Source organism: Cygnus olor, chromosome 5 (genome assembly GCF_009769625.2).
Source record: "Cygnus olor isolate bCygOlo1 chromosome 5, bCygOlo1.pri.v2, whole genome shotgun sequence".
In the NCBI taxonomy this organism is placed as follows: domain Eukaryota; kingdom Metazoa; phylum Chordata; class Aves; order Anseriformes; family Anatidae; genus Cygnus; species Cygnus olor.
This window is the reverse complement of record NC_049173.1, coordinates 658,093-730,181: the sequence shown is the minus strand read 5'-3', so window position 1 is coordinate 730,181 and position 72,089 is coordinate 658,093. Positions and strand designations below refer to the sequence as shown.

The 72,089-nt window shown below is 44.2% G+C and overlaps 2 long non-coding RNA genes across 2 annotated transcripts; one reads left to right on the top strand and one right to left on the bottom strand.

Moving 5' to 3' along the window:
* The first annotated feature begins 40,076 nt into the window (after nucleotides 1–40,076).
* On the top strand, nucleotides 40,077–44,357 carry LOC121071389. Its single transcript, XR_005820562.1, has 3 exons — nucleotides 40,077–40,110; nucleotides 41,430–41,562; nucleotides 41,959–44,357. It is a non-coding gene; the product is annotated as an uncharacterized LOC121071389 (long non-coding RNA).
* A 308-nt stretch (nucleotides 44,358–44,665) lies between these two features.
* LOC121071390 lies at nucleotides 44,666–52,906 on the bottom strand. Its single transcript, XR_005820563.1, has 4 exons — nucleotides 52,736–52,906; nucleotides 46,378–46,432; nucleotides 45,779–45,915; nucleotides 44,666–45,326 (listed from the first exon to the last, which is right to left on the bottom strand). It is a non-coding gene; the product is annotated as an uncharacterized LOC121071390 (long non-coding RNA).
* Nucleotides 52,907–72,089: the final 19,183 nt, after the last annotated feature.

Sequence of the window (72,089 nt, the reverse complement as noted above, 5' to 3'; positions counted from 1 at the left end):
CCCAAATCCATCATGGTCTCATGTGTATTAATTATAAGGAGTGGTTCTTTATGCATATTTTGCTCTAAAAAACAGGCAGGTTCTACCTCAGAAGTAGCTTATTCAACTCAGAAAGAAGCCCAGGAGTGCACTGCCATACAGGAGTGTGGACAGTGAAGGAATTACACTCTGGGAGAAATGTAGGGAGATAAATTTTTTGTCATTGTATAATACCATCTGCCTTCAGTCACCTGGACCAGTCAGTTATCTCGGTGAGCTCTCCACTTTCTGCTTTTTCAGGTTTCAGGTCATACTATGAGCAATCAATGGTATTCTGAAAAAATAATTCTCTAAGCAGGAAAATAATGCAACTTCCTCATACATCAGGGGTTATGCTACAAAGGGATGGTGGGCTCAGGCTAAGTGTGACAGCAGCTGTCGTGCACTACCGCAAAGTTTTGATACAAGCTACCCCCGTTTAATCTGACCACAAGCTGTTAGATGTTCCTGGCTATCCCAAGGCATCTGTCAAAGTCACCATTTGATGAAAGACAGGCTGGCTGGCTGGGAAAAGATGCCAGAAGGAGATCAGTTACATCCAAACCTGTTTAAATGACTGCTGCTCTTACTGGGAACCTATTTTGAAACACTTTGCTCTGATCCCTACTTCTGGCAGCTAGTTGCCATTCAAAACCAAGAAAAAAGCGAGCAGAAAATCCTTCTCTTGTGCCCTCTACACAAAAGAATTCAGCACCCTTCAGGAAAAATCAACCTGCTTTTAGATGTGCCAGCTTGGATGTACTCTAGCTGCAAAAGCAGACTCTTTGTAGGCTATTTTATCTTGCTTTCTAGCAAAAAAATTGAGCTTCTGCTAGACCCCATGCTGCCATAGCCAAACAGCTTCTACTTTTAATTGCTCGTTTAAAATTAGTTTACATATTTCTACAGTGCACTACAGTCTACAGGACAGGCAAGTCCTGTATCTCCTTCCGACAATGAGCTGATTTCTCTCCCACATTCCTTGGGATAATTTGCTGTACGAACACATGGAACTGTTACAGGAGAATCTGTATGGAAATGATACAGCTTGCCAGAACGTTCAATTTAATAACCTTTATAATGGCTACCCAAAAAAAAGCACGATGATGCCTGAGAAAACGTTTTCCAACACTTTCTACCCCAAAGAGCCCATTGTTCATCGAAGTTCACTGGAACTACGCGAGTGAAATTCCTGACACTCCATCTCCTAAATGTGTAGCAGCACCAGAAAACCACAAATATCACTAGAGATATTTCAAAGAATAGAGAATATCATGTATTTCTACAAGAAGCCTGAAGAGAGGCCAGGTTGTATGTGAAAGCACGGTCTGCTATCGGGCCAATACAGATATTTATGTTAAGGGAACAGGGAGATTTGGACTGCACAAGAAGTTGAAGCCCCCTGACGTCTGCGTCTGCCACGTTCGCCATCATGGCCCCCACTGTGCCTCAGCACAGCCCCAGCGCCCACAGACCCGCCCCGCTGCGCCAGCCTCAGCCAATCCCAGCTGCGCTGGCTGCCACGAGCGTGCCGATTGGCCCACCCGACTGCCGGCGCTTCGCCTCATTGGCCCCGCTCTGCGGGCGGTAGGGAGAGGGGCCCGGGGGGCGGCGGAGGGCGGTGCCCTCTGCGTGAGGGCGGCGGGGGGCGCCGGGCAGGCAGCGGGGTGGACGCGGGGAGCGCCCGGGGGGCTCGGGGCGCCAGGGGGTGCCCGGTACCTCCCTGTGCCTGGGGACAGGGGATGAAGGTCCTGGGCCTCAGGGCACCGGTGGTACCTCGGGGCGTGCTCTGAGGGTTGGGGCAGCTCCTTGAGGAAGTGTAAAAGCACCGATACTCTTCACATAAATCTGAGTGGTGAATAAATCTGAATACTGAAATTATCCGAAGAAAAAGCAATAAACTCGAGGATGTTTCGCTAGGAGAAGAAAAAGAAAGGCAAAATTAATCAATGAATAACAAATTATTTGCTTTAATTATTTGCCCAGAGGTCTGTGGAGGGTTTCTGTAAGATAAGCATCGTATCTGGTATAATGGAGATTGTAATCACTGCAAAGCTCAGTAAATCACTTTCTTCTAGACAATCTATGATGACTCTCTTCAGTAATTGGGAGTCTAAAGAAGTTTTTATTCCTTTTTCTGTGCTATTTCCAGTGGTAAAACGTCTGTGGTGAGAAGCACGTCAGCTCAGCAGCAGACACCCTTTGGTAGACTCACGAAGGCGCTCTAATGAGTCAAGGGGTTGCTCCATTGTGACTATGGCCTTTTTAGGAGCCATTTTAATGGGGTTTTGGGAACTGAGACCACTGCAGCTAATGTTGTGATAATGATTTCATTTTAATTCCATGTTTTTAAACCTTCAGAACAATGCTGTTAAACCAGACTGTACCTCATTAGTCAAGGTTTCAAACCGTGAGTCATTATTTTGAAAGTCTGTTTGCTATTTTACTGTCACAGGAATTCAAAATGATAAGAAAAAAAAAAAGTCTAAATTTTATTGTGCACAAATGATCTAAAAATGAGTTCTAGCAAAAAAAAATAATAAAAAAATCTTTTAATCCCCTATTGCCATTGTTTCCTTTTGCCATCACAATCTTCAGGTTTAAAAAGCTAATAAGAGAACAATTTCAACCTACAATACAGAATAATTAATAATCATCCTAATAAGATAGGATGTCTTAGTGCTTAAAAAAAGTACTTGGTACCAAAAAAATGAAGTTTGGGGTTCCTTACAGTCCTTTGCAAATTAATTTCAGTTTGGTGAAGTTTCAACCAAAAAAAAAAAAATCTGAATTTTTGTCATGCCTTTAAGACATTTTAACATATTATCTCATTTTGAAATCGTAGAATCATTAAGGTTGGAAAAGCCCTCCAAGATCATCTGGTCCACCCATCCCCTTACCACCACCATCACCCACTGAACCCTAAGCACCAGGTCCAACCTTTCCTTAAACACCCGCAGAGATGGTGACTCCACCACCTCCCTGGCCAACCTCTTCCAATGCCTGACCATTCTTTCTGGGAAGAAATTTCTCCTCGTTTCCAACCTAAACCTCCTCTGGCACAACTTGAGGCCATTCCCTCTAGTCCTATCACTAGTTACCTGTGGGAAGAGGCCGACCCCCAGCTCCCCACACCTTCTTTTCAGGTAGTTGTAGAGAGCAATAATGTCTCCCCTGAGCCTCCTCTTCTCCAGAGGAAACAATCCCAGTTCCCTCAGCCGCTCCTCACAGGACTTGCGTTCCAGACTCTTCACCTGCTTCATAGCCTTGTAGCAGTGTGTCTTCAAAGATTAAAAAAAAAATACCTGATGACCTCTCAAAAGGGTTTTAGATGCAAACAAAAATGATTGACAACTCAAAAATGTATTTTCCATATTTTTGTTTGGCCTATAAAGGAATATAAAGCAAGCTTTAAAGAACGCTTTGCATAGCTGTAGATCTGGGCTGCATACTGCAGCTGTAGCATGCAGTACCACGAAGGACAGGGAAGAGGCAATTATTAGTTTTGGAGATGGTCACTTACACCTAATCCAGTGTTCTTGACAGGAGACAGATCATTCAGGGCATTCTTGGTATTTACAGGTGGTCTTGGACGGCCCTTTCTGTTTCATTATACATTTCATAGTGCTGTGTTATACAGTAAATGGGTGCGGACTCAGCCTGAGTAAATACTCACTGCATATTACTGCATATCCCACAAGCTGATCACATTGAATCAACATCACTGGAATTATTAAAGAACAGACAAAACTGGGATACACTTATAAAAACACTGACCATGCTTAACAGCTGCCTTCTTTGAGTATGGCTACAGCCACTTTTTGGGAGATAAAAATAAAACATGAAACAAACGTGATAGCCAAAGCTGAAGAATGCATTTTTATTTTTTATTTTTTTGACTAAAAATGTTTTGCCATCAAAAACTCTACTTTGCTGCAACCACATGGGAGAAACAAGAGGTGATACTCTTAGTTTTGTAACTACATGTTTTCTAACATTTATTGTCTCTGCAGGCATGTATTCAGATGTAATGAACTGAACACTTACAGCATGTCTGGATTTCTCTTTGGTTGCGTAATGACCATCTATATATCTCATAAATCAACAAAGTCTCTCTGTCATTTAAGAAATACATTATTTTTTGTTAGGGCCACATGTTTTCATGAGATATTAGAAGTTGCAGGTGGGGCAGAAAATTTGGTAAAAGTTGTCAACCCCTTACAAAACATAATAGATTGAAATTATTCAAGCTCCATCAGTGTTAGCTTTTTAAATGTGATAATTAATTTTTCCACTTTTAAAAGCCAAAACAGTCATTATGCTACAAATGCAATCTGTCACTTCACAAATTCTAGTAATTCTGTTTATGAAATGAGAAGTAATGAGAACATTATGAAATATTATGCAGGAGTTACTACCAAACAACAACAACAAAAACAAACAAACAAAGCAAATCCATAATCTCTGGCTTAAAAAGAACAATATGGAAGATTATTATTTAAATCAGAAGCTTAACATGAAAATAAACATGAATCAGGGATATGATCTCAGTTTGATTCATGTCTATAAATAAAGGATAAGAAAATATTGAGGAATAGCCAAGCATAGGGCATAATGATCACTTTGCAAGAATGGAGAAGAATCATAGAATCATAGAATGGCTGGGGTTGGAAGATCAGCTAGTTCCAACCCTCCTGCCACAGGCAGGGATGCCACCCACTAGATCAGGTTGCCCAGGGCCTTATCCAACCTGGCCTTCGGGGATGGGGCATCTACAGCCTCTCTGGGCAACCTGTACCAGTGCCTCACCACCCTCTGAGTGAAGCTCAGCTCAGCTCAGCTCTCTCAGCCTGTCTTCACAGGGGAGGTGCTCCAGCCCCTTGATCATCTTAGTGGCCCTTCTCTCCACCCACTCTAACAGCCCCACATCCTCCTTGTGCTGGGGGCCCCAGACCTGGACGCAGGGCTCCAGGTGGGGCCTCAGGAGGGCAGAGCAGAGGGGCACAATCCCCTCCCTCCCCTGCTGCCCACCCCTCTGTTGGTGCAGCCCAGGACGCAGTTGGCCTGCTGGGCTGCAGCCACACACTGCTGGCTCGTGTCAAGCTTTTTGTCCACCAGAACTCCCAATCCTTTCTCTGCAGGGCTGCTCTCAATTAGTTCTTCCCCCAGTCTTTATTTACTTCTGGGATTGCTCCGAATCTTCGGTAGTGTTCCCTAACGTTGGTGCTGGGACCAGTTTTATTCAGTGCCTTCATCAGTGACCTGAAAAAGGGAGCATGCAGTGAAAGCTCCAAATCTGCAGATGACTAGGGTTTTTTGATCTGTCTGACTGTGCAAAAGGTGAGGGACTCCACGAGGAACCTGCATCAAACTGAGCAAGTGGTCAAAAGCATGGCAAGTAAGCTTCAGCTCACACAAATATGAAGTGTTGCATCCAGGGGATGAGAACCTAATTCAATTCTAGACAATTCTGGACTCAGAACTGTCACACATGATTCAGAAAAATGATCTCACACTCATTATTGGTAGGTCTTTTCAACCCGTGTAGTAGTGCAGCCAGTATAGTCAAGGGAATGAAGCAGATACTCTGGTAGAAGAGACAAGAAGGCTGCAATTTTCCTGTTTAGACAGTAAATGATTGAGGTTTATGATGTCATGAAGGTAGCGATGTGTCATGAATGCAGAACTGCTCACCAAGTTACACAACCCAAGGATTAGGGAGCACTGACTGGTAAGAGGAAGGAAGCTAGTTTCAAACAGGTAAAAGAAAATCATTATTTCTTATGTTTGCCATCTGCTTTCAGTAAAGAACTGTTTCAGCAACATGAAAAAGAAAAAATTCAAGAAGAGAGAATTGGCAAGTAGGAAGATGCTAGCTTAAATAGCTTATTCTAAAGGGTGCATGGCCAGGCAGCACCATGCCTTTCTGTGAAATATGTGTCTGTCACCTGACTCTCCTCTAATTTAGGCTTGCTGTACCTGCAAAACTGTATCAGCCTGCATGCATCAATCTTGTGCACAGCAATGTAAGCAAGACTTCAGCTGAACTCCTGTGATACTAACCATTCAGAGGCAGGAGGTCAGAGATTGACCACAAGCTGAAAATCAAAATACTCATGATGTTTACACAGGACTGAGTCTGTTACTGATGTCGTGCTTGTGGTTAGTTTAGATAGATCAAGTTAATCATTGGCTTATTCATATACCATTCCCAACAATATCTTCCCCATTCGTCCCTCACAAACCAGCAAGTTCTTGCAGTTCTAGCTGAAGAGAGATGACTTTCAAACTGACTAGTTCGGTTACAGAACTATCTATGTGGACTGCACAAGCCATTTTAGCAGCTGACTTTTTTTTATTAGCAGTGTCCTTTTCTCCCTTTGATAAGCTACATGCCTTTTATAACATATGCCAACCAATCTGAGGGATTTACTTCTTAGCATGCTTCTGGGAAATGGACTTCAAAATACTCATAAAACATCATCAGCTTACACAATGCAAAGATTTTGTGGCAAAACTATCTGAAGAGAGTGTTTATTTTCATTCTTCTCCCAAGAATGTGGTGGAGCAGTCCCCCATTTAAGGGGGAACTGCAAATCCGCTATGACCAAGAACTGCTATGCAACCTGATCCTGCAGCCTGAGGGACAACTGTCATTCTTCAACCTTATGTAATTTGAAAATATGGTGGACAATAAAAGAGTCATTCTCCATGGCTTCTTTGAACTTGGCTGGCAGAATCCTCATGGGCTACTCCGTGAACCTTTTGTGGATGACACTAAACTGGGAGGAGCGGTTGGTTCCATCAAGGGTAGAGAGGCCTTGCAGATCTTGACAAATTAGAGGGCTGGACTATCACTAACAATATGAAGTTTAACAAGAGCAAGTGCTAGATTCTGCACCTGGGATGGGGCAGCCCTGGCTGTATGTACAGGCTGGTGAATGAGAGGCTGGAGAGCAGCCCCACAGGAAGGGATCTGGGGGTTTTGGTCAACAGCAAGTTGAACATGAGCCAGCAGTGTGCCCTGGCAGCCAAAAGGGCTATACCTGGGGTGCATCAAGCACAGCATTGCTAGTAGGTCAAGGGAAGGGATTGTCCCGCTCAGCTCTGTTCTGGTGCAGCCTCACCTAGAGCACTGTCTGCAAGTTTGGACACCACAGTATAAAAAGGCCATAAAACTATTAGAGAGTGTCCAAAGGAAGGCTACAAAGATGGTGAAGGGTCTGGAGGACAAGACGTATGAGGAGGGGCTGAGTTCCCCTGGTTTGTTCAGCCCCGAGCAGAGCAGGCCGAGGGGAGGCCTCATGGCGGCCTGCAGCTCCCTCACGAGGGGAGCAGAGGGGCAGGCGCTGAGCTCTGCTCTCTGGGGACAGCAACAGGGCCTGAGGGGATGGCATGGAGCTGGGACAGGGGAGGGTCAGGCTGGGGGTTAGGGAAAGGTTCTGCACCCAGAGGTGGTCAGGCACTGGGACAGGCCTCCCAGGGCACTGGTCACCGCACCGAGCTGCCGGAGGTTGAGAAGTGTTTTGACAATGCTCTCAGACATGGGGTCTGATTTTTGGGTGGTGCTATGTTGAGCCAGGAGTTGGTCTCGATGATCCTTGTGGGTCCCTTCCAAATTGAGATATTCTGTGGTTCAGTGATTTTCTGGTGAAGCCTAGGCAGAGACACAGGACTCTTGCCTCTATTCAGCAAGCTCTCTCTACGGGATAAGATTGCATTCTGCTCCTTTATAACAGTTTTCATAGCAGTGTTTTTTGATTACACCACATTTGCTCCTTGTAGATAAAAAGAAATATTGTGAATTCTGTATGTTAAAGATCAAGACAAACCTAAATTAATGGTGGCTTTTCCAACTCCAAGTGTTCATGTCATCCTGTTCTTCACATATACAGTTTATTCCGTTAATTTTTAAACTGTTTTCTCTTTTCTATTTTATACAATCAGGGCTTTTTTTCATCTGGGGTGGATGCATTGCAACAATTATCTCAAGAGCATGAGTACCTGGTGTGTACCATTGATGAGAACCCATGAAGGAATAGTTCATAGACTTTGTAAGGCTTATTCTCAGACCTTTGTGATAAAACACTTTTACATGAAAGGAAATGTATCATCATTGTCAAGAATATTAGTAATGAGGTTATCGTAAATAGAGTGGGTGGCAGAGATGATATAAATGGAGTTGTAGAGGTGGCTTCATTCTGGGATATGTAATTATCATGCATATAAATAACCATTAACAGGTGTATAGGGACAAAGAATTCCATTATCATGTGTTGTGGGAGCTGGGGAGATGTGGGTTGGAAAACGGGGCTTTCAACTGCAATTGGAGATCATTAGGACTGGGTGTATCTTGGTTTAGAGAGCTAAGAGCTAGGCTCTTAAATCAGGGTAAGTCTCCCTGGATTCTGTTTGTAACTAATGAAGAGATATGAGAACATCAGCAGGGCAGTTGTTATGTAGGTAAATCAGACGAATGGGCACTAACTGCACATTCCTCCCTATGGGCTCTAAAGGGAGCCCAGAAAACTGGCTCAGATTTAGATGTCTAATGTTTATATGAGGAAAGGATTTCACTCTAAATATATGCGAGCTCCCATGGAAACACTGGGGCTAAGGAGGATTAATGTATCTTTGGCTACTTGGAGGTGGAAGAAATGAGAATGATTCTGGCTGTCAAAGTCCCATGCTCTTCCTGCCTTTTGCTGTTTCAACCGCAGTTTTAGGGCTGAGAAACAACCCTTACAGGTGCAAAATCACCACGGTAGGAATGAAACCAGGATGGTGCTGAGCTCTTTGTTTTCTCTGCTGTAACCCACAATGCAAAGGGAGTAGAAAAGTAAATGAAAGTAACTTTCTGCTGTAAATTCCCTTTACCCTGATAAGTGATGTGACACAAGTCAAAGTTCACAATGAATGTATCTTAGAAAATCTTCTGTTCATTAAGGTGTTGTTACTAGCGACAAAGGCTTGATTCTATCAATGGTAGTAAATAACTGTTCACACAACACATTCGCTTGGCTCGCTCACACATCCTCTCATCATTGCCCAGCTGGAGCCCCAGTGGAGAGCCCAGCCTCAGCGGTCCGTTCAGAAGCAGGGAGTCATGCTGGGCTACTAGTGACTTCTAGATGGCTTCAAAAGGTCCCGTGGACTATCCTTTGTTTCATCAAATGCCTGGATAATCCTGTGGTGTTTTTCTACAAAGGGCTACTCCTCCTGGATGTGGTCTGAGCTGTACTGCCCTTGTTGGTTCTTGTGTGTGCTACTGTACTGGTAGAAACCTCTTGTGTTTTATATCTATCAGTTCTTGCAGATACAGCATGCCTACTAGTTTCTGCAGCTTAACGGTCCTTGGGAAATGTTCACATGCTGCCTTCTCAGTATGATTTTTTTCTTCTCTTTGGCTTGCTGTTTTCTGGTGGCTATTCTGCAATGCACACCAAAGGTAACTTTATGCTATTTTCACATCCTTTTGTTCCTGCAGTAAAATATTGAAGTAAGATCTAGGGAAAAAAGAAAAAGAAAGAAAAAAAGAAAACAACAACAACATCAACAAACACTGGCAATAACAACAAAAATAAGAATGAAATGAGAATGAGGTCTGGAAAAAAACTGCCAGAGAAAGAAAAATACAGGATATAGAAGAAAAAAAAAAAAAAAACACCTTCCATTTAAATATTTTATCCCAGAGGAAGCTAAGAGTTGACTTGATCATGGTGTGCATGTATTTATGCATGTTCCTGTTAAGAAAAGGTTCTTTAATGTATCAGGCAAGGAAATGCTGAGATCTACTTAGTGGAAGTTCAAACTAGAATGTCTGAACACTAGAAAGCAATCTCACAAGAAATGAGGTGTTAACTTGGTACAGGAGATGTAATAGCATGTAGCAGACACTCTGTTGCTAACTCCCTAAATAATAAGTAGCTGTTTTTCTAAAAAATTATCCTCTCCCAAGTCATAAGAGTTGATGCAAAAGGACAAAATCTACATTTTGCATTCTACAGTACCCTGGTTAGAAGCTGAGAGTATTGTTGCAACAGTCTGAACCCATCTCATTAAATCAAACCCAAATTGCCCCCAACATTCTCAGGAACAGTATTATTACAATGGAGACTAAATACAAAAAATAATAGTAATAATAATAATTAATAGCCATTAAATCTTTTCATCACAAGACATTCAGAATCTGCCACATTAACTGTTAAAGCCAGTTCAAAATGCATTTAGTAGAAAGCGTTATTTTTAAAGCAAAAGCTTCCGTTCAGATTCATTTATTTTGTCATGCTGTAAGGAAGTGCGTGGTGGTTTCGTGCTGATTGGCAGCTCAGCCCCAACATGTTGCTCTCTCACTCCCTCTCCTCAACAGAATAGGGGCAGAAAATACAACAAAAACAGGCTCAACGGTTGAGACAAGGACAGGGAGACCGCTCACCAATTACTGTCACAGACAAAACAAACTCAACATAGGGAGATTAATACAATTTATTGCCTACCACTAACAGACTAGAGCAGTGAGAATTAGAAGCAAACTAAAAACGCCTTCCCCCCATCCACCCTCTTCCACCTCCTCTCCCTGAGCAGTGCAGGGGAGCAACGGGGAATGGGGGCTGAGGTCAGTCCCTGATGCTTTGTCTCCACTGCTCCTGCAGAGTCCCTCTCTGCCCCTGCTCCCCGTGGGGTCCCTCCCACGGGATGCCGTCCTTCCCAAACTGAGCCTGCGGGGGCTGCCCACAGGCTGCAGCTCTTCATCTTCATCAAGAGTCTGGAGCACCTCTCCTACGAAGACAGGCTGAGAGAGTTGGGGTCATTCAGCCTGGAGAAGAGAAGGCTCCGGATGGGGCGGGGGGCAGCCTGCTCTAATGGGAGGTGTCCCTGCCCGTGGCAGGGAGGTGGGAATTAGATGATCTTTACTGTCCCTTCCAACCTAAACTATATTATGATTCTAAGGTTCTATAATTCTGTGATTCAAGAACTGCTCTGTACCACGGGGTCCATCCCCCAGGAGCAAACTGCTCCAGCACAGGTCCCACATGGGCGGCAGCTTCCCCCAGACTCCTGCTCCTGCGTGGGCTTCTCTCCACGGGCTGCAGCTCCGGCCCAGCAGTTTCCTTTCTTAAATTTTCCTTTCTTAAATCTGCTCTCCCAGAGGCCCAACCAACTTCACTGACGGGCTCGGCTCTAAGCAGTGGCAGGTCCCTTTTGGAGCAGCTGGAGCTGGCTCTGATCTGACTTGGGGCAGCTGCTGGGCTCTGCTTACAGAGGCCACCCCCGCTACCAAAACCTTGATGCACAAGCCCAATACAGTGTTACCCAACTAGAAATGAAGACAACAGTGTATCTCAACAAAGTTGACATGTCTGCAGAGATGTACAGTTAATTATTGACATGTTTCTATTAACACACCCATGCTCAGCCCATTAAATGGCCTTGTCTCACCAAATTATCTTGTAATCAGCTCTGCATGCAACACTGACTCAGCACAAACTGGTTCAGAAACAAACAGAACCTGCACAGGCAGAGGTCTAGCAGATGCTCTGGAGAGCCTGATGGGCTTCCTTTCGCCCTCTGGGTCTTTTTGGTACAAAAGGTTTCAGGTTAAATCTATAACCAGGAGGTTGTGGTTGCATCACTTTCCCTCTGATACTGGATAATTTCTGCCATTAGCTGCATGCATTATGGCTGTCTTTCCCATCAGACCTTTGGAACTGTTGGGATTGCAGGGAGACAGGGAGGAGGAGGAGGTACATCATGTCTGTGTCTTTTTCATAAACTCTGGCTTAGCTCAACTATCTGTTGTCAGCCCCCCCACTCTCAGCTAGGTGTACATGCTTCTGCTATTGCCCGTAAAGGAAGACAGACAACTCCAAGCAGTCTTATCCTATTGTAAAGAAGGTACACAGAACAAATGGGATGAACTGCTTTTTGGAATTGGCTTGTGCTATTTCATAATTGGTTGGAGATGGAATCTGTGAGTTACTTTTAAACAGTGTCTTCAGTTTTATTGTTCTTTATATGCAGGACACAGTAAAGATCTCTCAGCTAAACTTCATGTCACCATCTTATGTCAGCTGCACAAGGACAGGGCAGTCAGGGTAGCAGCACTGCAGCAGTGCAGGGGGTGCAACACGGCACTGCACACAGGCTTCTGTCACCTGCTGAAAAAGAGTTCTGCTGCTGAAATCTGAGGAGAGCTGTTTATTCATGCAGCATAAAGGACAAATTGCTAGTGCATATGAGTGAAATCAAGTTTGCTAATGATGATAATTCAGAATAATTAATCCAGTTTGATTTCCGGAGTTAACAGTGCATTTTCATGGGAATTAAAACAGACTACATTTATTTTTACGTAGGTGTTCATAGGTGATTTCATACAAAACTACATCTTCATTGCTTTCAATATTTTTCCTTATTTAGGATATTTTTAACATATTCAAGAATACTGAGCAAGAATCTTCCTGAAGGCAGTACTACCATGGGATAGGACTAACAAGCTGCAGCTATATTGTGAAAATGTTATTTCCTTTTGTAAAGAAAGGTGTCAGATCAAAAATTATTTGGGACTATGCTTTATTTTGCATTTTTCCAGATCAGCATAAAGTGCTGAAAGGGACTGACAACTTTGAAGAAGCATTTTCCCTTTGTCCCTTACAGGAGTGTACATATTGATGTTTCCTATGAACTGATTGAGGATTCCCAGAAAGGCAGCTCTTCCACTTCTATCGTGGCATTTTTAGACATACCAGGGAGAGCCAATGCAATGCTCCCTCTACTGTCAGTGAAGGAAGAGTGGTCCTTCTAGGAGCAGTGATTCTCATCTCTGTGTTAATCACCTATTTTTAAATTATCTATGAATCATAGAATGGTTTGGGCTGGAAGGGACATTACAGATCATCTAGTCACAACCCCCTGCCATGTGCAGGGCCCCCTGCCCCCAGCCTAGGCTGCCCCCAGCCCCATCCAGCCTGGCCTTGGGCACCCCCAGGGATGGGGCAGCCACAGCTCCTCGGGAAGCCTGCGCCAGGGCCTCACCGCCTGCAGAGGGAAGAATTTCTTCCTTACATCTAATCTCAACCCTGCCTCTTTTAGTTTAAAAAGCCATTTTAAGCCATTCCCCCTTGCCTTATCATTACACTCCCTGACAAAGAGTCCTTCCCCAGCTTTCTTACGAGCCCCTCTAGGTACTGGAGGTTGCAATGAGGTCTCCCCAGAGCCTTCTCTTCTCCAGGCTGAATGACCCCAACTCTCTCAGCCTGTCTTTGTAGGAGAGGTGCTCCAGCCCCTTGATCATGTTCATGGACCTCCTCAGGACTTGTTCTAATACCTCCATTTCCTTCCTGTACTGGGACCCCAGAGCTGAACACAAGGCTCCAGGTTGGGTCTCATGAGAGCAGAGCAGAGGGGGAGAATCACATCCCTCGCCCTGCTGCCCACGCTGCTTTTGATGCAGCCCAGGGTATGGTTGGCTTTCTGGGCTGCAAGAGCACATTACTGCCTCATGTTGAGCTTCTCATCTACCAACACCATTACTTCATTTGTCATTATGGTTCCAGGACTTCAAACACTGTGGAGTGGGCAGTAAAACAAATTTGCTTTTCTTAACAGATGCTCACATTGCCTCTTGCTGCATATTCAAAGTTATCCACAAGCTTCATAGAAATGTGGTTAAAGTCTCTGTTTGAGACAGCTGGTGAAGACTAGTCTGACCAGACTGAATAATAATGCTGTGATAAATATGACTTCCCTTAGAAAAGACTTCAGAAGTACCATGTTTACCGAACCATGATAATATTAGTATCAAGGCTGCTCTAGTTATGAATTAAATATGATTTTTATTCATTTATTTTATTTTTATTTACCGACCTTGCAGTCTCTCTCTAGATCTGAATATTTAGTTGTGTTAATTCTAGTTTATTGCCAACAGACTTTCTGGAAGACTGTCCATCCCCCTGTTATAACCGTTGAGCCAGGTACCTACCCTCTGGTACATGTCCGTGCTCAGAGAGTCAGAGAACTCTGGTTTTTGTTACATGCTGAGCAAAGTGCTTTTGATAAATAAAGGACCAAAGCAATAGAAGAGGAAAGTGTCATTTTTCAAAGTAAATGGTAGTCTGAAATGGAGATTCTCTGAGATCTGAACAGTTAAATGAAAAAAGAACAAAAACAAACAAAAAAAAAACATAAATTACATGAGATATAAGATAGCTAAGCAAGAATATTGATTAAGCTTTGAAACAGAAGTATTTACTAGTAAGTTATTCATTATACTCTGACGTAATACAAGAACTGTTTAGTTAGGGGAAAAGTGACTTACAAAAGGCTATATTTATAGCATAGCACAGCATGGCACAGCATAGCATGGTTCAGTTGGAAGGGACCTACAAACGATCATCGAGTCCTACTGTCTGACCACTTCAGAGGTAACCAAAAGTTAAAGTATGTTATGAAGGGCATTATCCAAAAGTCTCTTGAACACTGGCAAGATACAATCAGTAGATTTAATTGGTGTGCCAAAATATAAATCTAGATGGAGTTTATTTAACTCCAAGTTCTATCAGCAGTTATGGGATTACACTTTTCTGTAGCTATATCACATTTACAGTAGCAATCTGTGTCATTTTCATGGATAGCTCATCTTTTAAATTAATTTCTTTGTGAAATTTTCATGCTGTCCTTTAAAAACTTTCTTCCACTTCCTTGAATTTACTGAAAACAGATGGCAAGACCTACTTCTCACCATACACCCCTGCCTGTATGCATATATAATGAAGAAATTTCATTACAAAAAAGTAGGCAGGGCGGGTGTGACAGCTATGCCTCTGAAGCCCTCAGGAGTGTACTGTACCAAACTCCAGGTGATGGAACAGATTAACTGGGTACCTGTTGTAGGATACCTTGTACCTCACAGAATTGTTTATGACACTGTAATTGTCCAAAGCAGATGCCTCTTGCTGTAATATGCAACATTCCACCTAATATTTTGCACAAAGGCAACTGTAGGTCTATAAGGGAGTTACAAAAGACCTCTCCCTCTCACCCATCCCTTCCTGTGTGCAAGCATGTAGTGATACTCTTCCAAAATAAACCTTAGCCTTCAGCAATACAGACTACAAGATGTCCTGTGACAGCAATACTGTTTTTATATTTTGTAGCTGCACAGACTTTTTCTTTGCTGAATTTTCACAGCTGCTTTTTGAACCCATGAAAATTGGTAGCATCAAAATATCCTGTGCTAAGGAGCTCCCCAGGGAAGGCTCTATTGCAATCCCACTTTGCTTGTTCTGATACAGCTTCCTGCTGTCTACTTTTGATGTTTCCTAGTTCTTGCGTTAGAACAACACGTGTACTTTTTCTTTCTTACTCTGAATACATTTTCCATTTCATTCTGTTCAGTGAATATTCTGGAATCTGTTTATCAAAAAAGGAAGAAATGGTCGCAATGAACTAAAGACATTTCTTCCATTTTGTTGAACTTTTTAATATCAGATCAACAGTTCAGAGCAAATTTGGGTCACTTAAAAGTCAAAGAAAAATAGATTTGTTGAAGAAAGTTTCACACAATAAACAGTATTTTCTCAATTTTTTATATATCGAGATGAGTACACAGAGATTTTGTCACTGCTGATGAGGTTGGTTAAAATTTTGCAGTAATATAGAATAATAATCTAATATCCAATAAGCTAGTATCTGCCTGTGATTATTAAAATTATTCAATGCAATCAATGCATTTGTAATTTTCATGTTAACTTATATGAAACCTCAAAATTTCATCTCTGGGGAACCGGGACTTTCCCTTTTTCTATGTACAGTGTTTGCAAGAAATTGCCTTGTTGTGCAAGGTGATATTACCTTTCACAGGTTGTCGTTATAGTCAGGAAATGCTTTATGGCAATAAATGTGTTAGTTCTGAAAAAGATTGGAGATTTGACAGATTCTCTTAAAAATACTCAGTATACACACATAAGAAATATGACGTATCTCTATGCAATATAAACTTCTCTGGATGTGAAAAGTCACTTTTGCCCAAGTGAGCTAGAAATGTAGTTTCTTTTCATAAGCATGCATTCCTTGCTGAGAGAACTTTTCACTGCAAAACCTAAAATGAAATAAAATAAAACAATAAAATAAAACAATAAAATAAAATAAAATAAAATAAAATAAAATAAAATAAAATAAAATAAAATAAAATAATTTTGGAACAAAATCCTGTATTTCTTAGGCGAATCTTTGATTTCAAAGGGAATTTCTGTCTGAATGATAATTATGTGGCAGTTCTACGTTCTTTTAAATCAATAGAAATGGAAATGTGGAATCATTTAGAGTCAGATCAAACTAGATAGAGGTTACAGAATTTATTCCTAATACTTTAAAAATCGAATATTTTTAATTTCCCTTTGTCCTGGTTTCAGTTAGGACAGAGTTAATTTTCCTCCTAGTAGCTGGCAGGGTGCTATGTTTTGGATTAGGATGAGAAGAGCGCTGATAACATGCTGATGTTTTAATTGTTGTAGAGCAATGCTTACACCAAGCCAAGGACTTCTCAGCTTCTCGCTCTGTCCTGCCAGCGGGCAGGCTGGGGGTGCAGCAGGAGCTGGGAGGGGACAGACCCAGGACAGCTGACCCAAAGTGGCCAAAGGGGTATTCCATACCATCTGACGTCATGCTGAACAATATATAGGGGTGGCTAGCCGGGGTGGAGGGGTGGCCGGCTGCTCGGGGATAGGCTGGGCATCGGTCAGCGGGTGGTGAGCAATTGCATTGTGCATCACTTGTTTCGTACACACTATTATTATTATTATTATTATTGTAATTATTATTATTTTCCTGTCTTAATAAACTGTCTTTATCTCAACTCACAGGCTTCACTTTCCCGTTTCTCTCCCCCATCCCAGAGAGGGAGGGGGAAGGGTGAGCGAACGGCTGTGTGGTGTTTAGCTGCCGGCCAGGTTAAACCACAACACCCTTTTGTTGTTGAGGTTGCAGAAAGGATGGAGAACATATTTCCTATTTCATTGCAATACACTTTGAATTATGGGAAGACTGGCATATTACTGATCTGTTAGATGATATCACTGTCTTCATGGGAAGCAACAGAGAAGTAAGGGTGATCAACCTTTACGTATTCAACTCATTCACATTCTATATCATAATAGAGATATATCTGAACATAGGTTGGAAGAAATAATCACTTTCTCCTTCATGCCAAGTTCTTAAACTGGGATTGAAGCCATTGACTTGTTTTAATTAACTCTAATGATCAATTAGATTAAATAACTGTTAAGATGCACAAACTATAACTTTCAATTATCAAATGATTTTTAAGGCAGCTTGTTAGGATGCAAATGCATAACAGCCTCCAGGCAAGAGGATTCCACCTTGGAGGCAAAGGGAGCCTTTACAATGGCTTCTTTCATTTACAGCCTGACAGCATACAAGCATTACGGTGTCCAGAAGGAACATACACAGTCCCATTGTGCATCCTGCCCTGCAGTTATATGCAAGATAAAGTGTTACACAGTTTCATTCTTGTTGATTTAATTTACTTCCAATGTAGGTGTCATGATAAGTGATGACAGATTTGCCCTGTCAATCAGATTAAGAAGAGAATAGCAAAACTAATTTGGCTTATCAACAAGAGAATAAATCTTGTTGGGAGGTGGTTACAGTTTTCTTATTCATAACAGCTTCCTCTTCCAGGAGGATCTCAACCACTACATCATGGAGGCTTGTCAGGAGCAAACCTGAAAACCTTGCTCCGGTCTCTCTTTTTCTTCATGTGCTGAGAAAGCAGATAGAGAAGGTTCTGGCCCTATTACTGCAATAAACAGCTGTTCCCTCAAATCATTAATTCTTGAATGAAATAGTTCCCCACAGCTGTGGATTCTTTCAAGTCAGCTATGACAAAATTTTTATCACTAGGTGGTATGTTGATTTATTCATTTTTTGGAAAATCATTTGGCAACTTGGAACTGATTCTACATTTCAGAATGGCAGCCAAGGTTACTTTGCTTTGATAGTGCAAAGAACAAACAAAGCAGCAGTGTGCATAGACAAGTCTTTGTCTCCCAAAGCACATTGGTATGGAACACGAGATCCTTGCCCTACCCAGAGCACTGGTTCTGGGGCTGGAGACATGTGTGCCTTGAAGCAAGAAGGGCCAGTAGTGAAGGCATTGACACAGGTCCTGAGAAAGCAGGAGGCACCATGTGCCTCTTTGGAAAACCCTGTTCTTATGTTGATGAAGCTAGCTCTAAGCCTAGATGTTACCTGCTAAGCCTTCCCACTCGGATAAGCATCTTTTCCTGCATAGCAAAATGTGATATAAAAAGCTGCTATTAAGGATGAGTTCAGAAGCTAAAATGTTTTCCCACAATTGCTGTGTCTTTTCCTCTGTTAACTCATTTTCAGTTCACATAAATCCTATTTTCTAAGCTACAGTCAGTGCTCACAGGCTGCAGATCAGTGACCAGACTCTGTCTCTGTTGGCTTTTGAGGAAAATTTTCTCCTGAATGGAAGCACCTCCAGAAGAGAAAGGCAGCAATTGATACCAACAGATTTTCATTCAAATTTCTGGTTTTTAGCTAGCTAAAGCTAGCTTTCACTTAGCTTTCTTTTTTTTTCCTATTTCTTTTTCCAGCCCCCTCTCCTTCTCGCTTCCACCTAGAAGTGAAATTAGATTTGTTTTACTCATCTGCAGAAGTTGTATACTATGGACCAGTAGGTCCCAAGCACAGAAAGGGAAAGCACAAAAAATCCTGACATGCTGTTCAGAAAACCACCCCACATGTCCCGTTATCCCCCCAATTCAACCTTACTTACCACCCACTGTTACTAATGTAATCAGATTTAGTTGTGAACCCATGCATGGTATGTGGTATGTCAGCACATCAGGAAGGGTTAGCTGGCCTTGGAGAAACCTGACGTACCTGACATCAGTGTCAGGTTGTCAGACACGGCGTCACCTATCCTATCGCTACTGGAGTGCAGCAGGACTAAGGATGTGCAGCAGTTGGCTGCTTCCACATTTCACCACTGAGACTGCCCATTCTGCCCAAGGAAGATAACACGTCCAAGTCAGGAAGTCAGGCTCCCCAGGATGCCTCTGTAGCCAAGGAAGGCACTTCAGAGGGTGAGGCTTAACCTAGGCGATGTATATCACCACCTGGAGGATGTCCTTCACTGAGAGGTGAAGGAGGTGCCCAGACTCAATGCTCTGCAGAGCAAGTGCCCTTGTCAGGCACAGAAGCACGGCTGCCTCCTCAGTGCCCATGAGAACTCTGCAAATACTGGGAATTTTCACTTAGAAGGTGAACCAAAAGTCACAGGTAGGAAAAAGGTGGTTAAAAAGAAAATAAATATATATCACTTATTAATGAAAATAGAAAAGCATTTTGTATCATGTTCTGAATTAGAAAGCAAGATTTAGATGCCAAAATTTCAAACTAAGATTTTCTTTTTTTTTTTTTTTTAATGAAAATATTTCTATAAGGTAATGTTTTCACTTGAGATTTTGAAATCTCTAGAAAATAACCTATCTTAGCAATAACAAAACAAAACCAGAATTCAGCTCAAATTCACAAACTACATTTTTTAGTCACTTAAGCTAGTCATCTGAAAACAAAAATGCACTCTGTTCTGTTCAGATGCACTAACCAAAAAAAGCCTTTGAGAATGGAAATGGCATTGTTCCCAAAATGCTAGAAGCCCGATGCTTTATTAGGCTTACTGATAATACAGGCAAGCAGCAATGTGCTGCTGGAAATGTTTCCTTCTCTAGCGTCCCGCTCCTCGCATCTGAACGCTCTGTGGGAAAATCTCACGCTAAGGTCTCGCTGAGACCTTGTCCATGTGAGGTGGGTAAAGCATAAGGCTGCCCGACCGCTTCAGGTGATGTTTCCTATCCTGCCGGCTGTGTGGATAAGCCCGTGCCCTGTCCGTGGCACTGGGCTTTGGGGCAGTTGTGCTGCTGTGGGAGGGCGCAGGCCTGGGTCCCACACAAGACGGGCTCGGGGCACGCCACCCGCCCTCAGGGCCCAGCAGCCACTAGGGCCCTGCCATGCAGTAGTTAGCACGGGTGTGCGTCTGTTCTGACCTCAGTCACGGCAATTCTGGGGCTGCTTCTTGCACCCCCAAGCATGTCAGTGCACTAGTGGGCAGCACACGCCTTTCCTGATAGGGCCAGAGTAAAGCCCTCCTCACTCTCTTCACGGTGAGACCTTTCCGTTCATCATCCTCAGTCCCAGCAGTGGCCATGCTCACTGGTTCCCAGCGCCCTGGGCTTCGCTGGGCCCAGGCGCTGTGTTCCCCCTGCCGTGTGAGGTGCTGGGCTGTCACCACGCTGCCAGCTGGCCTCAACAAGTCTCTGCAGAGTTCTCTTCCACGGCAGGGCCCGCGCAGGAACAGGAGGCAGAAAAAGGGCTGAGGGTTACGAATTTGGCCTGAAGAGAGAGGCAGGGTCTGGTTTTGCTCAAGGCCATCCCCTCTGTCCTGGTCTGCAGGGTCTGAGGAACCAGCTCACCCAGTAACACAGGATCCGTGTGGTTAACGAATTATGTCCATGGAAATGTCCTGTGTGTTCTTAAAACTGAGCTGTCCGTAACTGCTTTGATTACAAAGTCACAAGAGGCCTGTCAGAAAAAACAAGAACCACAAAACGTAAAAGAAAAATATATTCAGAGCCTTTTGGGGGGACTAAGCTTGTTTTTTAAAGGATTGCTCTCTTGCATTTTTTTTTTCATTTGAATACCAAATATAAACATCTTTCTTTCCTCATTTGGTGCTAATGAGAGAAGTGGGGTTCTCTGGACAGTGTGGGGTGGCATTCTGTCTCTCCAGAGACACCTGGGGTGGCTGGGGGCAGAACATTTCTGCTTTGGCCTCAGCTTCCCTTTGCTATGGTACAATGAGCATTTCTTCCTTCCCTCCTCGTTTCCTTTACTCAGGGCTACCTATACGCACACTGACCACTCTCGTCCATCAGCATCATGCCACAAAGTGCCCCATCTGCTTCCTGGGAGGGATTGCCTTTAGCTACACGTACGTATGTAACAATGTCCTTAGCACAACAAGGTCCAGCTCTCAGTGACATCTTTGGGCTCTGTAGCACAAATGATTTCATGCAACATAAAAGCAAATATATCAACCAAACGAATTGTTCAATTCTCAGACTACACATTGTCAGATGAGGATTTATGTTATTTTTTTTCCCCACTGAAAGGTTATCAATCATGCAGCTTTACTGCTGTATCTGGCTTGTGGGATTAGTCGGGATCTATTCATCTTGCAGCTTTTCCTTGTCTCGAGGAGAGGAGTTACCTGCAGAGGTGACGCACACTCAGTCTTGACCAGGCAAGATGCCCCATTTTATCTCATGCCAGGCTGCGGAAGCTCTCATGTTTGTCAAAAACAATAGCCTCGAGAAATGACAGGTTGTGATAAAGGTGTGTTCCCGCAAGCACAGCTTTTCAGGGAAGAACAGAAATCAGTGAAAAATAAACCCTGCTCTGCAAACACAGGCACCTTCCTGCCGCTTGCAGCCAGCCCCAGGATGCATCGCCAGCTGCCTGGCCTCGCACCAGAGCTGTTCTCCATCCCACGGGCTGTGGGTATTTTCTTACAATTTTGCTGTGTCTCCATCTGCATAATCCCTTTTCATGAACCGAAGTCCATTTGGCTGCACTGCACTGCTGTCAAAATAATGTCACCGTATCAGCAAGGTGAGTGTCAGGACGGTTCCCCTGTCTGCCAGAATGTACAGATACTGTATTTTGAGTAATTTCTAAATAGGTCACAGGTTTTTGTCAGACAAAAGCAGAGTTAGCTATTGTTATCTTGTCTGTTTTTACATAAATCTGACAGGCTGATTACGAGAAACCCCCATTACCTATGTGCCATTCACGGTGCAGCTGCAAATGTATGTCAGAGCTGTCACTGGCAGCCTTTCTTCCAGGATTTTGTAGTGTTGTAAAAATACAGAGGACCTTGCTCCTGGCTGAATCCTGACCTGCTGTATGGACTTGTCACTTGGGATCAAACCTGTCCCTTCCTTTCCTTTTCTCCTCTTCCTCCCACCTGGTTTTCACAAACAGCAATTGAATGGAAAGACTTCTCAGCTTGTTGTTAGTCAACGCATTATTACATGTCTGGCAGCCTTGATGTGGGTTGTTCTCCCTGCATGGCCATTCCTCCTGGGACTGATCAGAAGCTCTGCCAGAGTGATCTGTCAGAAAGCACTGCTGCAGTGAAATAAAAGTACCGGTTTTAATGATTTTTTGGATAAGGGAGGAATGAAAAATCTTCTGGCCATGCTGAATACCTGTTTTTAACCTGCCATATTTGTTTGTTTGCTTGTTTGTTTTTAAGCAAAGGGATCAAATAAATAAGGAGTGTAAGTTTTAAATGAGTGTCAGGAAAACATGACTGTCTGTAGCCTTCCATTGGTAAGTGAGCTTGCAGCGGCACGATGACCCAGGGCTCAGGAGTGGTCCTGCTCTCACATTCCACTGCTTTTGGTTTTCTTGGTAGGGGATGGGTGACCCTCTCTTACCATTCTCCAGGGAAAACCCCACTTCTGGGCCCATCCTCACTGATCTAAACTGCTCCATCATACAATGGCATGGGTTGGAAGGAACTTTAAAGATCACCTAACTCCAACCCCCTGCCATAGGCAGGGATGCCACCCACTAGCTCAGGTTGGCCAAGGCCCCATCCAGCCTGGCCTTGGACACCTCCAGGGATGGGGCATCTACAACTCTTGGCAACCTGTTCCAGTGCCTCACTACACTTACAGTGAAGAATTTTCTCCTAATGTCTAATCTAAACCTATCCTTTTTTAGTTTAAGACCATTCCCCCTCCAGGCTTGTTGTTGAAGGGCAGAGTGCTAAGACATGTACCTCTGCAGGGCTTGGAACAAAGGTATTGTACAGTGTAAGTGCAGTTATGCAGTAATAGCTATTTATCGGTTTTCAGTGAGAATGTATGGGATAAAATCGCAGAGAACTGCTGTTCTGTGCCTGGTCTAGAGTTGGCAGTAGACTGTATACTTCTGAAGTTCTTCAGCAAAACAATTGTGGAGCAAAATTTAAGTCATAAACTTTAAAAAACTATGTATATGCATAGGTGTGTGTATAGGTATATTTGTGCATGCAAACATATCATAGCCTGCTACTGCTGAAGAAATATAAAATGTCAATCCAACTAGTAAGAGGCATGGACCTGCAAGACTTGCCAGCACCCCTTAGAACTGCTGTACAGGTGTGTGTCCATCCAAAAGAGGGTAAAACAAAACAGAAATTTCTTACAGACAAGGTGGAATACATTTGTTATCCATCTTATTTTACTGTTTCCAAGTGTGTTGCTGTATTTTTTGGAAATGGTTTATATTATGAAAATTTATTCTGGTTATACTTGCAGATCTAGTCTTTCTCACCTCCCAAATTGCTGCTTTACCACCAGGAGAGAAGTGCTGTGATTGGGGTAAACATATCGCTACTTGATGAACAATTTTATTCTGTTGAGAAATAGATCATGAAAACAACAGTTCATATCACTCTTATGAGTCTCTTTCTCGCTACTTTTTTTTCTCCTTTGGGCCAAGAAGTTATTAATTCTCAGACCTTCTACAAATAAAAGGCATTCTCAGAATATAAGAAATTACTCAGAGCTGCTGTTTAAGTGTGTGACTTTTCTGACTTTTACATCAATGAGAGTGTTATCCAATTCCAAATCATTTTCACTAAATACATGTAAATTTTTTTTCCACATTACCTGGGCTTCAGAAGAATGGTGAACTCCAGTGCAGTGATAGAAAACAATAGGTACAATTTTAAAAGTAAGTGATGGTGGCTTTTTAAGTTGCTGTGGGCACTGTGGCTCCAGTTAATCAATTAAAGTAAACCTCACAGTAGAAAATGCAATAATTTCAGTTATTCTGAATTTAAAATTGACAAGCGTGAATACAAAGGAGCTCTGCTGATAAGTGAACATGCTGTTGAGTCCAGGTGTGTCAGTGCAGAGCCAGGTCTTGCTGCACAGGTACCTCCCAAAAGAGACCTGCACCCAGGGCTTGGAGCAGAGCTACACTTTGCCAGTAAGTTGCCTGCAAACAATTTCAGCTGAGCCACGCTAACACTGGTGGTTTTCAGAGTTCACTTGCATTTGGAATACATCAATCACTTCCTTACACCTACCTTTCTTTAACTACTCAGGAATTTGCCATTATCAGAGTTCAAAGGGGAACAAAGAGCAAGTTTATATTATCTGTGACTTAAAAACAAGTTAGAGCAGGGAGGCCACCCACTAGATCAGGTTGGCCAAAGCCTCATCCAACCTGTCTTTAAGCGCCTCCAGGGATGGGGCATCCACAGCTTCTCTGGTCCTCACCACCCTCTGAACGAAGAATTTCCTCCTAATGTCTAATCTAAATCTATGCTTTTTTAGTTTAAGACTGTTTCCCCTTGTCTTATCATTATCTACCTGAGTAAAGAGTCTTTCTGCATCCTTTTTATAATACCCCTTTAAGTATTGAAAGGCCACATAGTTTATGCTTGCCTTATAACACACGGTGGGTATGCTCTAACCCCTGCCCCCAAATTTGGTCCCCATTTATTACCCAAAGAAGCAAAATTATTTGTCTGAGTTCATCTTTTTGATGAACCTGCAGGCTAGTTCGGTGTTTCCAGTCCATAACATGTGATGCTTATGTTGTGGTTGCAAGACATATTCTGAAATCGCTTTCTGTAGATGTGTTTTGTTTGGTTGGTTGGTTGGTTGGTTTGTTTTAACACTGGAAACAGAATCATTTCATCACACTGCTTCTAATTTCATAAGCTGATTCCTCCATATCTCCAGTGTTGCCAGAAAAATTGTGAACTTGCGGAAAACCCAGTGGCAGCTACATATGTGCATTTCCATGGCTCAGTCCCCACGGGATCCTAGACTGTCAGGTTTCTTTGTGTGGATCCCATCAATGTGAGTTCTCTGGAGAGTGGTTTTACAGGAGAATACAGAGAAATAGTTCCCTCCCTTCTCTTGGTATTGCTTAGTGCAGTATGCAGCTGATGTCATATGAAAGGGGGGAATAGGGTAGTCCTGGGTCACACCAATCCCCCTGGGGAGACAACTGAAGCGGCAGACACAGGAGAAAAAATCTTGGAGGCCACCAGCACTCCTGGCTGCTGCCACAGCAGAGCGGGGAGGATGGCAACGTGCTCGTTTGCAGACAGACCGTCACAGCATGGAGGTGTCAGGAGTGGTTGGATCCCCTTTGTTTTGCAGTGTTTGCTTTAGGTGGGGAGAAAGTCCTTTGAAAAGTACCTTTGAAAGTGCCCTTAAAGAGTTTGTGTGACCCTGCATTGACTCAGGAGCCAGAAGCAGGGTGAAGGACAGCAGTATCAGTGCTACACCAAAACCAGGGACCTGGCCCACCAGATCTTGCCTGGACCAAGAGCAGAAGTGGGGATCCATCTCAGCTAAATGAGAGCACTAGCAGACCCGCCAGGGATGGATATCTAGTCTAACTTTTGTTTGCTTTTGTCTTAGATTTGAGACAATTGGGTAATTCCTGAGCAAAGAGCAATGTTTTATGTATATATACACAAGGCAAGCATTTAGATTCAAACTGCTTTATATAAAGAGCAAATGTATTTTGGTAATCCTCCTGGACACATCCTGGACACATCCTTTTCTGTCTAGTAACTGTAGGTAATTATTAATACGGGTATGTATGTCTGTGTGGGCTCAGGAAGTTTCACAGGAGGAATGGTTCCAGCTGTCCCCGGCTCATCTCTTGACCCCTTGTCTCGTGGTTGAGTACTTCTTGAATGTAAACTGAATTATAATTGCAGATGGAAAATTCTATTAGGATCCATAATTTCCAAAGCAGCTATTTCATTTATAGGCATTGTCTTAAGAGAATAAATGCATTTTTTTTCCTGTTTTATGGGGCAATGATATTCTAAACCAGAAACTTGCAAGGCAGTTGAAAGAAGTGGCTAAGGACAAGCTATAGGAAAATTCCTTTAACACCCCTTGTTAGTATTGATGTATTCACAGTACGCGAGTATTTCTGGAAACCCATTTCTCCATGTAAAAAGGAAACTTCTATGTGCAAAGGAACAGCCAGATCTCAAAGTGAACAACTGAAGATCTGAATCTGGAGGCTATCAACTGAAGTCATATTTTTTGACACCGAGACAGCGGACTAGGCTCTTAGGTAGCATTTTTCAGTATTGTTGACATTTGCTACAACAAGTGTCCACAATTCCAGTGGACCTTGTCTGTGGTGGATAGGTGGTGATTGCTAGGGGCTGAGAGAAGGGGAGCCCATGGCCCCTTCCCTGAGTCCTCCCTGGTGCAGAACCAACATCCTCCATGGTGGGAGTGGGGATACTTTTCCAGCTTGGTCCTCACAGGCAAATCCAGGCAGCAGCCAATGACGCCAACATGATCGAGTGTGGGCTATCACCCCCTTGAAGCGGGGAGGGCAGAAGCAGCCAGAGGTCCCTTTTCACAACACCTCTATGACAGTGATACCGTGCCATAACTGGCGTGTCAGAAAACACGGGGTGGCAGGACATCCGTACAGTGACTGAGCTTTCCCAGGGCAGGCACAAAGCACGGGGTATTTTCTGTTAAAATTCTGCTCAGTCTTCAAACGGGAGCTAAACACAGCTGAAGTGAAGCAGCTGAAAGCTTTCACAGTTTTCTGCGAAGAGGTGTGAGCTTCCCCCGCGCTCTGCAGGCACTCGACATGTATTTTTAGCTGATTCTGTAACAAGGGTGCATGTGGGGAGACATTCATGAAAACAAAAAAAAGTCTGTGGGAACTTGATTGTGACCCTAAGAGAGGATTTATTTATCATGAGAATCAATAATTTTGATATTTTTTTTTGTTCGAGCATCAAGAGCTACAGTATCTATTGAGCCCATTGAGTATTAATATTTATGAAAAAAAGAATTTAAAAGAAAATGAGAACATTCCATGGATAATTTAGATTAGATATAGAAATGATTAGTTTTATTTGCTTTAATAGAGGATCTAATTTCACTGCTACCTAATATTTAATATTGTTTCTCCCTGCCTTGATTTTTTTAGCTTTCCATAGTACTGAAAAAGAAATAAGGGAGGAAAAAGAGACAAAGAAATGCAAAGTAAACCAAAAATAAGGGTGTTCAATCAGGCAAGAAAGAAAGCTATCTAAAGTCCCACGAATAAGGTCAAGCAAAATGAATCATATCTTTTTCATTCAAGAAATGAATTTTGCTTCAGGCATTAAAATGCAGTCTTAAAATGTTTGAGACATACTTACTATTCTTCTTGCTAAAACTCTTCCATTTTTGTCTGATCTGATTGCAATTCCAGAGCACATGTATTATTAACAGAGGTTTTCTTTGTAACTCAACCTGTTCTTTAATCTACTTACAGAGCAAAGAGACTGGATAGCCCCTATCTGATGCCTGTAGATAAGGATACATGATGAGGCTCCAGAAAGGGCTCATGCAAGCAACTAAAAACTCTTCGTTCCTGGAGGTTATTGAGACTCAGCTGGCCAGTGCCCTGAGCAGTCTGGTATGAATGCAGTGTTGGTCTTACTTTGGGCAAGATCTTAGGCTAGGGACATCCTGGGGTCCTTTCCAACCTGAACAAATGTTAGTCTGTAATTCTACAACTACAGAAGAGTACTTTATCTACTATATCTTTGGTTAGATACATGATTTTCCTTACCAGAAAGAAACACCAAAACATTAATTAATTACAGACTACCAAAAAAATAAAAATTAAAAAAAAAATAAAAAAAAAGCAAACAAACAACCAAAAACCAAACAAACAAACAAAAAAACAAACCTCACCCACTTCCCAGCTGTCACTTAAATAGGTGCTTCAGTACTTTTTTTTTTTTTAATGAAAAAAATAAATAGCCCCCATTTTTGCTCCGGTGCCATACTGGGCTGTTTGCAGGGTTCTGTGACCCATCTCAACAGAGCAGGCAGCATCACACAGCGACCCTGCATGAGGACTCCCCTGGCATCCTGCCTTCTGGTGCTTGTGTGGACACGACTTGTACGAGGGCTATCAGATTAGAAGTGAGGAAAGAAAGCCAGATATCTGCTGGGTGCCCTTACTTTGTGGTGATGCACAGGAGGGAGAGGACAAGTTGCCTCCCCTAAAGGTTTTATTTATAATAACTGATCACCCCAGTAAACTGGCTGGGGAGCTGCTCCCAGAAGGTGAATTAAAGCTGTCCCAGCTCACTTCAAAGTTTCCACGCCGTGGCAGATCCACCATGGGTCTGGGGAATGCTGTTCTGCTTTTTATCACTTTGCACCAAAGGAGCCTGCATCTTATTTCTGGGATGAATTCACGAAGTACCAGGCTCCAGCTGCTGGGCTTTGGGATGCCTATTTTGCCAGACTGCTCCCTGTCAGAGCTCTTCAGTGACCTTCTTGCACGTGTCCATCCAGGTTACGGTAGATAGAGGTTAAGAAGTGATCTCCCAGTGTCATGTCACTGTCTTGGTTTTGCCCCAGGTTTCTTTCTGGGGTTTCAGATATCTGAAAGTGCATATTCTGCATTTGAAAAAAAAACAGGGATTATTATAATTTTCCCTGCTGAATGCCTCAATCACTGAATGCTCTGGTAGCTCCATGTAACAGTGTACAAGAAGAGCTTTTTTCCATGTGAAACTTCACAAGGGTCACTCACAGAGCTCTGCCCCTCTCTGTCCCCAGCGGCATCTCCTCAGCCCATCTGCAAGCCACCACGCTGCACCGCACCCAAGGTGCTCCAGAGCTGACCCTGAAAACAGGAACTCTCCTTCTGATTCAATGACAGTGAAGTGAAAAGAGGTACAATTCATCATAGATATCAGATGTATCTTATTTGTCATGCTTTTGACAGCATCCCTTGCTTAAATGCTCTTTCAGAGTACCAGATGTTAATGCGACAGAAAATAATCTCTGTCAGTGCTCGTCTCCCTTTACTTCTTCACTGGGACACAGCTGATCCATCACAGAGTCTGACCTGGCTGTGAAAGTGACTTCTGGCTCTCTAGCCTCAGCCACAGAATAATTCACTATTCAGGGAGAGTGGCCTGAATCTGCTGGACCCGTCCTGTGGTATGCAGGACAAACCGCACCGAAGTCAGGGTCAGCTGGGGTGAGGTTAGACAGTGCAGGACATGGGAACAGCCTCCCCTGAGCAACTGAAATGGCCAAATGGCTTTGGTGATTGGTCACTCGAGCAGCTTCAGCGCAGAACCTGCTCCCACAGTGCGTGGCTGTGGCTGCAATTAGTCTGGCTCACCGTGTTGGCTGCCTTGTCCCCTCTGCTCCCCAACTCACAGCCATTGTGCACCCTTCTGTTTCCCCAGCTGGTTCAGGGGCGCTCCATTAAAACCCCCAAATCCACTAACAAATAACAACAACAACAAAACCAAGAGAAAACATATGCAGAGCACACCAAGGTAGCCGTGTGTGCCCACAGCAGGCTCCCAGCACGGGCCTCTGCCCACCGGAGAGTGCAGGGGGCGGCAGGGCGGCACTGTTTCCATGGGTGGCACATGGCCTCAGCAGCGCTCAGTACCTGGGCTGGCTTCCCTTCCATCTCGACAGCACGGCAGGAGGGAGGTGGATGGCAGGACGTCTGTCTGTCTGCCAACAGTTCGGCCTTGCTGCTAAACGCCCGTGTCAGCCCTGCTCTCGGGAGGCAGCGTGGCTGCCGCAGGTCCCACGCTGTTGGCTCTCTGGCGCTGTGCAAGCCCACGGCTCCTCAGAGGAGGCCGACACTCAGCATTCGTTTGTCGTTTCAGCCTTTCCAGGCACCGTCTGAACTGCTTGCGTGGGTGGATTTTTCACTCCAGGAAGGCTGATGCTCTTTTCCTTTATTACATAATCCTTTCAGTAATAACACATCTCTGGGTAGCACCACACCAGCTAATTAGTTTTTTTAGCAACATTGTACCGAGTTTTATTTGCAAACAAGCAAACAGAAGTAAGGCAGTGACTGGCAGGAGCAGAAGGGAAGTGAGAAAGGGGGAAAACACTGAACTGAGGAAATGGATGTCTGCTGCTGAGCCACGGAGATGGGACTCAGCGGCTCGGCTCGCGGAACCACGTTTGTTCCTTGTCCCCTGGATGAGCATCCCATGCTCAGTGTGACGGGGGGTATGTGCCATTCCCTGCTGTTCTGCAAGGGCTTTTCCTGCCCAGTGCCTTGAAAAATCTGCCGTAAGTACTTGCAGAGGGAACTTCCACAGCAGGGAGGGACCCAGTGTGGGGAGATAATGTCCCAGCAGATGTGGTGGTTCCTCAGAGCTGTTCAGCATGCAGAGGTTGCAGGACTGGCAGGTCTCGGCTGAGCCAGACACAGGAACGAAAACAGGCATGTGAAAATGGTGAAAAAGGAGGGATGGAGGAAAGAACAGATATTGCTCTGGAAGACCCAAACAGTGTTAAATGCAAGGCCACTGTCTGCCACTGCATTGCCATGGGAGTCTCTGAGGAGCTGCTTGTCAGCATTCATAGCAAGAAGGCTCTTCATCAGCAGTCAGGGTTTGTTAGTCCTGGGTTTGTGCATGCAGGGACAAGGGGCAGTTGGGCGCACTGCAATCCTGGAAGGAAAAAGAGAAGAAAACAGCCTGGGATTGAGGAAAATCCAACATTTTCAAGAAAGCCCAGGCAAGTCAAGGAAATGCTTTGGGAAGTTGACTTTCTGTGGAGGTGTGTGAGCTTGCTGCAAGGAAATAGCTGTAAGAGACGCCAGAAATCCCTAAGCATGAAGGCAGGCATTTGAGGCAGGCATGGGTTACGGCTCTATGGCATTTCTGCTCTTGCTTGCTCTTCTGTCTCGGAAACACTTATAACAGTTTGAACGGCCTACCTTTCCTTTAGCAGTCATGAACAAATATCAAGGCAAAGGAAGATTTTTATTTTTATTTTTAAATCTTCTATCTCCTCCTACTTGAGCATAATGCAATAGATTTTAATCAAAACCACTTTGGGATTTTTTTTCTCAGTGTGGTTGCTTCTGCTCTTTTTGGTAAGCTGGGAAAGAAACTGCTGTGTGCAAGTACAGCTCCCAGTAATACACTTCATTTCCAATGGAAGACGATCCTTGTGACTGAAAATAGTTTAGGAAGAACCTTCCCTAAGGAAAACAGAAGTTAATAACAGAGAAAACCAAACAGTGGAGTCCTTCTTTGTTCTCGAGCAGAAATGCTTTTAAAGTGCCCAGCAGTTTGTGCCAGCGGGGCAGGCACCCCCGGCTCCACCATCGCCCTTCCATAGGGTGGGCGCTCAGCCATGGCTGGGCCGGCAGCGCTGCAAGGGGCAGCGGCGTGTGGTGGCCCCTGCCCCCCAGCCCAGGACAGGCTCTCGTCATCAAGTGTGGGCTTAAAAAGTGCCCTCCTCCCTGAACCTGCTAGCAGCTTTCATTTGTGCCCGTTCATTTAAAGAGAGCCTAACTGCTCTTCAGTTTCCCGGGAAGTCCTGAGCCTGAACATAATGCCTTTTGTCAACTTTCTAGCCTTCACTGGAAATTCTTGCACCAGGGTTTTGCCATAACAAGTCCACATAGAAAAAGCTATATATTTTTCCAATACAACCCTGAAACTTTCTGTCTTTGATGTATACCATGAACAGTACACATTTTTAACCATTTAATAGGAATTTTAAATGCAAATTCTGTGTTTCCAGTTCCTAAACAAACATTTCTTCTTTCTGTAGATGTGATTTAGCTGTTTGCTCTGTCAGATTTCATTTCGACTACAATGCATACTTTATGTGGATATTTTTTCCTTTAATCATATTTTTAAAATAAAAATCATCCACATGAACAAGACCAAAAACCTTTATAGCCATTCAGAAGAAGAATTTCCAGTGTTATTCTCATGCTTTATATCTTTTAATTTATTTTCAGAATATTCTTAATGTAATTATTTTCTTTGGAGATAAGTGGTGATCTTGCGAGAAAAACAGAAGTGGGGAGAGGGAAATACCCTCCCTTTGTTTGCTGCCTGCCCCTTCTCTCCCCGTGAGACAAGCTGCCCATCTCTCTGCTCAAAGGTATATGGCTCAAATGAGCTGGAAAACAGCTCAATCTGCTTGAGTGAGGCTTCACCGACAGGAACGAGCTCTCAGCGGGTGCACGTGGGTATTACTGGTCCCTGCAGCATCTCCCCTTCAGCTAGACAGCAAGGGGTCAAGGCAAATTAGAGGCCCAGCACAGCGGAGAGCGCAGCTCGAGCACGCTCTGCTGCCGCTGGAGCTCGGCGCTGCGGGCACGCAGGGACACAACTTCAAGCTCCAGGCTGGGAGCCGGGTGTTTGCCGGGCACCGAGCGTGCCTGGTGTACGTAGGCAGCCAGTGTGTCGATTTTACCCCAGCCTTTTCATACCTGAAGAGGTGTGGGCTGTACAAAAAACAGGCCAGAGGTGCTTCTGCAGAAACAGACAGCCTAGTCAGAGGGGAGCACGGGTCTGGCACGGAGATGCAGTACTAAAAACTGGGGAGGAAAGAAAATAAGAAAAACTCCTATTTTTCTGGTGCTGAATGTTTCTCCGTCCTCCACAGGCAGTGCTGCCCGAGCTGTGTGCGAGGACAGGATCAGGAAGGAGACCAGCAGTGATCTGTCATGGGCATAGGGGTGGGAGAGGGGGCACTGTGTTGCAGTTATGTAGGACAACGTCTTTTGGGAGGAGTAGGGAAGGAGAGGAAGGGGAATCAGAGAGAAGCTGACTACCCACCTGTTAGTGCAGTAGCAAAGAGCTCTGCCTGGTGGCCCAAATACATACCTATGGAACTTGGACAATTTGGGTGGGAAGGGACTGCTGGAGGTCTGCATCCAAGCATCTGCTCAGGGCAGGTTGGGTGTAATTTGGGTGTCTCTTAATTGGCAGAGTTAGTGCAGTACCTACTAGGCAGATATCCCTTTATCTCTGTTTGCAATGCCCACACAGCCTGGGCTACACCTGCAGACCAGTGGGTGTGTTTTGTTCCTTTCAGGCAGTGTGAGAAGGGATGTCCTCCTCCGTCATCCTCAGCCCTCCCAGCTTGCAAAACTCCCCCCCCCCAGTTCCTTGGTCAGCTGGGACAGTGCAGAGTTCTCACCTGTGTGACCACAACCCATGTCCCGATTCCTGCAGGGCACAGCAGCTTTCTGCTCAGCAGGGAGCTCACACTGGGTGCTGTGCAGACATGGATAGGCTCAGCCTCCAAGAGTGTGTCCTTGCTGGGTGCACGTTGCAGCTGGGTTGGGATAAGCTGTTCTCAGTTTCTCACCCTGAGAACATTGTGGTGGTGCCATGCCCATCGAGCACGCAGAGAAATTACAGCTTATACATACATACAAGTGAAAAGCAATTGCATTTCTTCATCCAGGGATTCCCAGCATTGCTGTATTACATCAGATGTATTGCACTCCAGTCCCCGCCACCCAATCATTAGATTACAAAGATAAAACAAAACCCACAAATAGTTAGCATTCTCAGAGTTGTAAAGAGTAAATATATTGAATGGAAAATACTGTAGATAATGCATCACTTTTTGTTTCGTTTTGTACTGAGCACGCAAAAAGAAAATGAGCAGTCCTGGTGCTGGGGACCAGAGAAGTGCCTCTCAGCTGGAGCCCTGGTGGGACGGGGGCTGAGGGTCCTGGGGAGGGACCGATCCTGGTGACACCTTGTGTTGCTCTGGCCATTTTCAGCGTGGGAGTTGGAAGAGATCTGAGCTGCTGATCCCACCGTACTGATACGCTTGGACCGAGCTTGTCACCGCTATTTATCACTGAAAACACTTTTTGTGCAAGCGTCATGACAGGTATATTTATTATTTCATCTCCTCAGCCTTTGGGTTTTCTTCTTGCAGTGCTCTCCAATCATTTACTGTTCTCTCAGAAGCGAGCACCTGGGAAGTTCAGCAGATTAAAGAAACGTGGCCTCATTATGAGTGAGATCCATGGAGAAGAAGGCAAAGAAGCAGGCAGAGGAAAAAGCTTTTGTACAGCACTCAGGACAGCTCATTTTCAATACACTGTTAAACTGCTACTGCTTAACTGTCGGAAAATATAAGAGGCTTTCAGATACCTATCAATGGGCTAAGTTTCAAAAAAGTTCAGCCACAGAAGACAAAGATGTAGCCAGAGTCAAAATTCAGAGGGAAAAGCAGCTGCATTTCACCACAAGTATCCCGGCTTGCCCACTGCCCAGCACTGAGGTCCCAGTGAACCCCCGCACGCCCAGCGTCTCCAAGCACCTGAGGGACGTCCTCCGAGAGGACGGGCTCTGGAGGAGGCCCCGGGGCCTGCAGAGAGGGCGAGGGCTGAGGTGGGCAGTCCTACACCCGCACACACAGTGCGTGCTGGGGGCTTCCTGGCGTGGGACTGATTGTCTGTCTTTACCTGATCTCCCTGTTTAGCCAGTAAACCTTTTCTTTACACACACACACACACACAGAGACACTAACACCCAGGGGTAGCAGCAAGCCCTCGCTGCCCTGGGTGGTGGCACATGCAGCCTGGGCAGTCGTGGCACGGCACGGCACTGGGACTTCCCGAGGAGGAAACACAAAGGCCACCCTAATAAAGCTTGATTTTGGAGTAGCTAGGTGTTCCCTGGAGGTGCTGAAGTGCCAGCAGTGGCAGTTGCAAGGCTAGCTGCAATTAGGTAAGAAAGACACTGTACTGAGTTGGAGGTGCTTGGGGCTGTTCGCAGCTCAACGGTTTTAAACTGCTCTGGAGCCTGTAAAGCCAGCATCTCCCTTTTTTTCCCCCTGCTTGGAGCCTGTTCCCCTGTCATGTTAAAGTTATCTAAATACTTTTCTTTCTTGCCATGGGATTACCACTTGAGGCAAGATGTGTGCAAGGATCGATATTTTCTCTACCTCTAACCCTGTCTGCCCGTGACCATGCTTGAAGCAGCTGTGGCTGCTGGAGCACTCGGTGTTGCTCCCTGCCCGGGGCCCCTGCTGGTACTTCTAGGAAATCCACAAGCCACACAGGCGCAGAAAAAGGGGTTGTGTGTGCAAAGTAAGGCGCTCACTGAGCTCTGGTCCTCAGCTGAGTCACCAGCAGGTCTTGTTTGCCCCTCGACCTCATCTTGCTGCGCAGTTTCTCACCATGCAAGCACCGTTTGTCTTAAAAGAGGAACTCCTCTCCTGGGCAGAAAATCTGAACAAGAAGAATAATGTTCTGAATCACCGCTGGTAGTTTTGTACAGGATCCATAGACATGGGTTATACTGCAAGGTTGCTCCTTTATACTGAACACAATTTCAAAGATTTGGATTAATAATTCAGAACACATTTCTCAACTACATAGCATATGCTCAAACATTTCTTGGTGGAATATATTCCTGCATTTATGGATCAGTTTTTTGCCTTTTAAGCCTAATATATTTGTAAATGAATGCTGATTGGTTTTCCTGCAGTCTGTTTCAAACAGATTATAGGACTTTACGAAACTGTAGAAAATAATAACAAATACTATGAGAAAAAATATATTTGAGATTACTTCATGTGAACCATTTATTTATTTATTTTTAAAGTGGCTTGCTTTAAACTAAGAAAATGAAAATATAAACTTGTAGAAAATCTGTGAAATATTATGGGTGAGAGGGGAGTTAAGCCCTCATGGAAGATGACATCTCCTCACACTTTAGTGGAACTCCATCCCACTACACAGTCTGGCATTACTATCTAACCAAAAGTGTTTCCAAATATAAAATTTAATTGAGAAATTGATTGTTATGAATGAGATTATAATCTCTGCAAAATGAACAAGATTGATATTAGGTGATTTTTTAGGGGCATGGGGGATTTAGGTATTCACTTAAATATATGACAAAAATATTAAAGATAAAAACTAATATCCTGTTTTATTTTAATGAGACAATCTCTTTTTATTAGTCCTTTGAAAGTTACTCTTCAAATAGTTACAAAACTTTGAGTTTTTAAATTTTATTTTCACGTCTTCCCCACCTTTCCCAAAGCCAAGAACATTAAATATTTTATTCCACTACTGTACTCAGCAAATACATGCACATTTTGCATCTAATTCTCTTGAAATATATTTTAAACTTTAATGCTTTACAAAAAGCATCCAGAAAAGGAGTAAGATTTGTCTCCTATTAATGCTTTCCAACCAATCACATAGTTTATTGTTTAGTCAACATTCTTGTGTACTTTTCTTGCACAGATGTAATCAATTATAATATTCTAAGTTTCCACCCATGATCAAATAAATTATTCTTCTGAACTTTGACACATCTTCTGAAAAATGACATGTCTAGACATCCTGCTCCCAAAGAGGCACAGATCTTCAAATCTCTTTTCTGTGTGTGGCCCTTACCTGCCACAGCTGCTGCTGGAAATTTATTTTCAGTGATGAAAACACAGTATTCCCCATTGGCTTGCATGACTAAAGACAAATTTCACTTTTTTGCTATTATAGCTGAACTCCTTTATACTGTAGAAACTTTCTCCTTTGTCATTACTATTCCAGTTTTAATGATGACACGTCCTCCAGGCAAGGTGGCTCACCACGTGTGGGGAGAGATGTGGATGTGGAGAACTGGTTGAAGAAGTCCTGATGCGCTGGCCTTTCCTAAGTGAGGCTACTTTGCCTTCCCCCGTGCTTGAGAATACAGGAAGACGGCCGTGCTGCAGAGCCCCACTGTTGGATGAGATGCCCTTTGGTGAGCAGAAGATCTGCTTTCACAGGCAAGGGCTGTGGGCATGTGAATGCTTTTCCTGCAGGGGCATGCGGTGTGCCTGGAGTGCCTGCAGACATAACCATCACAGGCCTCCTCCAGCCAGCCAGCAGAGTGTTACGGGTCTGCTGCCATACGGCTCTTCTGGATGCTCCTCGGTCCTTCTTGTGCGTGCGGCTGACTGAGCCGCGCGTGCCAGCTGGCAGAGCCGCGCTGTGCCCCGTGGCCAGAAGGCTACAGCCTGCCTGGGCAGGGCTGCGCCTCCTGCAACTGCAGCGCAACTCTCAGTCATGTCATCTTATTCAGTGCTTATTAAATTAACATAATTTAAATGCCAAACGCTTCTGTCTGTGGCAGCAGTTTTTTATGTGCATAGGAACAAAGAAATGTAGGGCTGGAAAGAATTTGGGTTACCAATTCCAGTACTCCGGGGTTGCAGCAATTTGTTCCTTTTTATGAATTCATTGAGCTTAGAAGTGGAGATGTTTGTACCCACTGCTCCACTTGGAAGGCTGTTCATGACTGGTCAAGGTTTAATGTTTAAGAACTTTCTACTAATGTCAACACCACACTTTTCAAAAATATATTTATTCATGGCCATTTTATCATAATTTATTCTTATGCCAAAGTTATTTTTAGAATAAATGACGTTTTGTCCCTCCCTGATATTTTCCCATTCATGTGTTTGTAGACAGCAATCGCATCCTTTTCAGCCTTCACTTCTTTAGGCTAAAGAAGCCAGCCTCATTAGGCTCCTCATGTAAAGGCAATCTCTGTTCCCTGAGGAGCGCCTCCCTATGCAGGCTTCAGCCTGAATGCATCTTTGTTCTCATCATTTCATATGGCAGCCTCTCCAGTACTGCGAACACCTACCAGCCCTTCTCTGAATGATCATTGCATATAACCCTAATTCAGGATTTCCACCTAGCTTTCCCACACTGTCTTTTGCCTATTTCTCTTCCATTTTGGTTAGCGTTCATGTTTTCCATCCCTGTTACATCTGGGCAGGTCCTCCGTGCCCAGTTCTGCACCTTCCAGCCCCTCCTGTCCCGATATCTGTCACTCACTTCCCCCTCTCCTTTCTTCATCTTCTCAGATTCCCACTACAGCTCAGCCATCATCACTACTGCCGGGTCTCTTGTATCAGCATCTTCTTCTATAAACTCTGCCAGGAATCATTATATATATAGCAACTTGCACATCTGCTTGAGGGTGGTGCCCACCTTACAGCTTTTGTCACTATTTCCTCTCAACACTGACTTAAAGACAGTAAATATTCAAATTATTGTCATTAGCAGTAGAATGAATTTGAGTGTGGGTATGAAAACATCCCTCAAGTAAATCACGAGTCTACCTGCTACTTCCTTGCACAGGAGCTCTTCTGTCCCTGCAGTAGCCTTGTTACTATGTGCTGTAGTTTTCCCTTTTCCACTCTACATCTTTTGTCAAATTCAGATTTGACATGTAGCAAAATCTGAAATCTCTAAATCCTTTGCGAGCATGGAAATCCTGTTTTCCCACCTGCGAGAACGATCCCATTTCTGGATGCCCAGAGCCAGGCAGAAGCTGCCCACAGGCTGCACCCACCAGCACCCACGCTGCATCCGCTCCCCTGCGCGGCGGTCGGTCGGGGCAGAGCTCCTGCAGCCCCTTCCCCCCCGGCAGCTCCCGTGCTCAGCTCACTCTGTTGCAGGAGGCAGTATTTGTTTAATGTGCAGAACCACAGTATTTTAATTAAGTGTCTTTTGCCCCTGCTGCCATTTGATTATCTACAGTTATTGGAGACTTGGGTTGTTTGACTGCCTCTGAAGTGAGAAGGAGCAACAGAGTCAGCTTTGAGCTGTTTGCTGAGAAAAACAACACTAGAGATTGATGCTTGGTGAGCTCAGAACTTCTGAGGGAGTCGATGCCAACCTTGGAGGAACACTCTCCATCTTCTTTTCACTACTCAGCCTTTGTGCTGTGGTACTCTGACCCTGGGCAGAACTGGAATTTAAAACTGCTCCATATTTTTCATCTGAGAGCTCAGCAGTCACTTTTTTGACCTGCAACAACACTGACCACAAGAGTCTTCTTTCCCTTGAAGAGAAGAAATGGCACCGGAGAAACCTTTGGTTTCAAAACAGGAGCAATATTATTAATTTTTCTTACCAACTGACATCTTTCAATTATCTGCAGCCTTTACTGAACAATATTCTTTCCACCTGTTGGCATTTCCTATCACTTCAGTGTCATGGTTAGGAGAAATTCCTCTACTGCCTACAGGCAAAAACTCAGTTTATTGATCAAGATAAACATATTTATTTAGAAGGCAAGTGCACAGAAAGAAAATTACTATTGGGTCTCATAGCTCTGGTACCTCTTCTTAAAAATGCCAGAAACTGAACGTGGGATCCAGGGGCTCCCAGGGGAGCTGGGAGGGCGGTGCTGCTCCTCGAGGGAGAGACCCTAGCCAGGGCACAGCCCCTGAAGATTTTTTCAAATACAGTGGATCATGATAAGTGCAAAATAAAACCTGTTTCAACTATAAAGCAAAATATCACCATATTTTTTAAGTGAAACACATGGCTTAACGTGAAACAAAAACAGACTTTTGAGAGGAAACTTGCTGAGTAATACTCGTGAACAGAACATGAGAAGATTTTGCTAGCAGTACATAACAAAGGAAGATTATTTTTGGTGAAAATTATTTTTATGTTCCTTTACTCATCTCTCTGTGTGTAATTTGAACTGTAGGATCAATGGTTACTCTTTATAGTATGTATTCACACAAAATAAACTGAGTGGGTGGGGTTTTGTTACAATGACCCGTGAACACTTTATTTCAGCTAGATTACCCCCCTTTCTGCTGGGCTTTCGTTAGCCAGATTGACTTCTGCCCCGTCCTTCTGTAAACCTCTGTATTAGCTGTGACAAGTGGTTATACATAGAGGCCCATATCCAGGGGCTTTTGAGTTTTTTCCACTGGTGGGATCTTGGCAGCGGTGGCAGGTTACACAGGTAACCTCATCCGTCTTGTTGTGTATGGTCATTATCTGCATTTTACAGGCCATTTTAGGTTCTCCTTGACATCAACAAGCTTTGACTTTTGTCTTCAGCAGAGCTGGTGCAGGCCCTAAATCCTGTAAGATCTTGGTTCCATTGAAGTGACTGAGAGTTAATGCTGGTGGAGCCGGGATTTCATGCTGTGTCTCTATTAACAAGGCTAAGATTTCACATCCCGCAGTGAATAGAGCTTTGAAGATCGGGATTTTTACAAGCACTGCTATCTGGACAGGTTGCTGCACATGATTTCCCTCTTCCTCCCAGGTAAAATAATTTCTCAGCAACTACAGAAATCCCTGAATGAACAACTACCACGGAAACTACCACGGAAGCATGCACACATGGTGAGTGATGTCTGTCTCTGGGGACAGTGACAGATGCAGCTGATGTTACAGTTGGTTTTTTTAGGTTGATTTCAAACACTCATATGAATTGATAAGGGTGCAGTTACCCTAAGGCTGAACTTATTAAGAACAACATGATGAATCACTTTATTCAGTGTGACCTGACCTGACATAAACCATGAGTATTTTGTACATTTCTTTTTCTTTTTTTTATGCTGTTCGAAAAATATTGCTTGTTTGATCTAAATAGTTTGTAGGTAGATCAAGAACTGGTGGAATGGGTGGACCTGCAGGGTGATGATCAGTGTTATGCAGTCCAGTTGGAGGCCAGTAAATAGTGGAGTACCCCAGGGGTAAATACCAGGTCCAGCTCTGATTAACACCTTCATTAACAATCTGGACAATGGGACAGAGAGTACCTCAGCAAGTCTGTAGATAAAACAAAACTCGGGGGAGCAGCTGGTATGCCAGAGGGTTGGGCTGCCATCCAGAGGGACCTCGACAGGATGGAGAAACGGTCTGATAGGAACCGGTGAAGTTTAACAGGGAGAACTGCAAAGTCCTGCCACTGGCGAAGAACAACCCCAGGCATCTGTACACACTGGGGGCCACCGAGCTGGAAAGCAGCTCTGCAGAGAAGGAGCTGGGCGTCCTAGCGGGCACCAAGCTGACCGTGACCAGCAGCATGCCCTGGAAACAAAGGTGGCAGCAGGCAGGGTCTGGGCAGCAGGAGCAGGGAGGGGACCCTGCCCCATTTATTTCATTCAAATTCCATCTGAAAACAGGAAAGCTTTTTTTTTACTTTTTTTTTTTTTCCTTGAGATTGACCAAGTACAACTCAGAGATTGACCAAAAGTTTTTGAAGTGGGAGGAGTCCTCATTTCAAAACCTCACAATGGGGCACGAATCCTTAATTTTTGTGGTTTGAGAAGTATGCTGACAGCCATAATCTTTCAAATAATAGTATTCTTTAAATGCTCTCCAAAACAAATTACAAATGGAATGGTCAGGTGAATTAAATAGTGGAATTCATATCATCTGCAAAGCGGGCCCACTACCTTAACCTGCTCCCTAGAAAGAACGTGAATTTTTCATTCTACTTAGTTTACATATCTGTATAGGTCTAGAGAAATCCCACCTGTCTAGTTACATTTACTCGCAGATATCCAAAATACATCATGTTTCATTCCCCAGTGCCTTAGACTGCACTTGTGAAAAGTCCTTTGTCTTCCTTTTTGAATGCACCTACAGCACTGCTTAAAATAAATAAATAAATAAGCCAACACATAAATTATCTGAATTGTTCCATCTGCATATAGTTCTCATGCTGAACTGCGGAAACCTGATACAAAAGTGCAGTAACGAGAGCGGAGTAGGCAATGTCAAAGTGTCATTGAATTACTAGAGCATTGCTGACTGTCATGCATTGCACAGCACCTCTGTTGTTCAAAGGTGAGAGAGATCTTTATCTTCTGTTCCTGCATGCCATTAGTATTTGAAATTCACCCTGAAGCCATCACAGTTTAGCACACTTGTTATCAGGTTAACAATGGATTAGATGATGCTTTTGGATGCTTTTAGATGATGTAAACTGTGAAGAGGACACCCTTGTCCCCGGTCAGAAAGTTCATCTTCTTTTGTCACTTCATATGTTAAATAATGGCACGGGCAATTACTTACTCTCATAGTTGACTGGATTTGATATTTCAGAAGCTAAAATAGAATGGATTTTGTTCTGCTGACCCCAAAGTTTTCAATTCTGTATATAACTGTCAACACCTCACAGAGTATAGCAACGTTTGAAAAATTAATTGAAGTTCAGTCTTTCTATTTATTTTCTGCGTTTAGAAATCTGAAATAATCACTTTCCTGGAGGCCTGAAGAGACAGGATTTTTTTTTGTATTCAGTTTATCTGTACCTGAACGCTGGTTTCTCTGGTCTCCCATGGGAAATGGGTCACACTAGATGGAGTTCACCCCTGTGAGACAGAACTGCAAAGACTTGGGCTTTTCGCCTGAATGTGAGTGAATGTGTTGTGCCTGCTCTGGCACGCATCAGCTCCCGCAGTAAAGGCTTTCTAATGTTATGGACAATTAATCGTGTGAACTTCATTCACCACAGCTGCATGGTCATCAGCATAATTTGAACAGATAAGTGAACAAGTGTTTAACGTCATTGACATAGAAAAAGACCCATTACTAAGATGAACTCTGTGTGCCACACATCACTGCATGGCACACCGCAGGCATTTAGTCTGGTACTTCCAGTCTGACACAAAAGGAATTTGGCCAAGACACTAGATTTAATGAGCTTCATTGATGAAAAGTGCCAAGACAGCTTTAGTGGCTTCAGTTAATCAAGAGTCTTAACTTTTGATTAACTGAAGGGAAATAAAACCATCCCTCAAATTTTAAGGTTTTTACATGCATATTATTATCCATCACCATTTCTGTCCTTATGGAGACAATGTGCTGCCAGGTAAATTATCAAAACAATTTATTAGCAATTATATATAGTTCAAACATTTTCAATTGTTTTCAGGATGGTAACCCCTAAACATTTCTAGCCCAGCTGGATGTACCAGAGAAATTTCACATACATACCTGACACTATGATTTTATTAACTTTTCTTGTCAGCTTTTGTGGATCCCAGATAAACAGTGCACGGACTCCCTCAGGGTCTGCAGTTCCCACAGCTTGAAGCCCCTGGACTAGAACATTTATAACTGCTCAGGACAGTGCCCTGCACACCTCTGTATTATTTTCTTTTTGAACAGGAATATTTCATTTTGAAAAGCACTTTACCATTTTACATATGTACTAATGATAATGCCCTTAATAATATGGTTTAACTTTTGGTCAGCCCTGAAGCGGTCAGGCAGTTGGATGACCTTTGTAGGTCCCTTCCAACTGAATTCTCTTCCCCTCCCCTCCTCTCCTCCCTTTGTCTGGACAGAGCCCTCAGCGACTCCCCTACAGCTCTTTTACTGGGCAAACCCTGAACATGAGAAAAGAAATGGCTTGTAGACCTGATGGAATTAGACTCCCCCTAATAGTGGAACACTACGCATTTTGTCCAAATACCTTTAGTGCACCCCATTCACCAAGACTGAGTATCAAGCTCATTTTCAGTTGTATTCTTGCTCCTTTTTTTCTTCAACTTGCACCTTCAGTAAGAGAAACAGAGAGCATTTGGCATTGCCTTACCCCAGCAAAGAAGTGACGGGTCTGAGCTTCCTGATGCAAAAGCAGAACACAGGTGTCTCAGACAAGTGCTCGACAGCTGCATGATGTGAGAAGGAAGAAGAGCTTCCCTCTTTCCTTCGGTTTCAGAGGGACTAGCAGCTGCCACTGCATTTTTTCATTAGCCGGGTGTGCAAGGCATAGATTTACCTCTCTGTGAGTGCCGCAGGAGCCCTCCAAGGCATACGTGGTACAGAGCTGGAGCACAGGGGCGCAGCAGGGCCCTGGCTGGGGGCAGCTCGGGGGGGTGGGGGGCAAGGACGACCCTGGTCCTGCTGCATGTCTGCCGTGCACCATCAGACCAGGCTGCAGGCGCTGAACGTGCAGGAAAACCCTGAGTGAGCAACTGAGCGGGCTCACATCTCAGAGAAAGCGTGTCTGCCTGGAATTTGTGCTTTAAAAATGAGTGAAATTGTCATAGAAAAATTGACTTGCTCCCCCTTTTCTATATGCTTTTACTTTGATATATTCAACAACAACAAAACAGAATTACTGCACTTTACTTACAAACAGGAGTGAGATAATTTTGCTCTGAATCTGAAACCGAGTCTCTAAAGAAACTGTTAAAAGAGGAATCAGCAGGACATAACAAAGGTTTTCAGACTGAAGAGGGAAGCCATCCCTCCTAGGAATAGGATGGATTTAAGAAATGTATGAATATCTTCTATTAAGAAGGAATATAAATTCTATAACCAGCTTTTTGGATTTATATTTGAACACAAAAATCAATGACTTAATACAGAAAATGCATGGGCTCAGGCCTGTTTAGTCATCCCAAAAGACCCAGTGTCCCCTCAGTGGGGAATGAAGATATTACAGAAGAGAGACGTTGCAGTCCCAAAAGCAAAGGGGGGATTAGAAAAAAATCTTTCCCTGCAATGACTTGAAGTCCTTGAGGAAACTTTTTGCTGTGTGTGCTGTGTGGAACAGACCACGCGAGCAGGTTGTGGGGCTGCTGCTGGTGAGCGCAATGGCCAGGCTTCCCAAAGGCAGCCCGGCCCGGGATGCAGACAGCTGATGTTTAAACAAAATCAGCCTTGCTCCCAGTATGGTTCATTGCTGGCCATCACGGCCAATTTATTAAATATCTCAGTGTTCAGAAACGTTCAGTGTTGAATGCTCTTTGCACCTGCAAGTTCAGACACCCGAGGGCAGGCTCACACTGGCACTGGTGCACAAGGGGAACCTGCGCATGGTACGTGGGGTGGCCGCACACCGCCCTGACCTGTGTCACCGTGCCAGCCTTCACAGGCGGGGCTAACTGTCTGAAAACTCACACTTGGCTTGTTATAAAGGAAAGGTCATTAGTAATAAAAAGAAAATAAACAATTAAATAAGATTTACCATACAAGAAATGAAAATTCTTAATGTATTAAATTGAAAAAGCAGAGCTTGTCAGAAGGAAATTCTGATGTTCCAAGGTCTGCTTTCATTCCAAAAGGAATAGAAAGCCAGTAGATAAAATGTAACACACACAATTTAAGAAATCAATTTAAAGTGGCACAACTAAAAATGCTAATTAGGAAAGAAACACTTCAACATCTGAAATGAAATGTCCAAATAAACGTCAGTGTGAACGGAAATATTTCTGTTTGTTCCATCACTTTCAAATCAATATTATCCTACACAGAAAAAACTCATTCCAATTAAACCACATTTTCCATTGAGGACAAACTTGTGCCTTCATTCTGCTTGGCTGCTTCCAAGCCCTCACCATTTGTTCTTCCCTGGGGCAGCCCCCCTGGGCCATGCTTCTGCTCGTACTTCTCCCTCGTGCTTCCCCGTGCTGGGTGCTGGCTGAGCCCTCAGGCCCCCAGCAAGCAGCATGGGCCCAGGGCAGCTGCAGGCAGGAGAGGAGCAGCCCAGCAAGATTTCAATGCTCAAATTGTCTGACTTGCAATAGAGCTCTGAAAAGTAGCTTGTTTTCTGCAGATTCCTAAGGAAACAGGGGCACTCTGCAAAAGTGTCTGACCTGCGGGAAACACCACGTTCCAGTATTTCAAAATGGAAATATTTGTGGAGCTTAGCTCTTTTTTTTTTATTATTATTATTTATTTTAATTTTCATTTCATTCAGATGGCAAAGCCTGTACAACTCTGTGAATCTGGGTGTCTGTGTTCGTGTTGGAGCGTGTGGGCATATGTCACGTCTACAATCAGGTGTATCACAGGTATCAGGCTGCTTTGCCCAGGCATCTCCTCAGAACTGGCGTGGCTCCCTGCTCTTTGAACCACTGAAGCCATCAGCAGCTGCACAGCCTCAGACATAGACGGATTTTGGTGTTTGGTCTTCTGGACTGTGGTTGGAGCAGAAGAGCCTAAATGTTTCAGGAACAGTGTGTTGATGGAGCTGATCTTTGGGGAGAGTTTCAAAACCAACTTAATCTTGTCCGATGGAGGGATGGGAGCAGGCTGCACTACTTACAGTGCTGTTTGGAAGTTGGCTTCCCCGAGCTGCATCGGCTCTGCCTGCAGTTTGACCCTCTTAAGAGCTCGTTGTTTATGAAGACAAACAGGCAAGGGGTTACTGCACAAACATTTTCCACCTGACAAGAACTGTTGCTGCGGATTAAGGAAAAAAGAAAAATCACTTCCTTTTGTTTTGCCAGGGAATTCAAATGCTTTAAGATTTAGTGTAACACAGGATCTCTTTAAGTGGTAATTGTTCTTTGTTTCAGACTACATCAATTTACAACTGGAACACTATGACTGTTACTGAAAATGCTTTGTAAATTTATTTACAGGCTGCTGGAAAGTGAAGAAGCACACAGACTGCATTTTAAATACAAATTACTTCAAGGTACAATTTGCTCAAATTGCTGTAGTGTGCATTATGAATTTAATTTTAGTACATTTTTGCTATATAATAACCTGATTTGAAAGTATAAATGCAAATTAAATTTAAATAACCTATAATTGTTACATGATGCAATGTTTCATAAATATTTACTATGGGTGTCTTATTATCAATTCAACTAGTCCTTTTACTGTGTATATAGTAATAAAGGCAAGGTCATCTCTTACTTGTGTGTATTAAACTTGTACTCTGCAGCATCTGATTGTTCTTCAGCTCGTCTGTCTATAAAGAGATAATCACAGTAGCATCTGAGCGCCTCACAGTCTTTAATGCATTTATCTTTCTCTCCGAGATAGGAAATGCTTTTATCACCATTACACTTACTGGGAACTGAGGCCCGGGCAGGCGGTGTTTGAGATCATTTAGGTGTCCGGCTGCTGCTGGAATCAATGGCAGTTCAGCACTAAAATGGACATGAGGAGCCGTGTCCAAGTACCTGTGCTCGGATGAATGAGAGGCGGGCAGCATCAAATGGCCATCGATCTCGCCTGCAGCGGAACGCCGGGGGGGCCTCCAGTGCAGCGCTCCGGCTGCATGGGGCTGCTCCGTGTGCCACTGGGCGCGGGGAGCGCCAGCACCGAGCCCCCCCACGTGCGGTCTGGGCTACAGGCAGGGCACCTGCCGCTGGTGCGCACGGGGCAGGCCCAGCTCCACGGCTGCAGAAGCTTTTGCTTGTGAAAATCCCTCCACACAAGGAAAATTAACCTCAGGGATAACACGGGATGATACCGCCTTAGCCAAGTTCCCACATATGCTTCTCTCTTTCAAGAAATATTTTCTTGAAAGCAAAAACTTTAGCATTATAACACTTTTTATACTGAAGAGAAGTTACTTGGCCAGCACGGGTTACCTGCTGTCAGGGACAGTTCCCTGTTTTCACTGCGTATGTGCCAAGTTACACTTTTCACTAATTTAATGTAAAGAACGAAAGAGTATAAAGTCTTGAAAGAATCCTAAATGGAAGGTCAGCTTTGACGCTATGCCTTTTAAATGGATAAGACAACTGTGAGGGGGTGAACATTTAACCTGTGGTTGAACAACGAAATGGAAGAAGGAAATGGTTGGTGGCTTACCCTAAACAGTTCCCTAACAGCTGATTTAGCGGAGGGATAGAGGGACGCTGCCTTCCTTCCCTGCGGAGGGAGGGCACGCTCACTCCTGACCTCACAGCATTTCTGGCAAGGCTGCAGGACCATCTGTGAGATAAATCTCATTTAAATACGGTGTGATTTTTGCAAAAAACAGCACATTTTGAAAGAAATTGTGGGTGCTTTTATAAACTGAATGCTGACTTTTCAGAAATGACAAGTGTCATTTCTGGACGTTGTGACTGGCAGGAGCTTTCTGTCTCCAACTTGAAACACGGTCATACCAGGCCACACATTCTCCATGACAAACCAAACCTTTTAAAACAATGCATCTTTTTTCTTATACTGTCGCCCCACTGCAAACCTAGGGTGGTAATTCCCCAGGCTGTGTAAAGAGAGAACAAGGAAGCCCACTGATGAGATTAACACCATGAACAAAAAGCCCCATGAAGCTACTTCCAACTGCTGCTCGTGTCTTTGTCAGCCAGCAACCCTTTGCTTTGCCTTCCGAGAAACAGAATTATCTCTGCCGAAGGCACCACAGCTCAGAGGCAAAGCCGGGGGGTCTCTCTCACCCACCACCCCCCAGGAGCTGAGCGCCCGCTGCCTGGCCACAATGGGCCCCAGCAGTAGGCACACAGCATCCAGTGTGTGGGACCCCAGGCAATGTGTGCTGTGATGGGTGCTTTAATAGGGCTAATTGCAACAGGAACAATGGGGTAGCTGATGGCAGCACAACTAGTGCCAGTGGCACCTGGGCTGTCCAGGCACGGCTGGCCCCCCGGGATGAGCAGTACCAGGAGGGAGGCAGCCCAGTTTCCTTTGCTCAGGTAACATTTATGCTCACGTAACCTGAAGCAGAAATTGTCCAGGAGTGCCTGGATGTAAAAAACACCCCTTCTTGCCAGCAGAAAGTCAAGGTGCAAAGCAAGGCCAAATGAAGTCATGCTGGGTCTCAGGCAGCAGAGGCCAGTAAATAGGCATTGCTGCCCAAAACCTCCAGCTGCACAAGCCTACTGCATGGCCTTCCTCATGCCAGCTATAACATTTTATTGTGAGTGTTTAATTTAAAGAGGCCACCTACAGAAATGTGACGTCCATTCAATCAAATTATTGCAGCAGGTGTTAAATGCTGCCTAGAAGATTTAGCCAGTGTTTCTGCATAGAAAAAAAAATGAGAAAAATATCGAAGGCTATAAGTCTCTGTTCTGTGTCTACCATGGGCAAAATGTATCTTTAAATAATTCAAAGACATGCAAGGATAATTAATGACATAACTTTTTGCAATTTTGGTTTAAAGGGTTGTGCTTTTCCTCACCATAAACAAAAATGTGAAAGTTGGAGGCTGAGCTTTCCTGCCGCAGACAGCCCTTCTGTAGGAAGCTGAAAAGAATCAGAAGTGAGGGTATGCATTCAAATGGCAGGTGATGGTCTCCTCGTCAGCAGAGGGGACAACCACTGCATGTGAAGGCACAGCTGGTCCCCCAGTGCCCCACTGGGCTCTGCAAGGACACTGTGCTGGGCTGGCAGCCCCACTGCTCTGCGGGGCGTGCCAGAGTCTGGATGCTGCTGGCTTTTTCTTGCTTTGGGTTCAGCATCTAAAGATTCAAGAAGCTCCCCAGGACTAGAGTTATTCCATATGTGATCCAGCTAGTTCAGAAAAACTGCATTTCTGTATCTCATTTAATGTCTTGCTCCATTTATGCCGGCCCTCCAGAGGAGGAGCCTCTCTTGCATTTGCCCCCTCTACCTCTTTTTTTCTTTTCTTTTTTAATGTATTACCTGAAAATTTATTTAAAGATACACTTTGCACTTTGGAAGTTTTGAAACCCTGACCTCTTCCAGCTGTAACTCATCAGTCCTCTTAGTCATTCCTCAAGAAACTGAGGCTTTTTTTGTTGTTGTTGTTGATTTTGCCGTTTTTTTTCCAGTGGATTTCCTGCTATTTGGCAAAATTGCTTTAAAGTACTGAGAACATGGGCATTTGAACATGCCCAATGTATACTGTACTGAATGATTCATTGAGCAATTTCTCTTCCAAAACCCAAAGAACCATGAATTCATCTCTAATAACTCCACTTATTGTCCACTGCTGGACAGCAGAGGTTTTGTTGGTAGGAGGTGCCCCACAGAGGCATCAGTCCACAGCTTTGATTGCTGCTGGTCTGGGTCTCCCTGCTTGGATATCTCCAGCAGCCGCCTGGCCGTGGGGCTGGGCACCCTGCTCGGGAGGCCCTGCTGGGGCTGGGGGGCCCAGGGGCACCCAGAGGTGCTCCAGCCCCAGCCACGTGTGATGCTGTGAGCATGGGCGCCGCTTCAGTGTTTGGATCCTTCAGTACAGGCCTCCATCCCTAGTAGCCCAGATGAGTAATTTTCCTGGTAAGGTATCATAAGTTTAGGATTAAATTAAATTCCCAGAAAATAGCATGAAACCATATAGAATAATATAATATGTACATAGAATATATAATAGACCTTCCTTATAAGCAGGCCATGGTCCAGTATAATCTTAAAAATAGTTTTGACAACATACCAAACATGATAAATTTGCATCCACACAGGATATCTTACCATGAAGCCCACTGTAATATGTGATTTTTCCTACTATTTCTGCTTTTGTTCTTAATATGATGTTTTATTTTCTTTTGTATTGTTACAATTCCTGCTTCTAGAGTTTTCTGTGGTTTGGTTTTGTTTTTCCTGGTTTATTTATTAATTTTTTCTTCTTTTTTTATGCCAGCAGTTCCAGTTGTACAGCAGTGCTGTCATAACCATGCTGGATCCTTGTGCTTTTGCTGAAATGGTGTACTCTTGCATGTCCCTTCTACACGTTAATTAAGATTTTGCAGCCTTCATTCAGGCAGTTACCTGTTCTCACTTTTGGTCTCTTCTTTCACAGAGAAAAGAGACTTTTTTAATATAACTGCCACCTGTGTAGTTAGAATAAGGTTTAAGTTCGCAGTTGAGGGAAAAATTTGCCAAATGTTGTAAAGGTAGGAAGAGTAAGGCAGAAAAGTCAGAAGGATTAGTGGGATAATGGAAGAATTCATGATGTGCAGCCAGGATTTGAAGCGGTTCATCGAGAGGACAAGGAAGCAGAGGAAAAAAGCCTTCGGTTTTCCTTGGTAGTGTGGCTTCACCTGAAGGTCATGGGAGAGACTTGGGGGCTCTACTGTTATTTTCTGGAGTAGAATTTGGTTCTAGTTTAGACAAGGAACATAGAAGTAACATGGCTGATAAAAAAGCAAAACCAGAACAGATTTAATGACCAAAGGGCCCTGTCCAGTCATTATGCAATGAGTGCCAGAGAATTTCTCCTAGTAACTACTACGCACTACCTATAAGAACACTCATTTCAGAGGGTAATCCCTGAAAAAAAAAAAAAAAAAAAGACAGCTGAAGGCTTAAACTCCTCCCCATGAAAGCCCTTCCTGTCATTGCTAGCCATGTTGCGCATCCCCTTATAATTTCTACATCATGTTCAAGTCTCAAGAAAACTCTTCTCCTCATTTAAAAGCAGGCTTTTGAGACATAAAGCATGGTGGCAGCCCTTTTCTGAACTCTTTCTTGTTTGTTGGCCTTTTTTTACAGTTTAATATCAATGCAGAATTGACCTTATTAGTACTGGTTCTGATAGTAAGATTCCCCTCTACTCTTTTCTGTTTATTATTCTAACAAGAGGGGAAGCCATATGTCATGCTGGGATCACTAAATGATGTCCAATCAAGCCGTGATTACCAGGCTCCCTACCTAGTTTTATATGGCTGACTTGCCCTTGTCATTTTGCCAGAAATAATTTTGCTTTCTTCTATGTCATTGGAAAAACATTCAAGACAATTGGTCCAACATCAAGCTTCTGCAATAAAGATAGAGCTTATGTTGCACAATGATTTTGCATTTAAAATGACTACTGGCTAGATAGGTTTTTGTGCTGCTTTTAGTATATGATGATTTGACTATAATAATTATCATTTAGTATAATTTAATACATTTAAAGATAAAAATATTCTATTTTAGCCTTTATTATAAGTCTTATAATTTCATGAAATTGATGTTTAGTGAAAATACTTTATCACCTACAGTTATTAAACGAGTCTGTTACAAATACTAATGAAATTAAACAATAATAATAATTAGCAGGAGCACCTGCATCGCAGCAACCTGGCAGGTGCCCTCACTTGCCCATGTCCCGTGCAGCTTCCTGCCACCCACCAGGAGCCCCGCTGCCACGCACCCATCCTGGGTGCTGCCCAGACAGGCTGTTCTCTCCCTGTTACTGCCAGGCAATAGCACGGGGTTTGAGAAGTCATTTCTGCGTTGAGGGCACAAGAGGCCCAGTCAGAAATCTGAGTGGTAAGGTGAGGAACTGCAAATGGAAGGGCCTCTCATTTCTAAACCTGTTTTAGGAATACCATTGTAATTTCCAAATTCCAGGTTTCCTATTGAGCTTCCATTTATTTATTTCTACAGACACACGTATACAGCTGATGACTCAAGAAAACAAAAGCACCCATACTAGCCAAAGCTGTGTAGGAGCGTTCACACACAGGACACTAGGAGAAGGAAAGCAGCACACATACAAAGAATGACCTGAAGCAAGCAAGCTGTCACAGCATTTATGGGAACAGCGTGATATTTTGTACAACACATCCCAAAGGAAGGGTGAATCTCTGAAGGCTCTATACAGGGAAAGCCCAGAGACATTCATGCACGTTAAGCTAACTAAATTAATCACAGAAACACCACGCCAAAGGGGGAAACCAAAGCGTGTTGCCCTCTCTTCCACTAAGCAGAAGCAGTTCCCTGTACTTGCAATGCCGAAGATGTGCAAACATTTGCTATATATTGCTGCGTTACAGAGAGAGCAACTCAAACTCCCTGCGCAGAGGCTGGGGAGATGCTGAAAGCTGACGCAGATCCCGGCCTCATCCTTCAGATCTATGCAGCAGACCCACGCTGTAGTGAATATAAAACAGCGATACCCCTTCCACAGCGCTGCCTCTGCCCGACTCCCTTCCAGCAGGGATGCCCATGTTGAAGCTCCGCCGCACTCACCCAGAGGTGCCTGCCTTCTCCTGGGAGCAGGGAGCAGCTCCAGCAGCGGCAGTGCTGCGGGTGCCACAGCACCCAGCCCCGGGGGGCTGCAGGAGGGCCCATGCCTGTTACCTCTCATCCCCTTGGGCTGAAGGCGCTGCTGAGCTGAAGGATGGTGAGCTCTCAGGCCTCGCACTGCTGTGAGGCTCTTGGGGCTGCTTGAGGGGTGGCAGAGGGAAAACCTCAGCCCCACAGACAGCTTCTGGGGGGGGACCCATCCTGGTGGGGTTGGACCCCCCCCAGGTACCTGAGTGGGATAGCGTCTGTGACACAGGGCATGGGCACTGCCTTCACAGGGAGCTGGGGGGTACTGAAAGGTAAAACCAGAGTGAACCATACATACCAGAATGGGGTATGTTCCTGTGTCCATTCTTCAAGTCCATCCCTTGCAGTAGTTAATTAGGTGCCTTGGCACAGATCTTACACCAGGATATGTGCAGGGAAGTCATTTCTGGCTCCTGCTTTCCCTGTCCAGGCAGACAGGCTTCACACAGCTAACAGCAGAAAGGCTCTGCTGATAATGAGCTCCTAATGAGCTTCTGGTCACCTGTGGGAGCATTTTATATTCTGCTGCTGAATGCCTGCAGCAGACACCAATCCTCAGCCCAAATTTCACTGCCTTAACCTGAGTCTTGAGCAGGATTAAAGGTAAGCATCCTGTGCAGGCTTGGAAACCTAAGCTGGAACATGTGCTTTGCAGCCTCCCAGCACCCTGGCAGCTGGGTGTGTCCCGGGCAGAAGCAAGGGGTGATGTGATGTTAGGTAGCAGTTGGTAGAGTTTGTTTTTCAGATTTTTTTTTAAGCTACTGCTGTTAAAAATAAATAAATAGTGAAGGGCAATGTTAGCAGCATGATTCTAATTTGTTTAATCAGATTATGTTTTCATCTCTGCTGATTTCTAATTTGGATATATGAAAATGAAATTAATATTAAATTCTCATATTTATTCAGACTTAATGAGATGACTGGAATGGCTTGCCAGACTCAGTTGTCTTTATCTGTGGCTAACCATCAGCTCCTGAAAATTGTCTTTCACTGGACTTTATAACTACCTGAAGTTCAGGAAAAAGAGCCAAAAGAACACTTGTTCCAGTCGTTTCAGAGTCACGACGTCAATAATTAACAGAAACAAGCACTAAACAAGATTTAACAGGAATAAAGAGCTGTGTTTAAAAATAAAAACTACTACTTATCGCAACAATGAAAGAAACAATCTTGCTTTGCTAAAAGCCTGGCTACAGATGACAGAAGCAGTTCAGCCTGTGGATGGATCAACTCCCCTTTTCCTTTCGGCCTCTCCTCCCAGCATCATTCCTGTCCGTTCCCATCTTTTGCTTCAGCAACCCTGTGGGTGAGGAGCAGGTGGCAAGGCTCTGTCCTCCCAGACATGTGTCCTCCCCATCGAGCTGCAGAGCCTGGCACTGTCTTGCTCCCCATGCTGGTGCTGAGTCTTCTTCCACACCATGTATTATCATAGAATGGCCTGAGTTGAAAAGGACCTGAAAGATCATCTAGTTCCACGCCCCTACTCTGGGCAGGGTTGCCAGCCACTAGAGCAGGCTGCCCAGAGCTGCATCCAGCCTGGCCTTGAACACCTTCAGGGATGGGGCATCCACAGCTTCTCTGGGCAACCTGAGTGCCTCACCACCCTCTGAGTGAAAAACTTCCTCCTAATTTCCAACCTAAATCTCCCCTGTCTTAGTTTAAAACCATTCCCCCTTATCTTATCACTATCAACACATGTAAACAGGCGTTCCCCCTATTATTAATTCCAGGGGGCAACAGGACCTTGTTCTGCTCTGGTGTATGGCTGTTGTCTTCTTCAGCACCTTTGGCAAACTGGCACAGATCTTGAGAATGCAGAGAGAATATTAGAACTCTTTCTAATTCTTTAAAGATATAATTATCTTGAAAATGTCTTTGTGTTGTACACAAGAGTTCTCTATTTTATTTTTCTAGACCAAAACCTGAGTGTCTGGCAATGCAAAGCTATCCAGGCAGTGGAAATTCTCAATCCTGGAAGTTGGACAAAACTGAGAGAAAGGGAAAGTCATTAAAGCAGTTTGCACATTGCAAAATTAAAGTGTACCTGCTGGTAACAACTGTGTTTGTATTTGGCCAACTGCTTTAAACTAAGTGATAACCAAATTATACCTGCTTCAGGCTGTTGCAAATCCTGTTAGCAGGGGGTAGGCTGTAATGGATTAACTTACATCCCATTCTGTGTATATCATTAGAAGGTCTAGGTTCTCTGGTACTGATTTCATCTCTGCAATGCAGCCTTGAAATCAGGAGAGAAAGATGCTGGATTTTCTTTAGATGATTCACTCTGCTGCCACATTTTCTTATCTCTTGTTCTTGCATGTTTAACACTGGCAATGTACAGTCATAAACAGCAGGTTATAGCTGCAATCAAACAGATTCTTCCCACCAGAAAAAAATAAAATAAAAAATCCAAAACTTCAGGGGTTGAATTCTGTCCTCCCAGGCATGTCCTTGGCTCAATGATTTCATTGCAAATGGGCATATGGAGCCAGAGTCTGGGCTGGTACATCCAGATTTATGAGAAACACTACACATCATTCTCCAATTTCAGTCTGAGAGCTGTAGATCTTGGCACAAACCATCCTGAAGCAGAAGGTGGTGGTGAGTGACAGCTTGACAAATTTCTGTCATTGGCTGCTACAGCACATATACTTGATTTGGAGGCAGATATGTTGGTTAACTCTGGATATATTGTACCACTCTGCAGACACACTGTGGTAATTATTTTGGGTATTCAACAGACCTTTTCTTTTAAAATCACTGAGTAGTACTTTACCTGATTATCTTCATTGTGAATCCAACCTTGTCTATATGATAAGATTTCCTACTCAATCAACACATGCTTCTAACTTGTAATTATCTTTGGAAATGTTTTCATAATGTGCAACCCTTAACCTTTTTTTATATGTTGATTTATTGCCTCTGAGTTAAACCTTGATGTTCAATTTCCTTGTGTTGTTATTAACATCTCCTGCTAGAGAAAATAATTTAACTAAAATTTCATGGAAAAAAATGAATCAAAACATGATATTTATATTCAGCCTTTTAATCATTTCAAACATAGAGAAGTTTTTGATTTAAAATTACAGTAATTTTATTTCAATTGTTCTTGGTATTATCCTCAGACATAATTAGGAATATCCACGTAATTAACTAACTGTCAGCTCCTTCCATGAACTATAAATGCCTATGATATATAAAATACCAAATGCCATTTCAGATACCAGTTTTTAAAGCATTTTCATGACAGAAAAGTTGGATCAATGTCCTTTGCTTCTTGTTCAGATTCACGAGCAGCTGCAGAGGAGTGGGGCACCAACTTCTGCCTGGCCTCCAGCAGCATGGAGTGGCCAACGCACATCCTAACCCCCGAGCTGGGGACTTTTTAATGCAGAGGAACAACCTCAGAGAAGCAGATTTATAATGCAGTGAACTCTTAAGAAGGAAACATGGCTCTGTAGGCTAACACTTAACAGACCTAAAATATGCAACAGGAAGGAGCTGTCAGGAGTCTGAAGACACCAAAGGACCTTGTTAGTCCTGACCTTCCACCCCTGTTCCTGCAACTGGGAGAAGAACATTTCCTTTATCTTATCCAAAAGATTCTACTTGGAAGTAGGCAACTGTGCTATCAGTAATATTGAGATCTGTTTGTTGTTTCTCTTTTTTTTTTCTTTTTTTTCCCCTCCCATTAAATTGCCTTCTTAAAGTGGCATCCTTTGCCCATCAGCACTGCTCTGATGAGGTCTATCAGGTCAGTATCTATCTATCCATTTATCCGTCTCCTGGGTCTGCTGTGCATTTAGGGTTTGAGTGCTGCTCTGTGTGCAGCTATTGTGAACTCAGCTGGTAGGTCTTCATAAAAAGCAAAACATGTTCAGCTCATCCAAATCTCAATCAGCTTTCATCAGTGCTGCACCAGAGTGCTAAAATGGAGCCGGCTTAGGGCCCAGTACCCATCAAAGCAGATTTGGATGGATCACCCTCATTTTACCACCTACGAATCTAATAAACAAACTGTTGTTACACTTTAATGCATTATCTGTCATGATAATGAAGTTTTATTTACCATTTCCAAGAACATTTTCACTTTTAGAGATGTTATCAGAACAAGCAGATCAGCTGAATCACTAATGCTCAGTGAACACTGCCAAGCTGCGAAGAAAAGTCTCCGCTGTGGATGCCCATGTGTTGGCATACACTGCCTCTCAAGATCCATTTTTGCTGTGCGTTCGTTGCTTTATTTATTTTCCAGTCTGCTGAAGGTTAAAAGAGGTGGCTGAAAGCTGTCCTCGTGCATGGTGTGCACGTCCTCTTCTTGTCCCGCGCCCTCCCCAGGACGCGCCTGGGGTCGCCCCAGGCTGGCCCTTCCCCAGGCTGCCTAAAGCTCCCTGGGCTCTACAGCAGCTCCGCCTGTCACCTGCTGGGATGTGCTTTCCCTTTCCATCTCTCTTCCTCCGCCAGTATTTCTATACTCTTTTCCCAGTCCCAGCCTCCTTCTACATTTGCTCCACCTCCTTTTGAAACAAGCCTTCCAGGTTTGTGTTTATACAGCACCTGGCATGACAAAGCTTCCCCTGGACAACCTCCAGATGGGACTGCAATGCAAGCGTATGGTCATAACTGGTTATACCCAAAACAGCCACAGTAACGTTCAGCAGTTTATCCTAAGACACAGTTTACTCCTCCTCTTCTTCTTCCTAATAATCTGCTGATGCACTGATCCATAAAACTTATGAGAAATATTTATAAAGGTGACAGCCTTGACATGGAGAATTAAATCATAATGCAAGAATGTGCCAATTTAGTGGCTTATGAAGTTCAAGTAATAAAAAAAATAAAAAATAAAAAATCCACAGAAACAGATGAAGAACTGTCACAGCTGAGAAAAACAAGCCTCCGAGAAAGAATTAGAGCTACAGATTTCCCATATATGACAAAGAAAGAGGATCAATTTTTGTCAGGTGACAGGTAAGCATGAAGTGAGTGGTAAGCACCATGTTATAACATCTTATACATGAGCAACTCTTACTGAAACAGCTGTTGTTTAGGAAGAGAGAAGTGCCTCTGTTGTAGCTGAGAAAATAAATGGTGAAGCAGCAAAAACAATGCACAAGAGAAAAATCAATTGGGGGGGGGGGGGCATAAGATATTTTAAGGATGCGTTCACTGGGAAGAGATAGGCATAGCAAAGCACCAGTCTCTTATTCATGATGGGTCTGTGCTTTCCTACCATCTTTAATCACATAGACCTTCTGCTGTGGTAAACATGACTCATTCTGGTAGTGCTGTAGCAGAACAGCTTTTGCACAGAGATTTTTACCAAAACAGAGGCAGGAGGCTGACAGACTTAAAAGAGAGCAATGCAGTAGCCACTGATGGCAGTGATTCACAGTGGCCTTCAGCATATCTTTTGTACTGACTCCTCTACGTTCTTCTGTAGCTGCCATATTCTCTCAGGTTTCCCCAGTTTTAAAGTTGTTTTTTTTTTTTTTTCAATAAGATTTGTACATGCAACAGACCAGAGAGTCCAAAACATGCTGTAACTCATGTGAAAATGAAGAATTTGGACTGATTACGTATTTGAGAAAAGTACACGTTTCCACCAAGAGGCTGCCCATCAGTTACCCCCACTGTGAGGTATCAGAGAACAACTATCTCCGTGGCACAGCCAGAGATATGCTGTGTGTTTCTGATACGATGTGTGTCTGTGATGATGCAGATAAAATATGATAAAAATGATGCAGTGAATACTTCAAAGGTGGAAGCACGATTATGACAATGTTGAGGTGGGGGGGTACTGCTACAATACCTTATGTTTTCCTTTTTGAGGGAAAAAAAAAAAAAGTAATTAAGTGATTGCATCACATCAGGGTCCACAGCTCTTCCTGTGGTGTTTGGCACCCGGTCCCCCAGCTTTGGCCCTGGTCCCATTCCCCCTTTACTGGATTGCTTTTGGCTGCTCCTGACCTAGTTCTGTAACTCAGGGATGAAGTTGCTGACAGCGGTGAGAATCTGACTGAGCATCCTGGGCCAGGGTGCTCGGAGTGAACGGCTGCAGCGCTGCCCCTGCCGCAGGGGCTGTCACAGCGTGTCCTGCTCGGTGGGCAGGGGTCAGCACTCAGCGCCGTGCTGACAGGCTCTAGGGGGTTATTTTCTTTGACTCTTTTTTTTTTTTTTTTCTTCCCTAAGTGAAAGCGTTTATACTTCATAACTGTTTTTAACCCCACGAATGATTTTAAAATGGGTGTGCCAGTCCCTTTCCTCTGTACAAGGGCTGGTGTAGATGGTCCTTTAATACAAACCGGGTTACGTGTGTGACCGGTTTGGTTAAAACTGAGACATTTGACAATTCCAAGAGGCAATTTCTTATCCAGTGACTGGCAGTCTAAAAGATGGGGACAAGCATTTTAGCTAGTTTAGAAGTGTATCATTACTAGTTAGGGATGTGAAATCTCTTGTCCTTATGTGTTCATGGAACAACAATGTGATGAAATAATTGAAAACAAGAAACTAAACCTACAGTGGTCTGCTATTTTTCACAGAATTACAGCCTGCAGAAAACAGTGTCTCTCACTTAAAAACCCATCATCATCCGTGGAAGGAAGCTCTGGAGAGCACAAGGGACTGCTTGTGTAAACAGCTCTCTACATGACAATGAAGGGGTGATGAGGAGTGAAGCACACCTACAGCAGCAAACCAGGGGTGGCAACGATGCTGGGCAAACAGAAATTAGCAAATGTCAGATTTACAGTTCTCTGCTAATCCCCTCCCCTTTATATAACAGAAATGTATATTGTTTTTGTTGGCCTAATCCAACATTTGTTTTAATCACTGTCAGACTTTTAAACAATTTCAATGAGCTTTTACTAATTGCTTAGTCATCCTCTATTTTCTCCATATAACTCCATCTCAGCTGCAGATATATGCTTCTGACTCCAGGACTCTCTCCAAAATGTTAATTCATACTCTGAAATTCTGAAGCATTAAAATGTACAGAGCAGGGAGTCAACTGGGGGCAAACAGAAGCAATGGACATTGCAGGGCAGAAGAACAGATTTTGTCCTTTTCTAATCAGCTGAAGATGTATTGTTAACAGCAAACATGAGGCAGTCTTAACGACAGAGCCTGCTTTTCAGAGCCTAGAATAAGTCTTACCAACAAGTAGTGTCATCTTCAGGTTTTTGCCATCCTTTTTCCCCCAGTTTGCTATGCTCCTAGAAATGATGATTGCAGCAGGGTATCCAGCGTCTTTACAGATATTTGTTCTGGCCTATAAAGCAAGAAAAATCCAATCCGTATGTTCTCTTCGCTAATTTTCCACTAGTCACTCTTGTTTTATCTCACACATCCAGGAGTGTATTGACCCTATTCCCCGTTTTGCCCAAGTATGTTCAGGGAATGGCACTTATATCTGTCGGAGGGCTCACAATGACGAAAGTCAGGCTTGGAGTCCTCTGGTTTTGGTACAGAATTTGGTGTCTTCCCAAAATCACAGGGAGTTTTCATCTGGCCACCTAGAAGTCCCTACAGGTTGTCTGCTAGGATGCAATTCCTGTGACTCCTGGTGGGTGCCCACTTCACGCCCTAAATCCCACAGACTGGCAGGGGACAAGCGAGCTACACTGCAGGTACCGACTGCCCTTCTGAGCAGCCCTGTCCCGTTCTAAACGTGCATTCCTAAAAGTGGAGCACTGGCAGGAGGCGTTAACCACTTAGGTTACACAAAGTGAGGTGATCGGCAGGGCAAATCCGTTAGGCTGTGCGATGGTCATCCCGCACAAAAGCCGTGCCCAAAAGAGACACATTGCTGGGATGGGTGGAAAGGATAAACCACCTGCTGGTGGGAGGCTGCGGGACGAGCCAGCCCTGCGGCAGGCCCTGGGAGCAGTGGGAGGCAGACACGAGCAGTTTCCTCTCTAACTCTTGCCTGCGCCAATAGCGATAAATCACTGACAGAGCAAAGGTGCTGGCTGACCAGCACTTGCTTTTCTTTAGACACAGGTCAGGCGCCAGTCACGGTCTGCAGGACGTTCGTCACAGTGCTGAGCACTGTGGACTGTACTTACATAGACAGTAGTGTTAGTTTAGGAAGCCCAGGAAAGCCCAATAAATGTATTCAGGGGGTTCCTATAAAATGCATTTGCATCTGCTGGAATTATAATGTTGGTTTTTTTTTTCAAGTACTAAAAGTCACTTGACGATCTTTAGGTTTTTACCCAAGGTTTCTGAGAAAGTTTCCTACAGGAGACTTATTTGTGAATGAAATTCTTTTTCATTCAAAAGAAATCACTTCTTGGAAGATACTCTGACAGTGAACTGAATAAGTTACTTCAAAACTTCCTAAAAATGTGCTTCAAATAATTTTTGCATTCATGTTGCAAGTGATGAAGTAGCATATACATTCCTTTCTTTACTAGTCCCCAAGTGAAAAAAAGAAACAGGAAAAGGATAGAAAATTTGGAAGCACTCCTTACTGGGGCAGCAGTGCTTCGCTTGGTTCCCTTTCAAAAATGGGTCCAAATAATTATGCACCCTGTGCCTGTGTTTGACAACACTGTTCTTCCCCAGAGCTGCAAATAAATAACTATGCAAGTGTTAAAACTGGTCCCCAAGGGGTAATTTTCTGTCTCTGCCTCAATTCCTGCACAGTATTTGCAGGCATAAGGCTGCAGCTCCACAACTGCATCCTCTGGTCCCCAGCATCCATATGGCCACCCCCACGGGCAGCAGACCTTGGCCTGTGTCACTGACGACCCCGCTTCGTGCCCTGGCAGGGGAAGCCGCAGACAGCTCCCCGTGCAGAGTGCCAGGCAGGAGTGTCCTCCTGGCACGGGGACAGGGCTGCAGCTGTCCTCAGAAACACACCTGTACCTCGCCCGTTTGTTCGTGTCCTGCGAGGCTGCTCCTGGATGTGCTGCTGCTGTAGAGCCCCTTGGTGCAAGCAGATTGCACACCTGCACGTCACTGCTGAACCACGGTCTGTTCCCTTCCCAAAATAACAGGGTTTGTCCACGATGTGCTGCAGCTCGCAGGTTGTTTGTCAGACTCTCAGCGAGCCGCAGAGCGCTGCAGGAGCGTGCACATACGTGGTGATGGGCTGTAGCCTCAGGGCAGGTGGATTATCTGCAAGAATTAATACATTAAATTAACAGCTGTGATGGCAAACAAGAATGAGAGAAAGGGAAGACTTGCAATAATTTTATTTTCAGCTTGTGACTGGGGTACACCCTTAGTGCCCCCATGGGACAGCCTCTGCTCTCGCTGCTCATGCTGCCCCTGCTAGAGGTGAAGGAATGCTCTCCTTGCCCAGCAGCATCAAGCAGTGTCTCTGTGCTGTCCCTGTCACCCCAAACCTTACACACCCTGCCCAGGTGCTAAAGCAACCCCTTCGTGCACCAGCCACTGCCCCTGCACCCCCCAGGAGCCATGTCATCTGGCCTCCAAGTATGGAGCAAGAAAAGGAGTTTGGATGTTTTAATTTAGAATAGGTGGGAGAGCTCCAGTGCTAGCAAAATAACGTTGACTTAATATTTGGGAAAAAAAAAAAGCATACAATACTTCATGTAGAAGCTGAAAGAATCGATAATGATAATGGCAGATGGAACTTTTCTACAAATCATTCAAAGAAGAGATTATGCTGGAGAAAAGTGATAAGAACAAAAAAGAGATTCCTGAAAAGGAGAAGTTCAGTGTTTTGAGCTTTAGAGAACCCAAACGGATGTTACAGGGAAAGAAAGCTTGAAGGACATAGGGAAGTACAGTGTCAAGAAGGTGCAATAGAATCCTAAGGCAAAGGATGCATTTCAAAGAACAGCAGATGCTTACCTCCAGGGATAATGATGAAAAGGTAACTATCTAAAAAACAACAACAACAACAAACCAGGTTTCTGAACCAGAGAAAAATCAGTGAGAACAAGAGAGAAAATTACAAAGACATTGGAAGTAGTAATGTCATCGATAAGTAGAGTAATACTTGGAAACTGCAGAGAGGCAGTTGGAGAGCCTATAGGTGTTAAAAACACCTGTTTGCTAAGGTGTATGTAGAAAGATGCAGTACCACTGGCACTGCCTGTAGCTTGTATAGAGGCAGGAACAGTGTGGAACAGAAAGCGCATTTGAAAGCACATGCTTCTGCACCAGAGAAGAAACAGCCAAGGATAAGCCCAACTTCGGATCACTTTATACAATACTCGGTGATTTGCTATCAGTAACATGGTAGTGGATGATGGTGGGCTATTATTATGAAGACACACATTTACCAAAGTAAAACCATTTAATAGGAATCCCCATTTAAATCTCCAGGGAATTATGTCCAGCCCTGCTTGATGCTTTAACTGTAGCTGACCCAAACAAAAGAAGGGAAGAAGATGTGTGAGGAGTATTACGGTTTAGTGACATAATATTCCTAAAGTGTTAAATAAGCAAAAATGGACATAAATGTTTCTCAGACTCCAATGAAGGGCTAAGTGGTTTGCTGTGTTAGTGCTTTTATGTACAGTCTTTGCAAGATGCTGCAATTCAGGCAGGCGCATTACTGAGCCACGTTTGTTGCTGGCCTCTCCTGTTCACCCCCACTGGGGCTCTCCAGGCCCTGCCACACTCCATCCTTGGCTTTGCTGCATTTGGAACCTCCAAAGGAACTGTCAAATACGGCCAAAATGAAGACTTGCATATAAAACCCCTAACCCTAGCCTAGAGACACAGCTTACTACTTTAATGCCAAATGGTTGGGTGAGACTCGTGAAATGCCGTTTTCTGAGCATGCTGACAAGCAGAGTAGCTTGCTGTCTGTTTTGCTTATCCTCCACAGACAGGAAATACGTCACAGGTTCCCTAGGACTTTCTGCAGTGGTTGCTGAGCATGTTTTTTTTTAATACATAAATCCAATTTCTATACAATTAGAGTTGAAAATTTTGCAATCACTACTAAATTATATTATAGACTAGTCATTCTGTCATGTTTCTTTTTAAAGAAAGAGAAAGAGGAGAGAAAAAGCCCTTGTTGACTGCTTTTCTATCTATCCAACTTGTCTATCAAGAGACTAATAATCTTAATATCTAGACACTTAGCAGATGTAAAAATCTTAGGATTCATAAAGTAATGCAGGCATGTTAACAAAGAGCATCATGTTTTACCCAGGCACGTATTGTTTTAGGTGCCACAGGTTACCCGATTTTTATGATAAAAGTCTTGCTAGTCAAAACAGGTAGGTAAAAGTAAATGAAGTTTAAAGCATTATTACATTTTCTATTCTTCTTGCATGATGAGTGTTCCAGGAGGAAAATTGAACTATCACTTCCTTACAATTTCAGGGAAAGTGGTATTGTGTAAGAATATGGTAAACTTGAAAGGAAGTTAAATTGACTGTTTACCCCAGCTTTGTGTTCCCTCTGAATTTTGAACACTCTGCTCCATTCCAGTGTGAATGTAACATCTCCCAGCCATGTTTAAAATTACATATGCATTATATTTTACAAGTAATCCATATGGAAATTGTATTTCAGAAGAAAAATGAGAACATGAGATACAATTTAACATTGATGCATAGTGAAATAAGACTCTACCACATCTGTAATGGCTCCTGGCTCACTGAGTGCAGAATTAGGAATTACGTTGCATTTTGCTCTCAAAGCTGCTTGAAAATTGCTTAAATCCAGAAAAGATTTTCCAAATAACTAGGAAGAAATATAGACTTTCACATTAAGATTATTCCTATTTCACTGTTATATGTCTGTGATTTACATGTCAAGCTCTGAGCAACTATTCAGTGAGCATATGTCTAAAAAATCATTTAATCTGAGTCTATTTTAAAGGTTTCTAGCAAACGGACTCTGGGGAACAGCCATGCATTGGCAAGATTACTTGCGACCTCATACAACTTTCTACTTCTAATTGCCCTGATTCCTTTATATGAAGTAACTGGTTGAAGTTATGCAGTCATTAAAAACAGAATTGGGATCTGATGTGGCTTATAAACTCACAGATATCTTGAGGATGTATATAAAGAAAATGCTGATCCATGAGCAAAAGAGAGGAACCATCATTGGCATACGTTTGCTAAGAGGTTGATGATGATTAATTGACAAGTAGCTGGCAATAAACAAAATGCAACAGCTCAAAGTGTTTAGAGGATAAGAGCATTACAATAAAATCATGAGTACTTAGAGACTTTTGGCAAACAAACTTTCATTACATGAGCAGAGAAGTCCCATGTAACTGCTAGACCAAAGAGTTAAGGTGGTTCTCTTTACTTTTTGGTTAAAGCCACACATTTAAATATGCTATTTACATAGAGCACTTTATCTTTGCAGAGAGAAAATGAATGGGACACTCAAAAATCTGCATAGTGGAAGCAAGGCTCCTGGCAGCACCTTCTGCTCACAAGAGGCTGCTGCCTTCTCTGTCACTGCTTTGCTCATGGACACATGCATGCAACCCAGAGGAAAGACGAGTCAGTCAGCTTCTGGAAAAAAATTATCTGGGGATCAATCTCAGCAAACATGTGGCTCGCTACTGCCGAAGAACATCTGTTGTGATTGCCAAGCTATATATGTGTCTGAAGATAAACTGTGTGCAGATATAAACATATTCCCCCCATAGTGCAGTTTCAGGTAGGAATTTCAGTTCCAGGCTGACCCCTTACAGAACTGAGCCAATGGCAAGTGAAGGCCAGACTGACAGCTCCCTCAGCTGATACATATCTGGTACATACATGCTTGATTCACAAAGAAACTGTAAGAGCTTGTTCAGCATACAACCTAAATGTTATTATAGGTGGAAGCTCTTATGTTTGTGTGTCCTTCAGTTCAGATACTCATTAAAACAGAGTAAAGATGTAGCAAAAGAAAAAAAAAAAAAGCAAGGCACAAACTTCTATCTTATAATTGATGACAGGAATGAAAATCCACTGGTTTACCACAGGACAGCTACTGCCCTCACTGCAGACCTGCTGTTGTCCTGTTTCTCCTCATTCTTTCCAATATAACATCCATGTCCCTGTACCTCCTGCATCCTTGAGCCGAGGAAGGGAGAAGGGGACCTTCAAGGATTTGGAAGCTCTGGGAGAAATACCTAGCCAATGGAGACATTGGTCACAGCCAGTGAGCTGCAAGTGAAAGTTCACAGTAAGTATGGACTTCTGGGAATAACATCTTGGCCAGACGGACCTTCTGTCTGACCAGCGTAACAGCTCTAATGTTTTGCATCCCCCGTGCATTTTCACAATAACATTTTTCTCTGACCTCCAGAATGGAAGTATCAGAGTGTCTTGTGATCTTTAGTTCCTTTACCTCACAGCTCTCAGTGCCCAGCTGCACACCAGACACCCAGGTGCCATAGCTGAGGCCACAGAAACTGTCTGGGACAGGGGAGGCTCGACCCAGTGAATGCATCTGGATTCCTTGTGAGATGGAGGAAATTTAGCAGCAAGACTCAAGACAGGTTCATGAAGCAATATCTCCTGACCTCCAGATCAGGGCATTTGTCCGGAGGTAGATTTTTTTTTAATTTTGTTAATTTTTTTTTTCAGAGTCAGACAGTGAAGAAGACATGATGCGTGGTTGTGGTGGTTTTACTCAGATGGGCATTTGAGCTCCACCACGACCGCTCTCTCACTCTCCGTCCTCAGAGGGAAAGGGGGAGAAAATATGATGCAAAGGGCTCAAGGGTTGAGACAAGGACAGGGAGATCGCTCAACAATTATCATCAACGGCAAAACAGACTCAGCATAGGGAGATTAAAGAAATTTATTACATACTACTAACTAGCTAGAGAAGTGAGAAAGAAAACAAATTAAAACCATCCGCCCTTTTCCACCTCCTCCCCCTGAGCGGGGCAGGGGAATGGGGAATGGGGGCTGCGGTCAGTCCCTGACGCTTCATCACCGCCACTCCTTCACGGTCCCTCTCTGCCCCTGCTCCCCGTGGGGTCCCTCCCATGGGATGCCGTCCTTCCCAAACTGACCCTATGTGGACTTCCCACAGGCAGCAGCTCTTCAAGAACTGCTCCCACATGGCTCCGTACCACGGGGTCCATCCCCCAGGAGCAAACTGCTCCAGCACGGGTCCCCCACGGGTGGGCGGCAGCTCCCCCCAGACCCCCTGCTCCTGCGGGGGCTCCTCTCCACGGGCTGCAGCTCCGGCCTGGGGCCTGCTCCTGCGGGGGCTCTCCATGGGCCGCAGCCTCCTCCAGACCACATCCACCTGCTCCACCGGGGGCTCCTCCACGGGCTGCAGCGTGGAGATCTGCTCCGTGTGGGACCCATGGGTGCAGGGGGACAGCCTGCTCCACCAGGGGCCTCTCCACAGGCCACAGGGGAACTGCTGCTGTGTGCCTGGAGCACCTCCTGCCCTCCTGCTCCACTCACCTTGGGGGCTGCAGGGCTGCCGCTCACCCCCCTCTCCCAGCTGCTGTTCCCCAGCATTTTTTTTTTCCCCTTTCTTAAATATGCTCTCACAGAGGCACAAACAAGATCACTTATTTGCTCAGCTCTGGCCAGCAGTGGGTCCCTTTTGGAGCCAGATGGAGCTGGCCTTTATCTAACATGGGGCAGCTGCTGGGCTCTGCTCACAGAAGTCACCCCTGCAGCTCCCCCACTACCAAAACCTTGCCATGTAAACCCACTACAGTGTATATGAAGATTCTGGAGCTATACTAATTTTTCAGAGTTGTCTTTGCCCTTCTAAATCTGATGCATGCTTTTATCAACTGGGAAATTAAATTAATTTCTTACAGGTAAAACAAAACTTTTAGTCTGAATGCTAACAATATTGCCAAATATTCTGAGTCCTCAAACGTAGAGTCAAAACAAAACTCTAATATAATTTATTAAAGTCACTTGTGGGTTGGTGACCAAAGTGGCAGATCATTGACAGTGTCTTTTTGCTAATGTCCAGATGCTTTATGCTGCTGTCCTGACACTGAGAGGACACGAATGCCATTTAACTCCCCAACCTGCTGCAGTGGAGCACATCAGCAGCACCATCCTGCTTAATCAGACCCTGCAACTGTACTGACACAGAGCAGACCCCAAATCCTTTATTTATGAAAAGCTGTGATTGAATTTTGCCTGAGGGATGAGTGGGGACAGCAGCTGGTGGGTAGATGACATGTACACTCATGACTTATGAGCACAGTTCTGGTAAAATAAGCAGAAGAACATTTTTTCTAGCATGACCACAAATAATAATGCCTTTTACAGCACACGGCAAAGTATGGTTTCGGTCCCAGCTACTGGACATTCTCCCACCATCTGATAAATGAGAGGAGATAGCATTAATCTTAACGCTGTCAAAATTAATGTAAAGCAATACCGGAGCTTACTGCTGCTTTCCTTCCCCTCTTCTGTGCTTGTTTGTCTGGAGGAGGAGTGGAAGTTCCAGCAGCAGATGAGAGGTACCGGTTGCATCTCCTGGTGCATGTCTGGAAAGCCCGATGGCCCTGCAGTGATAAATGTGCTATGAGAAACTACACAGTGCAGACTAGGAAGAGCTATTATTGCTTTATTTTGTATGACACCCCTACTGTGGTTGCACTCATAACCTTTGCAACTGAAAATTGAACAACTCTGTAGAAAGACAAATGAAAAAAGAGAAGAGAATTAGAATGGAGTTGTACAACTGTGACTGAGCTTTTAGCCCAGAAAGTAAGCCAATACTTTAAATAATGCATCAGGAGGTGAGCCACAGCATTATAATCATACGTGCAAGCCTAAAAAGCCTTCATGATCCCATTGTGACGAGGCCGAGGTTTCAGACCGAAGCACAGGAAACCTGCTGGAGGAGCGGGGCGGCAGAAGGCCGCTGGGCACATGGCCGGCCAGGCCCGGCATGGGAACCCCACCTGCAGCGCAAGGGGCAGCACGGCCTGGGCTCGCTGCCTGCCCGAAGCATTGCTGTTTGCCCAGCATCGGTGCTGGGGGCAGCCACGTAGGCCGTCTGTTCTGGGCAGGGGCCGCCTCGCAGAATTATCAGTTTTCTCTTTTGATTTTTGCTTAGAGAATCACGCTGCAACTTTTTAAAATGTCATTTCGGGCATTACATTTTGGATCGAATATGTTATTTAAATTTAAATGCGTTTCACATGTACGTGGACATTTATTATCAGACATTTGGAAGCTTGTGCAAGCTATGAACTTCATATTTGTATTTAATAGCTCTCTGGCATTGCATTGTGAGAAAATATTATAAAAAATAAATATTTCTAAAGGCATTGTATATCCTGCTGGATTTATCTTCTTCTCTTTATTCCTTTGCTTTGAGGGTGTATTAAGGTGGCAGCAATCTTGTCCTCATGACAGTGTATCATTCGTTACATCTGTATTCTGCTGCCTGCTTTCAGATGGGCTCAGAAGGCCCACAGATGGAAACAAACCACAGCAGCAACCCAGAAGCAGTGGCTAATCTCAAAGCGACTTTTTTCCTACCCCCCACCCCCAGACACAAGCTGTTCTCCTGACAAAGTCTGGGTGCGGGGACGAATTCAGCACTGGGTGCCCGCAGCCACGCTGGATGTGCTCCTTTGTGCCTTCCCACTGCTTTTCCAGCTCCCTCCGCTCGTTGACTTGGCGTCTGGTTCCTGGGTGGCTTGCTGACTCCTTCTGCTCCTGTAACCAGTACCAGAATGATACAAATGTAGATTTTGGCACCCACAACTCTATTCCACCTCACTGGTACCCAGTGAGGGTACCACTGGTACCCAGTGAGGAGCTCAGAATGATCTTTAGACTGCTGATGAGCTTCAATCATAATGATTTGTAACTGATTAATGAGATTTTAGATTTGATGTAACGTAATATATGAACGCTTTATGCAGATAAATTAAACATCCTGCAGTCTACCTTGTCATGGGATAGGAACCTGTCCAAGTCCAGTTTATGTCTCGCAGCTGAACGCAGATGTGGACCAGGAAAGCAGGAGCTGGCAGTAGCTGTGACACTGCCTAATTGGATACAAAGCTTGGGGAGGCACAGGCACAGCACAGGACGTACACCGGCCAGGGAAAAATGCTCTGTCAGCATGGCCATTGCTGCAAGCAGAATGGATGTCTTCCATCAGTCTGAACTTCATATTAAGGATCATTTTCTGTGAAAACATTTTAAGGCACTGCTTTCAACAGCCAGATGAAGTTAAAATGTAAACCGATGAGATCTCTGTCAAGCCAGGAAGGGAGAAGGTCTGTGCAAACTGGGTGATACCTCAGCATCACACTACATTTTTTTCTGCAGTCCTAATTTTTTTTGTTCTTATGCAATAATTCAGTGCAAATTCTAGTACACATTTACCATTTATGACCCCTTCTTTGCCCACTAAAAACTGAGAGGCACTGCCTAGCCCCTATGTACAACAGCAGAGGGACATGCTCCACTGGGTTGAGGGCCAAGTTGCCCCATATCTGCAAGGCTGTGCAGATGCAGCACTGGGAGAGGACTTGCTGGCAGTGCTGTGCACCACGGTGCTGGGCAATATGAGCTGCGATGGGGGTCCAGCTGCACGGGGTGGCTGTGTCTCCCCCAGGAGCAGGGCAAAGGTGCAGGCGCACGGGGGCCAGCCGAGGCATGGGGACACCATCTCGGCCTCCCACCCCCTGCCAGCTGCAGGGGCTCCCCTGCACCAGAAGAACTCTCCCAGTGCTCAGGCTGCCAGCGAGAGCAAAGACAGGAAGCCAGGAACACACGGTAATGAGGAGGGGAAGAAAAATGGAAGTAAATTGCAGATCTCCATGCATCTTCATGAGAACAGACCGCTGTCCCTGTAATCCAGCATCCCATCAGGTGGGGCATTGCCTGGAGGAAGGAAACCACCCACAGCATGCCAGAGGCAGCCAGCTGTGGCATGGTGTTGATGGGGATCTGGTGCTTGCTGTCGTTCAGCCATTCCAGCACTAAGTGGAGGCTACCAGTAATTTCACTTTCCATAAATTGTGAGTAATTTAGTAACGGAAGATACAGAACTTCTTCTTCTTCCCATGAGCTACTGCTCCCAGGTACTTGCACTCTGATCCCAATCAGCTGCATCTTTTGAATCAATAACACAGGTCATGGCATGTAAGCACAGGAAACTTCCCTCACCATGCCAACACAGAGCTAGTCATCACCGTTATTACTGACATATCACAGCCCAGCAAGCCGGTGGAGCGTTGGTCCCATGGAGGCTCGGTTCCTGCCAGATTGTCTGTTTTTCCCATTACCTGCCCCGTCATTTTTGTAGTGTTTCTTAGAGTTACACTCAGTGCTTGATTTATCCTCTGTTCGTTTAATAACAAATGATTATGTGTCTTCTAACTGTGATTTATAACGATGAATTACCTTCTCCCTGAAAATGCTTGCCTGGCATGTGCAGCCCTCCACATTTATAAATCTGAAATGTTCTGCGCTTGGCAGGACAGCTCCGAATTGTCTCGCCATTGCTGTGAACATCAGAAAAGTCAGCAAGAGAATGTGTGAATGGTGCAGACTTTGCTAATCAGGGAGTCTGTCAGAGGACTTGATGTAACCAGTGTGAATCAGCACCAGTCAGTCAATAATAATCAGTTATTAATTTACTAATTGATCCATACTCTTACTGGAAGACAGGAGCTGTGCTTCAGAGACCTCCGAGTGCTGCTTCTCTCTTGGCACCAGCACGTGGGCAGCCCTTCGCCCTCCCGTGGGCCAGGCAGCAGGCAGATCCTAGGTGCAAACCCAGCCCCAGGAGCTCTGTTCCTGGCTCACTCGGGGCAGGGTCCCCAGGAAAGCTCATGCGGACCTTTGCTTGCTAGGGGCACTTGCAGGGGTCTCAGGGGAACCTCAGCGTGCCCAAACCTGCAAAGCTCTCTGAGAGCGTTTCCCGCAGCCTGACCAGAACCACAAGGGGGGTGTTGCTAGCTTCTCCTGCAGTTTTAAATGGTCTCCTTGAAGTGCAGAGGGACAGATCCAGGTGTTTGTGCACGCACCCCGCTCCGTTTTGGAGATCCCAGGGCACCCACAGCATGGGGCTGGCAGATCGCAGACCTGGTGCAGAGGGGGCCGGCAGTCCTGCAGGTGCCACAGGGTTTCACTATGCTGCTGACACCTATGGTTGGGCACCTCAGTCCCATCTCCTGGGGGCTTTTTAACAGTAAAAAAATTTCTTTTGGCAGATTGATTGTCCCTCTGTAGGATCTTACCGTAGAAATGTTTTTAATGAGCTAACTAGCTAAATGAAAACGCTTTATTTTTAGCCTTTATGATTGTTTCATATAATAAATATTGGAATGAGTGCATCACTTTTCTATTTTATTTTCCTTCAGACATTGATAATTGTAATTTCCATTTTAAAGAGCATATTTAAGGATATTTGTTGCATCTCCTTTTGAACCGTACTGTTAAGACCATTCAACCACTTACAGTTCACAGCCAACATTTTTAGAGTGCACGTAAATAAAATAAAAGCCAACACAACTGAAGGAGCCAAGATTAGAATCATGCATTTAAAGGCTGATTATTTGCCTTCATCAGTAGCGAGGAGTTTCCGTGTAGTTTTAAAGTTTAGCACCCTACACAAAGTACATTAAAGCACTTTTCACAAGGGCCAAAGTTGTGGGGAAATGTTTTTAGCCTGGGTTTGTAAGAAAAAGCACAGGGGCTGGGGAGTGGGCACTGAGAGAAACCTCTTCCCTGTGTCTCATATGT